Here is a 72,089-nt window from a genome sequence, read left to right as displayed (position 1 = left end):
GGGCCGAGGAGTTCAAGGCCATAGTAACTGATGATGCCGAAAGGGCCGAGTTCTGGCTTGATAACACCATTCGGGTGTTCGATGAATTGTCATGCACACCCGATGAATGTCTAAAATGTGCTGTATCTTTGTTGCGAGACTCAGCCTACTATTGGTGGAGGACCTTGATTTCCATAGTCCCGAACGAGCGAGTAACTTGGGACTTCTTTCAAACGGAATTCCGGAAGAAATTTATTAGCCAACGGTTCATTGACCAGATGCGTAAGGAGTTCTTGGAACTCAAGCAAGGCCATATGACGGTATCTGAATACGAACATGAATTCGTAAGACTTAGTAGGTATGCCCGGGAGTGTGTAGCTGATGAGGTTGCTATGTGCAAAAGATTCGAGGAAGGATTGAATGAAGATTTAAAGCTACTAACGGGTATTTTGGAAATAAAGGAATTCGTAACACTAGTCGAACGAGCCTGCAAGGCGGAGGAACTTGGAAAGGAGAAGAGGAAGGCTGAATTTGAAGCTAGAGATTATCGTAAAAGATCGACGGGTAAAGCTCCGTTCTCAGCTGTAAAGAAGTTCAGGGAGGACATTAATAAGTCGAGGGCGACTGCGGGAATTTCCATCAGGGCAAGACCATCGATGGGCTCCCGAGCTACTTCGGTAGCTAGTGTGGGCAATAATCGTCACGAGAAACCTGAATGTCCCCAATGTGGAAGACGACACCTAGGTGAATGTTGGGGCAAGTCTACTAACAGGGCCTGTTACGGATGTGGTTCGAAGGACCACTTCATTAGAGATTGCACGGAGCTGGATGAGAAGAATAAGATTCAAGGTGTAAGACCTAGTGGAGTGACATCTAGAGGTAGACCACCGAGAATTTTTGGAGGCAGGGGTGGTAGTCAGAGGGGGGCTTCTGATACGGCCGATCGCGCCGAGAACCGTGCTCCTGCTAGAGCATATGCCATTCGCGCACGAGAGGAGGCATCCTCCCCCGACGTCATCACTGGTACCTTCACTCTCTTTGATACTAATGTGATTGCATTGATTGACCCTGGTTCTACTCATTAATATGTATGCGAAACCTTAGCAACCAGTAAGACTCTACCTGTTGAGTCTACTGACCTCGTAATTCGAGTATCAAACCCTTTGGGTCAATGCGTACTTGTTGATAAAGTGTGTAAGAGATGCCCTCTAATAATCCGAGAATCCTGTTTTCCGGCCGATTTGATGCTTTTGCCGTTCGACGAGTTTGATGTTATTCTTGGTTTGGATTGGTTAACCGCGCATGATGCGGTTGTAAAGTGCAAAAGCAAGACTATCGACTTGAGGTGCGCAAATAACGAAATAATCCGAGTTGAGTCTGCGGACTTAAGGGGGTTGCCAGCTGTAATATCAGCAATGTCGGCCCAGAAATATGTAAGGAAAGGGTGCGAAGCATACCTCGCGTATGTACTTGATGACAAGGAGTTAGAAAAGAAACCCGAATCGGTGCCGGTGGTCTGTGAATACCCGGATGTTTTTCCTGAAGAGTTACCGGGTTTGCCACCTGTTCGGGAGGTAGAGTTTGGTATTGAGCTTGTACCTGGAACTACGCCTATTTCAATCGCTCCATATCGTATGGCACTAACCGAGTTGAAAGAGTTGAAAGCTCAGTTGCAAGAATTGACGGATAGAGGTTTCGCTCGACCGAGTTTCTCACCTTGGGGTGCACCAGTATTGTTCGTGAAAAAGAAGGACGGAACCATGAGGTTGTGCATTGATTATCGTCAACTGAATAAAGTGACGATAAAGAATAAATATCCGTTGCCGCGTATTGATGATCTGTTCGATCAATTAAAGGGGGCATCGGTGTTTTCAAAGATAGATTTGAGATCGGGTTATTATCAGTTGCGGATTCGAGATTCGGACGTACCCAAAACTGCTTTCAGAACGAGGTACGGTCACTATGAGTTCTTAGTGATGCCGTTTGGGCTCACTAATGCCCCTGCGGTGTTTATGGATTTGATGAATCGGATCTTTAGGCCGTATTTGGATCGGTTCGTAGTTGTGTTTATTGATGACATCTTGGTCTATTCAAGAGATGAGACCGAACATGCTGAGCATCTGAGGCAAGTGTTGCAAATTTTGCGGGATAAGCAGTTATATGCTAAGTTCAGTAAGTGTGAGTTCTGGTTAAGAGAGGTTAGCTTCTTGGGTCATGTGGTATCCGCATCGGGTATTCGAGTTGACCCGAGCAAAATTTCAGCCATACTTAACTGGAAGCCTCCGAGAAATGTTACCGAAGTCCGGAGCTTTCTAGGGCTCGCCGGTTATTACCGACGATTTGTCAAAGGTTTCTCGATGATAGCCACACCAATGACGAAGCTACTTCAGAAGGATGTTAAGTTCGAATGGACGGAGAAATGTCAGAAAAGCTTCGATCAACTGAAAACTCATCTGACTGAAGCTCCAATTTTGGTGCAACCCGAATCGGGTAAAGAGTTTGTCGTTTATAGTGACGCATCCCTACTTGGGTTGGGTTGCGTATTGATGCAAGAAGGTCGAGTTGTGGCCTATGCGTCAAGACAATTGAAGCCACACGAGAGAAATTATCCGACCCATGATCTCGAACTAGCCGCCATTGTGTTTGCACTAAAAATATGGCGACATTATTTGTTTGGCGAGAAGTGCCATGTGTTTTCGGATCACAAAAGTCTCAAATATTTGATGACTCAACGAGACTTGAATCTGCGACAAAGACGTTGGCTTGAGTTGTTGAAGGATTACGAGCTTGTCATTGATTACCACCCGGGAAAGGCTAATGTGGTTGCGGACGCCTTAAGCCGGAAATCACTGTTTGCTTTGCGAGCGAAGAATGTACACTTGTCTGTTCTACCTGACAATGTGTTAGCAGTTGAATTAAAAGCCAAACCATTATTGACTCATCAAATTCGTGAAGCTCAGAAAGTTGATGATGAATTGGGTGCAAAGCGAGCTGAGTGTGTTCCGAACAAGGGATCGGAGTTTCAGATTGATGATGATGGTTGTTTGAGGTTTAGAAGTCGTTTGTGCATTCCAAGGAATTCGGAACTCATTCCGATGATACTGAACGAAGCCCATTGTAGCCGAATGTCAATTCACCCGGGGAGCACGAAAATGTACAACGACTTGAAACGTCGGTTTTGGTGGCATGGTATGAAGCGAGACATCTCCGACTTTGTTTCGAGACGTTTAATATGTCAACAAGTGAAAGCGGAACATCAAGTGCCTTCAGGATTACTTCAGCCGATCATGATACCCGAGTGGAAATGGGACCGAGTCACAATGGACTTTGTGTCCGGACTGCCATTGTCCGCAAGTAAGAAGGATGCGATTTGGGTTGTCGTTGATAGGCTGACTAAGTCGGCTCACTTTATCCCCGTACGTACGGATTTTTCATTGGATAAACTAGCCGAATTGTATGTTACTCAGATTGTGAGATTACATGGAGTACCTATTTCTATCGTGTCGGATAGAGATCCGAGATTCACTTCGCGATTTTTGGAAGAAATTGCAAGAAGCTTTGGGTACCAAGCTGCATTTTAGCACCGCTTTTCACCCCCAAACCGATGGTCAAACCGAGCGGATAATTCAGATACTTGAGGATATGTTGAGATGTTGCATCCTCGAGTTCAGTAGTTCATGGGAACGGTATGTACCCTTGATTGAATTCGCTTACAACAATAGTTTTCAATCAAGTATTAAGATGGCACCTTACGAGGCTTTGTACGGTCGTAAATGTCGTACACCATTGTTTTGGACCGAGCTCGGTGAAAGTAAAATTTTTGGAGTTGATTTGATTAGAGATGCCGAACAGAAGGTAAAGGTAATCCGTGAAAGTCTGAAGGCAGCCACTGATCGTCAGAAATCGTATGCGGATCTGAAACGGAAGGACATTGAATATCAGGTGGGAGATAAAGTGTTCCTTAAAGTTTCGCCTTGGAAAAAGGTACTTAGGTTTGGCCGTAAGGGCAAGTTGAGCCCGAGATTCATTGGGCCGTACGAAATCTCCGAACGAGTGGGGCCAGTTGCGTATAGATTGATTTTGCCCCCTGAGCTTGAAAAGATTCACGATGTCTTTCATGTTTCGATGCTTCGACGCTATCGATCTGATCCGTCGCATATAATTAGCCCATCAGAGGTTGAAATTCAAGCCGATATGAGTTATGAAGAAGAACCGATACGTATCCTAGCTCATGAGGTAAAGGAGTTGCGAAACAAAAGGGTTCCGTTAGTGAAGGTGTTATGGCTCAAACATGGGATTGAGGAAGCTACTTGGGAAACTGAGAGCTCGATGAAAGAACGATACCCAAACCTATTTACCAGTAAGATTTTCGGGGACGAAAATTTCTTAAGTGGGGGAGAGTTGTAACAACCCAAAATTTACCCTAGTCGGGAAGTGGTTTCGGGACCGCTAAACCGAGTCATAAAAATAATTAGCTGTCATATTTGATGCTTATTATATGTATATATGCATGTGTGAAAATTTCATATTTGAATTTTGATTAATTGTAGGTGAATTTTTGTAAATAGGACTTATGTGAGAAAATTTTGAAATATGATAGGTCAAAGCATAAGGATCTATTAGTGCATGTAAGAAAAAGGGGGGGCTTGCATGTCAATTTCCCCCCATTTAGTAGTGGCCGGCCATGAGCATGAGAGTGGACAAAATGTTATGGGGTGAAACATGTTGGAAACATGTTGTGTTAGTGTATTATGGGAGAAAAAAATATAATAAAGGGTTAGTAATAAAGAAATGAAAAGGGAGGGGTGATGAGAACAAAGTTGTCTCATCCATGTTCTTCCCCCCCCCCATTGCCGTGACTTGAGAAGGAAAGAAAAAAAAAGAAAGTGAAGCTAAGGCATTTGGTCATCTTCAAGTTGATTAAGAAGCTCTTGAAAATTCGGTGCCAAGGGAAAAGGTTTCTAAGAGGTTTGGCCATGCATGCAACTAGAATGAGCTCAAGGAGCTAAAGGAGGTGAATCGAGCAAAGGCAAAGAAAAGGTTATCGAGTAGCCGAGTTGGAACCGTCTTACCCAACACGAGGTAAGTCATTAAGCATGTAGTGGGTAGTATTTTAAATGGTCATAATGTGTATGTATTGATGCTGATTGGGATGAATAAATATGCATATATATATGCATGTACGTATGTGATGATGAAATTGTTGAATGAAAGAGAAGAGGTAAGATGTAATGAGTTGTTGATCTCGGCACTAAACGTGCGGGATAACCATTTATGACCATGAGATTGGCGCTAAGTGCGCGGGATTAAATTGTACAGCACTAAGTGTGCGATTTGACTATGTTGCACTAAGTGTGCGAAATGAATATGATGCACTAAGTGTGCGAATTGACCATGCGGCACTAAGTGTGCGAGATGGACTATGTGGCACTAAGTGTGCGATTTGATTACGTAGCACTAAGTGTGCGAGTTGATTATATAGCACTGAGTGTACGGGCTCAATAAATATTCGTGAATCATTATGGACACTATGTGTGCGACATTATTGAGTCGATCGCGGACAGCGGATCGGGTAAGTGTCTCGAGTACGTGGCTAATAGGTGCTATGCTTATACTTGGTGTTGAGCTCGGTAAGTTCGAACCTATGTGACAAATATACTTGAAGTCACGTACATAAAATTTATCGTAGGATGGGTGAAAGGCCGTATAGTCGTTTGGTTGTAACGAAAATAAATCGATTTATGAAATTGCTTCAATGTCCTATTGATGAGTATATAGAATGTGAATGCATGAATTGATATGAAATTGAATTGATAAGTTGGAGGAACTATGGTATGGTTCGGTATGGATGGAGTAAATTGTCTCGCTCCATTTTGTTTCCTCTTGTGATAATGTTGTTGATAGATGGTAGTGCATTGCTTATGACTTACTGAGTTATAAACTCACTCGATGTTTCCTTGTCACCCACTATAGGTTGCTTGGACTCATCTATTTTTGCGGGGTCGGGCCGTCGTTGAAGTCATCACACCGGATAGCAAGTTTTGGTATTCTCTTCTTAGTGTGCTTAGAAGATCATTTTGGCATGTATAAGCTAGTATGTCGTGTTTGAATTATGGCATGTAAACTTTAAGCCATGCGAAATTGGCACGAATGTTCGATTGAGTTGGATCAAGGGTAGGCATGAAATGAACCTAGTTACTTTCGTAACAGATGCTGGCAGCAGCAGTGTCATGAGATTGAAAAATCACTAAAAATAGTAGGAGTGGAATTAATTGATGAATAAATTATGTAATCGAAGCTCGATGAGTCTGCTTTCATGAGGAAGTAACGAAAAGATCATATGGGCAGTATATTAAGAGATAATCAGATTTTAGTGGGACAGGGCCAGAACGGTTTCTGGATTCCCTGCTCCGACTTTGGAAATTCATTATAAATTAACCAGAGATAATTAGGGGTCGTACCATATATGTACAGATTCCTCTCTGAGTCTAGTTTTCATAGAAACAAACGGCAACAGTATTGAAGCCCCGTGCAGGGAGATATCCCAGTCGTAATGGGCAAAGGTCAGTGTAGTCGACCCCTGCAACTTGGGGGACTTTGACTAATAAACTGTACTAATTGGCCCAACCAAAAATTCTAGAAAAAAATACATAGATGGGAACATGAGTCTAGTTTCTGGGAAAAATTACGAAACTGATTTTCGAGTTACGAAACTCAAGATATGATTTTTAAAGCGGCTAGTACACAGATTGGGCAGTGTCTGGAAAATAAATTTTGTAAGGGGTTAAAGCCAGTTAACACCTCGTGTTCGACTCCGGTGTCGGTTTCGGGTTCGGGGTGTTACATAGACCACCGAGAATTTTAGGAGGCAGGGGTGGTAGTCAGAGGGGGGCCTCTGATACGGCCGATCGCGCCGAGAACCGTACTCCTGCTAGAGCATATGCCATTCGCGCACGAGAGGAGGCATCCTCCCCCGACGTCATCACTGGTACCTTCACTCTCTTTGATACTAATGTGATTGCATTGATTGACCCTGGTTCTACTCATTCATATGTATGCGAAACCTTAGCAACCAGTAAGACTCTACCTGTTGAGTCTACTGAGCTCGTAATTCGAGTATCAAACCCTTTGGGTCAATGCGTACTTGTTGATAAAGTGTGTAAGAGATGCCCTCTAATAATCCGAGAATCCTGTTTTCCGGCCGTTTTATGCTTTTGCCGTTCGACGAGTTTGATGTTATTCTTGGTTTGGATTGGTTAACCGCGCATGATGCGGTTGTGAATTGCAAAAGCAAGACTATCGATTTGAGGTGCGCAAATAACGAAATAATCCGAGTTGAGTCTGCGGACTTAAGGGGGTTGCCAGCTGTAATATCAGCAATGTTGGCCCAGAAATATGTAAGGAAAGGGTGCGAAGCATACCTCGCGTATGTACTTGATGACAAGGAGTTAGAAAAGAAACCCGAATCGGTGCCAGTGGTTTGTGAATACCCGGATGTTTTTCCTGAAGAGTTACCGGGTTTGCCACCTGTTCGGGAGGTAGAGTTTGGTATTGAGCTTGTACCTGGAACTACGCCAATTTCGATCGCTCCGTATCGTATGGCACTAACCGAGTTAAAAGAGTTGAAAGCTCAGTTGCAAGAATTGACGGATAGAGGTTTCGCTCGACTGAGTTTCTCACCTTGGGGTGCACCAGTATTGTTCGTGAAAAGAAGGACGGAACCATGAGGTTGTGCATTGACTATCGTCAACTGAATAAAGTGACGATAAAGAATAAGTATCCGTTACCGCGTATTGATGATTTGTTCGATCAATTAAAGGGAGCATCGGTGTTTTCAAAGATAGATTTGAGATCGGGTTATTATCAGTTGCGGATTCGAGATTCGGACGTACCCAAAACTGCTTTCAGAACGAGGTACGGTCACTACGAGTTCTTAGTGATGCCGTTTGGGCTCACTAATGCCCCTGCGGTGTTTATGGATTTGATGAATCGGATCTTCAGGCCGTATTTGGATCGGTTCGTAGTTGTGTTTATTGATGACATCTTGGTCTATTCAAGAGATGAGACCGAACATGCTGAGCATCTGAGGCAAGTGTTGCAAATTTTGCGGGATAAGCAGTTATATGCTAAGTTCAGTAAGTGTGAGTTCTGGTTAAGAGAGGTTAGCTTCTTGGGTCATGTGGTATCCGCATCGGGTATTCGAGTTGACCCGAGCAAAATTTCAGCCATACTTAACTGGAAGCCTCCGAGAAATGTTACCGAAGTCTGGAGCTTTCTAGGGCTCGCCGGTTATTACCGACGATTTGTCAAAGGTTTCTCGATGATAGCCACACCAATGACGAAGCTACTTCAAAGGGATGTTAAGTTCGAATGGACGGAAAAATGTCAGAAAAGCTTCGATCAACTGAAAACTCATTTGACTGAAGCTCCAATTTTGGTGCAACCCGAATCGGGTAAAGAGTTTGTCATTTATAGTGACGCATCCCTACTTGGGTTGGGTTGCGTATTGATGCAAGAAGGTCGAGTTGTGGCCTATGCGTCGAGACAATTGAAGCCACACGAGAGAAATTATCCGACCCATGATCTAGAACTAGCCGCCATTGTGTTTGCATTGAAAATATGGCGACATTATTTGTTTGGTGAGAAGTGCCATGTGTTTTCGGATCACAAAAGTCTCAAATATTTGATGACTCAACGAGACTTGAATCTGCGACAAAGACGTTGGCTTGAGTTGTTGAAAGATTACGAGCTTGTCATTGATTACCACCCGGGAAAGGCTAATGTGGTTGCGTACGCCTTAAGCCGAAAATCACTGTTTGCTTTGCGAGCGATGAATGTACACTTGTCTGTTCTACCTGACAATGTGTTAGTAGCTGAATTAAAAGCCAAACCATTATTGACTCATCAAATTCGTGAAGCTCAGAAGGTCGATGATGAATTGGTTGCCAAACGAGCTGAGTGTGTTCCGAACAAGGAATCGGAGTTTCAGATTGATGATGATGGTTGTTTGAGGTTTAGAAGTCGTTTGTGTGTTCCAAGGAATTCGGAACTCATTCTGATGATTCTGAACGAAGCCCATTGTAGCCGAATGTCAATTCACCCCGGGAGCACGAAAATGTACAATGACTTGAAACGTCGGTTTTGGTGGCGTGGTATGAAACGAGACATCTCCGACTTTGTTTCGAGATGTTTAATATGTCAACAAGTGAAAGCGGAACATCAAGTGCCTTCAGGGTTACTTCAGCCGATCATGATACCCGAGTGGAAATGGGACCGAGTCACAATGGACTTTGTGTCCGGACTGCCATTGTCCGCAAGTAAGAAGGATGCGATTTGGGTTGTTGTTGATAGGCTGACTAAGTCGGCTCACTTTATCCCCGTGCGTACGGATCTTTCATTGGATAAACTAGCCGAATTGTATGTCTCTCAGATTGTGAGATTACATGGAGTACCTATTTCTATCGTGTCGGATAGAGATCCGAGATTCACCTCACGATTTTGGAAGAAATTGCAAGCAGCTTTGGGTACCAAGCTGCATTTTAGCACCGCTTTTCACCCCCAAACCGATGGACAATCCGAGCGGATAATTCAGATACTCGAGGATATGCTGAGATGCTGCATCCTTGAGTTTAGTGGTTCATGGGAACGGTATGTACCTTTGATTGAATTCGCTTACAACAATAGTTTTCAATCAAGTATTAAGATGGCACCTTATGAGGCTTTGTACGGTCGTAAATGCCGTACGCCATTGTTTTGGACCGAGCTTGGTGAAAGTAAAATTTTCGGAGTTGATTTGATTAAAGATGCCGAACAAAAAGTAAAGGTAATCCGCGAAAGTCTAAAGGCAGCCACGGATCGTCAGAAATCGTATGCGGATTTGAAACGAAAAGACATTGAATATCAGGCGGGAGATAAAGTGTTTCTTAAAGTTTCGCCTTGGAAAAATGTACTCAGATTTGGCCGAAAGGGCAAGTTGAGTCCGAGATTCATTGGGCCATACAAAATATCCGAACGAGTCGGTCCAGTTGCGTATCGATTGATTTTACCCCATGAACTTGAAAAGATTCACGATGTCTTTCATGTTTCAATGCTTAGACGTTATAGATCCGATCCATCACATGTGATTAATCCCTCAGAAGTTGAAATTCAATCTGACTTGAGCTATGAAGAAGAACTGATTCGTATCCTAGCTCGTGAAGTGAAAGAGTTGCGAAATAAAAGGGTTCCGTTGGTTAAGGTGTTGTGGCTCAAACACGGGATCGAGGAAGCAACCTGGGAACCCGAGAGCTCGATGAAAGAACGATATCCAAACCTATTTACCGGTAAGATTTTCGAGGACGAAAACTCCTTAAGTGGGGGAGAGTTGTGACAGCCCAAAATTGACCCTAGTCGGGAAGTGGTTTCGGGACCGCTAAACCGAGTCACCGAAATGTTTGAATGTGATATTTATTGTCTAGAATATGTATATATGCATGTGTTAAAATTTCATGGTTGAATTTTGTAAATTGTAAGTGAAATTTTATTAAATAGGACTTATGTGAGAAAATTTAGAAATGTGCTAGGCTAATGTAAGGTGGCCCATTTATGCATGTTGCAAATAGTTGTACTTGCATGTCAAATACCTCTTTTATTTTAAGTGGTGGCCGGCCATGATGGTCATATATATATAATATGTATTAAATCTTAATTAAATGGCCATTATTTTATGCAAAAGAAAGGAAATAGATTAAAGAAAGAATAAAAAGAAAAGTAATGAAGACAAAGCATCATCTTTGTCTTCTTGGCCGGATGGAAAGAAAGAATTGGGGCAAACATTCGGTCACTTGAAGCTTGAGAAGGGGGGGAAATGGGTGAAGAAAACTAAGTGTTCATCTTTGTTTCTTCTAAGCCGAATGTGAATGAAGGAATAGGGGCAAAGAACTTTCGGCCATTTGAATGCTTAATAAGGTTAGTATATTGTGTTAAAGTTGTGAAATTTTAGCTTGTTTTAGGTTAATTATCATGGTTCTTACTTAGACCATGCAAAATTTTTAACTTTGATGGATGGATGGAGCATTCGGCTATGGCTATTAAAGAAGGAAATTTGATTACTTCCTTTAAGTTTTGATGAAGAATGTGTTGAGGAAAGAAATTGATCTTGCTAAAAATATAAATTCTAAATGCTCATATATGTAATACCCAAATAAAAATGCTTGATGTCTTGAACAAATATTGTTTCGATGGGTGGAATGAGTAATGTCATGTATAGGTTTCGGCTATGGATTTTCATGTTTAATATTTTTATGTTGGTGTTCAAATTGAAAATGGATGTTAGTTGTGCTATAACACTTGCTTAATGATGAAAGGATCATGAGCTTAGGGCTTGAGAGGCAATCGGCTTTGGCGTAAAAATAATAGAAATGGTGTTTAGTCAATGCAAGTGTCCATACTTGTAGGATGTATTGAGTGTTGCAATCGGCCTTAACATAGACATGTGTGTGTTCGGCCACATAAATGAGCACCTAAGTTGATGTGTATGTTCGGCCAAAGGTAAGCATGTTGATGGCTTTATCTTGACTTAGAAGGTTCGGCTAAAGGGAAAATTAGCTAATATGTCGAATTCGATTCGTGAATTCGTACATATGTGACTCTAATGTCTAATGTGTATATGGACTAAGTACCTTGAGGTTCTCTTTGAGGTTCAAGTGAATTGTATTGAATCATTTGATGTGATTAAAAATGCATATGACCATTGTGTATTTGAGCTAAAAGGTGGCCATATGACCCATCAAACTCCTTGTCATATTCGGCCATAAGCTAGCAAAATGAGACCTTAATGAGTTAAATTTGTTTGATTTAGCTCAAGGAGTTAAAGGAGGTGAATCGAGCAAAGGCAAAGAAAAGGTCATCGAGTAGCCGAGTTGGAACCGTCTTACCCAACACGAGGTAAGTCATTAAGCATGTAGTTGGTATTATTTCAAATGGTCATAATGTTTATGTATTGATGCTGAATGGAATGAATAAATATACATATATATATATGCATGTACGTATGTGATGATGAAATTGTTGAATGAAAAGAAAAGAGGTAAGATGTACTGAGTTGTTGATCTCGGCACTAAACGTGCGAGTATAACCATTTATGACCATGAGATTGGCGCTAAGTGCGCGGGATTAAATTGTACAGCACTAAGTGTGCGATTTGACTATGTTGCACTAAGTGTGCGAAATGAATATGATGCACTAAGTGTGCGAATTGACCATGCGGCACTAAGTGTGCGAGTTTGACTATGTAGCACTAAGTGTGCGATTTGATTACGTAGCACTAAGTGTGCGAGTTGATTATATAGCACTGAGTGTGCGGACTCAATATGCATTCGTGAATCATTATGGACACTATGTGTGCGACACTATTGAGTCGATCGCGGACAGCGGATCGGGTAAGTGTCTTGAGTACATGGCTAATAGGTGCTATGCTTATACTTGGTGTTGAGCTCGGTAAGTTTGAACCTATGTGACAAATATACTTGAAGTCACGTACATAAAATTTATCGTAGGATGGGTGAAAGGCCGTTTAGTCGTTTGATTGTAACGAAAATAAATTGATTTATGAAAATGCTTCAATGTCCTATTGATGAGTATATGGAATGTGAATGCATGAATTGATATGAAATTGAATCGATAGGTGGGAGGAACTATGGTATGGTTCGGTATGGATGGAGTAAATTGTCTCGTTCCATTTTGTTTCCTCTTGTGATAATGTTATTGATGGATGGTAGTACATTGCTTATGACTTACTGAGTTATAAACTCACTCGGTGTTTCCTTGTCACCCATTATAGGTTGCTTGGACTCATCTATTTTTGCGGGGTCAGGTCGTCATCGAAGTCATCACACCGGATAGCAAGTTTTGGTACTTTCTTCTTAGTTGGCTTAGAAGAACATTTTGGCATGTATAAGCTATTACGTTGTGTTTGAACTTTGGCATGTAAACTTTAAGCCATGCAAAAATGGCACGAATGGTCGATGGAGTTGGATCAAGGGTAGGCATGAAATGGACCTAGTTACTTTCGTAACAGATGCTGGCAGCAGCAGTGTCATGAGATTGAAAAATCACTAAAAATAGTAGGAGTGGAATTAATTGATGAATAAATTATGTAATCGAAGCTCGATGAGTCTGTTTTCATGAGGAAGTAACGAAAAGATCATATGGGCAGTATATTAAGAGATAATCAGATTTTTGTGGGACAGGGCCAGAACGGTTTCTGGATTCCCTGCTCCGACTTTGGAAATTCATTATAAATTAACCAGAGATAATTAGGGGTCGTACCATATATGTATAGATTCCTCTCTAAGTCTAGTTTTCATAGAAACAAACGGCATCAGTATTGAAGCCCCGTGCAGGGAGATATTCAAGTCGTAATGGGCAAAGGTCAGTGTAGTCGACCCCTGCAACATGGGAGACTTTGACTAATAAACTGTACTAATTGGCCCGACCATTTCAACTAGAGATCCGAGATTCACTTCGAGATTTTGGAAGAAGCTACAAGAAACCTTGGGTACAAAGTTAAGTTTTAGTACGGCATTCCACCCATAGACTGATGGTCAGTTTGAGTGGACAATTCAGACTCTTGAGGACATGTTGCGGTGTTGCGTCCTTAAATTTCAAGGTAGTTGGGAAAAATACTTACCATTGGTAGAATTCGCCTACAACAACAGTTTTCAAACGAGTTTAAAGATGGCACTATATGAGGCATTATATGGCCAGAAGTGCCAGACTCCATTGTATTGGACGGAACTAAAAGAACATCAGATTCACGGGGTCAATTTAATCAAGGAAACAGAAGAAAAGTTTAAAGTGATCTGCGACTATTTGAAAGCGGCATCGGATAGGCAAAAGTCATATGCTGATTTAAAAAGAAAAGAGATTGAGTTTCAAGTTGGAGATAAAACATTCTTGAAAGTATCTCTATGGACAAAGGTTTTTAGATTTGGCTGGAAGGGCAAATTGAGCCAGCGGTTCATTGGGCCTTATGAGATCACCGAAAGAGTTAAACCATTAGCCTATCAGTTAGCGTTGCCTACCGAATTGGAAAAGATTCATGATGTGTTCCATGTATCTGTGTTGCGTAGATATAGATCAGATCCCTCTCATGTGATTTCACCGATAGAAGTTGAGATTAGACCGGATATGACTTATGGTGAAGAACCGATTAAGATTTTAGCTCGAGAAGTTAAACAATTGAGGAATAAGAATATAGACTTGGTGAAAGTTCTATGGCATAGACATAGAGTGGAAGAAGCCACATGGGAACCTGAAGAAGTGATGAGGAGTCAATACCTGAACTTGTTTACTGGTAAGACTTTCGAGGACGAAAGTCCCTAAGGGGGAGAAATGTAACATCCCAAAATAAGGCCTAGTCAGAATAGTACAAATCCAATGTTAAAATATTTGTTTTATGATTATTATTAGGTCTAGGACATGATAATAAGTATGTGTTAAAGTTTCATGAAGAAACTCTAAGTATAAGGTGTCCAATTGGAAATTAGGGACAAATTTAATAAATTGCAAAACTTGGATTCTAGAAGCTTTGAGCATGAAATTGCATTAGATTATTAATTAGAGGTCCTTAAATAGCAATTTGACCAAGTTTTAAAAATTTGGTCAAAATGGGCATGAATGGGAAAAATTTAAAGGAAAGGCCTTAAGGGCATTTTGGTTATTTAGTTAATAAAAGAATAAAAAAGGAAAAATGAACCAAAAATGTGCTCATCTTCTCCTACCTTGGTCGAAAATCACAAGGACTCCATAGCTAGGGTTTCTTCAACTTTCAAGCTCAATAGTAAGTACTCCCGAGCCCCGTTTTTAATGCTCTTTGTATTTTTGAGATCCTCGTAACATGTTCTTTCCATTTCTACCCATATTTTAGGCTAGGGTTCATGTATGAAAATTTACCCATGGGTGACATGGTTGTATTTTTATGTTTAATGGAGGAATTTAGAAGTTTGATATGTGTTTAACATCTTTTCCTAAGTGATTTTCATGGAAAACCCCTAAAAGGACCTTTTTGAAAAAGATGTAAAATGTGTGGTAGAAATGTGAAATAGAGGAAAATGTGGGCTGGTATAAGCTTAAGATACATTCGGCTAGGCTTGGGTAATTTAGGAATTTCATGTATTTCATTTTACGAGCTTAGAGACTAATTTGTAAAATTGTGAAATGTTAGGGGCAAAATGGTTATTTTTCTCGAGGGTGTAATTTAGGCTTGATATGAATAATGTGGAGTATTAATGATTCATTTTTGCTTATATAGACCCCGAGAGACCAATTCTGAAGGTCGACCGTGGAAAACAGAAAGTTTCGGAGTAACCAAAATTCGAATCCAAAAATATCTTCCAGGTAAGTTCGAGTAACTTGAATGTATACTATTTTAAATACATTAAAATGTACATTCTTGTATAGGTTAAAATAGTGATTCAATGTATGATAAATCATGAAAACCAGAAGTATTGAGAAAATGTCTCGATTGAATGAAAAGGATTCTGATGGATTATCCGAAAATGAATTGACGGTAAAAAGGATCTAGTCCAGAAGGGTGTTCCTTACGTGAGCAAGCCTCCCAAAGAATATGTGTGCTGAAATGGATTTAGCCCGGATGGGTAATCTGATTAGGGACTGAATTTAGCCTGGACTGGTAATTCAGATCCGAGCTCATTAAAGTACATGTCATTGAAAGGGATTTAGCCTGGACTGGTAATCCCGACATCTACTCTATGCAGGGGATTTAGCTTGGACTGGTAATCCCGCTATAAAATTGAGGTTCGCAGAAGTTCATGCTTGAAATGATCACTGACATGATTTGACAATAATGGGATATCCATCAAGAAATCCGGGAAAAATTCAATGGGACTAATATGAGAAATGGAAATGATGAGCTCATCAATGCCAATGTTATAATGTATTGTCATGAGAATAACTTGGTGTTTGAATGAATGTGATATGAAATTATTGTACATGTTGGTTGTGAATTTGTAATATGATTGAATGCTAATTAAATGGTAAGTTTATGTTTCCGTTACCGAACATACTAAGCATGTTAATGCTTACCCCTCTCTTTTCCCCTTGTATTTCAGAGCTCGTGGACTCGTGAAGATTGGAAGACAGTTAGAGCGTTGTCATCACTATCCACTTGTCTTATTTTGGTATATAGACACTTTCATTTAGTGATAATGGCATGTAATTAGGTATCTTGATTTTTTTGTTATATGTCTCATTTGGTTAGCCAATGAAAGGGCCTGAATGATGTGTTTATTCATTTTGTATATGGCCATGAAATATGGCCCTTATTGATGTAGGTGGTAACCCTACTAATTGTGCAAGCTTGTGTTTAGGTGTTACATGTGATGGTTAATATGATGTATCATGAATGAATTTGTGGAATGTGGTTAAATTGCATGGTGATGTATTAGGTCATAATTGGCCAAGGATAAAAGTGGTTGTGGAAATGGTAACTTTAGTATGATACGGGTAATGTTAATAAGGGTTAAAAGAAAGACATGAGTGAACATATTACCATGTCTAATACCTTAGGAAATATAGGTGTGTATGAGGGGATATGGGTGACCAAAGGCTTGGAAAATAGCCTTTAATTTGGTCCACACGGGTAGACACACGGGCATGTGTCTAGGCCGTGTGTGACACATGAACAGCCCTATGGGCGTGTGATACAACCGTGTGTCCCCTACACTTAAAATTTTTAGGTCAGTTTGCATGGTAGTAAACACACGGGTAGAGACACAGTCGTGTGTCTCAACCGTGTGGTAGGCATGGCCTAACACACAGGTGTATGTCATGGCTGTGTGTCCCTAAATGAATCCTGACGTCATAAATAAAATGTCATGTTTTTAGACACTGGCGATGACACGGGCGTGTTTAGGCCATGTAAGAGACACGGGCCAGGGATACGGGCGTGTGCTCAGCCGTGTGAAAACCTCTGTAGGTTCGAAATGAAAAATAAAATTTTAATAATTTCACACGGGTAGGGGACACGGGCGTCTCCCAAAGCACACGGGCGTGTGCATTGCCTCCACACGGGCGTGTGAAGCTTAAGCAAGAAATTTTTTAAAAATTTTCTTAAGTTCTTGGTTTAGTCCCGGACCATCTTTAATGCATGCTTTGGACCTCATAGGTCCATAATAGGGACAATATAATGTTGTGTGATCGGTTTTAAATTGGTAATGAAATTTTACAACCCGTGTTCTCAGAATGTTTATATTTTTGTATGGTAATGCCTCGTACCTAGTTCTAGTCTCGGGTATGGGTAAGGGATGTTACATTTTGAGCCCTTTAGATATGTCGAATCCTTATTTTCCAATTTCGTTAGAGTAACTATTAGAATTGAGTGACCCGGATCCTTGTTAAAATAAAATAAAGTGGTAAAATAAAATACAAGTAAAATCCATATAGAACTACACTTCTTTTATTTTATTATAGAATAAGGTTTTTTAACCTTATTACATTTCATCTATTTGATATTTATTAAAATAAGGTGTTTCAACCTTACTACACTCCTTCTATTAGAATATGGTCTTACAAGCCTATAAATAGATATAGTTTACTCTTCTTGTAATTATTCGAATTCGACATAGTGAATTATCTTCTCCTTTTCCCGTGGTTTTTTTCTCGAAAGGGTTTCCACATAAAATTTGTATGTTCTTTATTTTTCTTTCTATTTTCTTTGCGATACATTGACATTATTGACGTTCTATTTTTAATAGATTGGCATCTTTGAAGTATGAATTCCACTATTAGATCGCAACACTAGATTTGTATTATGGCAAATAAAGATGTAGGCAGTTCTTGCATAGATGGACTTAGAGGGTGCCTTGCTAGGGATAGATAAGATTTCTTCTACATTGACGGAGGAAGAGAAAAGGCGTAAAGATCGAAAGGCGTTAACATAGTTACATATGCATTTTTCTAACAAAATTTTGCAGGATATGATGAAGGAGAAGACTGCTGCTGCATTATGGAAGAGGTTTCAACAAATATGTATGTCAAAACTCTAACTAGTAAGCTGCATATGAAGCAACGTCTTTATGTTTGAAGGAAGGTGCGTCTGTGACAGCCCAAAGTTGACCCTAGTCGGGAAGTGGTTTCGGGACCGCTAAACCGAGTCACTGAAATGTTTGAATGTGATACTTATTGTCTAGAATATGTAATTATGAATGTGTGAAAATTTCAAGCTTCGATTTGGTTGATTGCATGTGAATTTAGTCAATAGGACTTATGTGAGAAAATTCTAAAATGTGATAGGTCAATGTGTGAGGACCTATTAGTGCATGTGGACAAAGGGGGGACTTGCATGTCAAATTCCCCCTACTAGTAGTGGCCGGCCATGACAAGCATGGTAGACCAAGTTTGATGGCCAAGACATGTCATAGACATGTCTTGTTGGTGCATCATGGGTGGAAAAAAATAAAATAATGGGCATGGAAATTAAATAATGAAAAGGAGTATGGTGAATACAAAAAAAAAAAGAAAAATGTGTGTAGTTGTTTTCTTTTCCCCCCTTTTGCCGTGAGCTAAAGAAAAGAAAGGAGAGAATTTTTGTTCATCCTTTTCTCATCTTCATACTTGCCGAAACTAGAAAGAAAAACAAAGAAAAAAATTTCTCATCCTTTGGTTCATCCTTGGCCAATAATTTTAAGGAGGAAAGAAGAAGAAAGGTGAAGAGATTCGGCCATGCATGTAGCTAGGCTAAGGTATGTTGATGATGTTCCATGAGATGCATGCATGTTTTAGTTGTTAGCTTGAGTTCTACCTAGCCCATGGTCTAAATCTTGCTATGTGATGGAAATGACACTTGACCATGGATGCATCATTCTTGGTTGATGTTTGATGTGGTGGTGATGAGACATGAGGATGAGTTAAGATTCGACCTAGGTAGAGGTTGTGTTAATGCCATTGCATGCTAAATATGAAGCTTGTTAATGATGCATGTGATGATGACTTGATGATTCTTGAACCTCCTTTTTAGCATTTTTGTGTGAGCACATATGTGCATTGGTTGCTAAATGGAGAAGAATCGGCTAGCAAGTTGTGTGCTAAGGCCGAATGTAACTTTGCATGTTAATGAGCAATGCATGTGTTAAATCGATGAAAAGGGGGAGGATGCTTTACTAGTGTGTATATGTGTGTATTAAGTGTTGAAATCGACCCCAAAAATAGACATGCATATTCGGCCAAGGGGGAAAAATTAGCTAATATGTTGTGTTGATGCATGATTTCACATGTATGTGACTTTAATGTCTAATGTATAAATATGGGCTAAGTGCTTCGTGTTCATCTTTTTTATGCCTAAATGATGAAATCAATTTATTTGTTTAATTAAGCTCAAGAGCAAAGGGGAAATAAATCCGATAAAGGGAAGGAAAAGTGGTCGAATAGTTAGCGGGATCGTTCGACAACACCCGAGGTAAGTTCTTGAGTAAGAGAGCTTAAATTACGATGTGATTAAATCATGTTTTAAGCAAATGAAAATCATGCTCTATGTGTGGCTATTGAGCCGAATGTGCAAGGATGATATGTGCCTTGTGTTTGAGTTTTGCAAATGAAAATGAAATACGAATGTGCCATGAATTATGGTTAGATGTGCATGATTAATTGAATGCTGTCCGGGCTAAGTCCCGAAGGCTTTGTGCTAAGTGACTATATCCGGACTAAGATCCGAAGGCATTTGTGCGAGTTATTAATTCCGGGTTAAGTCCCGAAGGCCTTTGTGCGAGATACTAATTCCGGGTTAAGTCCCGAAGGCATTCGTGCGAGTTTTAAAATCCGGGTTAAGTCCCGAAGGCATTGTATGAGTTACTATAACCGGGCTATGTCCCGAAGGCACTTGAACGAGGAGCTATATCCGGTTAAATTCCGAAGGTACGTGATTTGGAAATGAATGAGCTTGCTGTAAAATTCTAGCTAATACTCGAAAAACATCCCAATATTGGGATATGTTACGTATGTGTTGAATTTAATCGAGCCCTTACAAATAAATATTCGCTCAGTTGATGAACGAGCTACCGGCCTTCGGCTAAGTTGGTCTTTTGTGTATGTACATAAGGGTTAACGTTGTGAAGTAAGTTTGATATCGGAAAATTGTGTATTATGAAATATTCCGTTTAGCTAAATGTGTGCTATTCTTTCGTTATGCTGGAATTTCTTGCTCAAAACTTACTAAGCATAAATTGCTTACTTCGTTCCATTGCTCCTCTGTTTTATAGATTTTTGGTTCTCCAGCTATCGGACTCGGGATCTTGAAGTCGAAGTCGCCCACACTATCAAAGGCTCTTTTGGGTACTCTTTTGGTTGAATATTGATATGGCATGTTTAGGACGACCCATTGTTGTTTTTCGAGTACTTTATGTGATGTATAAGTTTTGGATAGCCATGTGAAAATGGCTTATATGTGTTTAAGTATAATGTTATAATCATTTAGTGTGGATATGCTTGACAAGGATTGGCCACGGGGATGGTTAATCACTTTCATAAATTGTGCTATGTATGCAAAAAGGGCTAGTTGAACCATGAAATAGGTAAAGCCTACTTTAAAGGTAGATGCTGACAGCATCAGTGACGTAGATTTGGAAAATAACTAAAAATAGTAGGAATGGAATTAAATAGTGAATAAATTATGTAAACAAACCTTGAAGAATCTACTTTCATAGGAAAGTAACGAAACAATCATATGGACAGTATGTTAAGAGATATTCAGGTTCTCGTGAGACAGGGCCAGAACGGGTTCTGGATTCCTTGTTCCGACTTTGGAAATTGATTATAAATTAACCAGAGATAATTAGGAGTCATACCATATATGTATAGATTCCTCTCTGAGTCTAGTTTCTATAGAAATAAACGACATCAGTATTGGAGCCCTGTACAAGGAGATATCCAAGTCGTAATGCGCAAATGTCAGGGTAGTCGATTCCTGTAACATGGGAGACTTTAACTAATAAACTGTACTAATTGGCCCGATCAAAAATTCTAGAAAAAAATATGTAGATGGGCATATGAGTCTAGTTTCAGGGAAAAATCACGAAACTGATTTTCGAGTTGTGAAGCTCAAGATATGATTTTTAAAGCGACTAGTACACAGATTGGGCAGTGTCTGGAAATTTTTCAAAGTTTGTTAACACCTCGTGTTCGACTCCGGTGTCGGACTCGGGTTCGGGGTGTTACAGCGTCTATGCATGGACACTTAATAGTGTTTAAAGAAATTCTCTCAAACATGGAGGCTATGGAGGTTTAGTATAATAAGTAAGATTTAGGGTTGATTCTACTTTTTTCATTGCCCGCGTCTTATTCAACCTTTAGAGACATAATTTTATATAGCCACAAGTCTCTTACAGTTGATGAGGTTTATGATTCTTTGACCTCGTATGATAAGATGAAGCATCTTATGGGTAAACCCAACTCTCAAAGAGAGGGTCTCATTATTCGTGAGACACAAGATCGCAATGCTAATGATGATCGTAGAAGGACATAGGAACGAATCTTCGCGGTAAATCTAAGGGTAGATCAAAGTCTTCAAATAGAGGTAAAACTTTTAACTTCTGCAAGAAGAAAGAGCACATTAAATCTGAGTGCTATAAGCTGTAGAACAAGATTAAAATGGAGGTTGCGAATCAAAAGGGAAAACAACTAGAAAAATCTGGTGAAGCTGATGTTGTAGAAGACGACAACGATGGTGAACTCCTAGTCGCTTCTATTAACAATTTTAAAGTAAGCGAGGAGTGGATCCTTAATTTGGGCTGCACCTTCCATATGAGTCCCAATCAAAATTAGTTTAGAAGTTACAAATTAGTGTCTGAAGGTGTTGTTTTGATAGGAAATAATACTTCGTGTAAAATCGTAGGTGTTGAAATAATTAAAGTTAAGATGTTTGATGGAGTTATTAGAACATTTAGTGATGTGAGACATGTTCTAGAATTGAAGAGAAATTTGATCTCGTTGAGTACTCTTGATTCGAAATGGTACAAATACACAACTGAAAGTGGGATTTTGAAGATTTTTGAAGGTTCCCTCGTTGTGATGAAAGGGTAGAGAAAGACTATCAAGTTATATGTTTTGCAGGGTTTTACTGTTACTGGTGATGCAGCTATCGCTTCCTCTTCCTTATTAAGTGATGATGTTACTAAACTTTGGCATATGCGCCTAGGGCATATGAGTGAGAATGGCATGGCAGAATTGAGCAAAGGATGACTTCTTGATGGGCAAGGAATTTGCATGCTGAAGTTTTGTGAGCACTACAATTTTAGGAAGCAAAAGAGAGTTCGATTTACCAAAGCAATTCATAACACGAAGGGAATGTTGGAGTATATTCATTATGATCTGTAGGGGCCATCCAGAATGCCTTCAAAAAGTGGAACTAATTATATGCTAACACTTATTAATGATTTTTCCAGAAAAATTTAGACTTTTTTCCAAAAAAATCCAGAGTGCTTCTATTAACTTTTATGGCTCTTAAAGGGACTAATTTTATATAATATATAGATTAATTAAGTAAAAATTTCATATTAAGGAGATATTTTTGTTAAATTAACTACCTATCATTATCAAAGCTTGGTCACTTGGCTCAATTTTTTTTTGTGCAAGTCATGGTCAATGGCCATTAGAGTGAATGCTACGCGGAAAAGTGTCAATACTCAATAGGGAATATCAAGAAGAATAGTCTTTTTTTATCACGCGCTTACACCTACAAGACTGGAAGGGTAACGCTGTAACTAAGGTTAAATACAAAAATGAGTCCCTATCCTAAATCACTTTTTCTTTTAATAAGGTACTTTCATTATAATTTCACCAAATAAGAGGGTAACGAGTGCAATTCAACACTTGTCCTCAACAGATTTTGATAACCTAATGTTTTTAATTCTTCTGAAACTTGTGATAGTATTACTCTGTTCTACGACTACCGAAGCAGGGGATTTCTAAATAGTAGTTTCAGTTGCAGAAAGGGCGGAAGAGAAGGGATGATGAATATGAATGCGATGGAAGTAGTGACAAAGTTGAAATTCCTGTCGATGATTCGACAGACGGAATTCTTGCTGTGAATGAAAGTTTAATTCAACCGTTTGACATCAGATACTTTGCATTCGACGGAGATTGTTAACAATGCATGGATTCCGGCGGAAGATGTGGAATTGGATCATCCTACGAAACTGTACCCTCAGGATTATCCGTCTACAACAATCAAATTGTGGGAAGCAATATTTCGTAACTCCAGTCGAGTGCTTAAGATTCTTCATTAAAGCTCATCAAAATAAAAACCAAAAGTAGAAAATTCAAAAAAGTTAATTGAAGTATGTAGATAGATATACAAATTAGACATTTCTAAATCTTGCTCCGCTGATGCATCAAAGTAAAAGCGACTATTACTTTTTCTCCATCCCTCCTGTTTCTTGAAAATTTATTGCTTGGTGAGAGTGAATAGCGACACTAATTTAATTTTAGGCTTAATATTATCAATACTTTTTTTAAATTTGGTACCCAAACTTCACCTTTTTTTTAAGTTAGTACTTAATTTTTTTTGGGTTCAATTTCATATGTAAACTTGATTTGTTTTTTTAAACAAAAATAATCAATGTATGATTAAGATGTGACAGATGATATGATTTTTTTATAAGTTCAATTACTTTTAATTTTATTTATTTATTTTTTCTATTAATTGAAAATAATGAATTTTTTAATTTGAGTTTTTAAAACTCTTTTTTCTTTCTTATTTAATATTAATTTGTTAAGTATAACTCAATACCTAATTTTTAGCATGAATTTCCTATAATACTAACAATATTTATGTAGCATAACAATTTTTTTAATATTATTAATGTTTTGTATAATTTGTATAACATTTAATAAATTGAGGTATCAAATTGAACCTAAAAAAAACTTAGGTACCAAATTAAGAAAAATGCCAAGTTAAGGTACCAAATTGGACTACAAAAAAGTTTAGGTACCAAATTAAGAAAAAATATCAAGTTCAGGTACTAAATTGGATAAAAAAAGTTTAGGTACTAAATTATAACAAAATGGTAAGTTCAAGCCTTAATTTTAAAATATTGAAATTGAATCAAAACTCCTCATTTCAAAAAAAGTTTTGCGTTGTTTGGGGTGTTGCTTCTTTCCAATTCAATATCCGAACATCTCTCATAATTCCATAAAGTGCTTTTCACAAGATTATCTCTCCTTTAACTCGATATTCATATATTTGAGTTTATAATTAACTTTTTATATCGCATAAACTTTATGAAAACAAATATAATTCACTTTTTAATGCAATCTTATATATTGGTATATAAATCTGAAATATTTTTATATTTATGTTGTAGTTATAACACTTTTTTTTGTCATAGTATATTTTAGATGGTATTTTGATAATGAAGTTCAAAATTAAGAATGATGCTAAAATCTCCTCTTCTTCTTCTTCTTTTTTTTTTTTAAGTCATTTAACTGGTGAAAATTAAGAATTCCTGTAATTGATCTCGTGGAGTAGTAAACCTTCTTTTAGACGTAGTGTGAGAAACCTTAAACGAGATTTTTGGAGTGAAGATGATTTGTCCATGAAAAATAAGCCACTAACACCCAACCACATGTAAATTATCATTCTACAGGTCAAGGTCAGCACCCTTGTATCTTTCTTTCTTTCCATCTCTTGGAAATTTCTAACACCTCCCCTTCCTTTTCTGTTAAATTTCCAACCCAACCCCATTTTTGTCTCCCCAATACTTCCCTTTTTCACTTCAAACAAACTATTCGCTCATTGTTCCATGGATGCCTACTTCCTTTCACCATCTTCCTTCTCCATCTTATTCCTTTTAACTATTTTCCAACTGTCTTACGCCGGAGATGATTTCCACTTTACTTCATGCGCTCCATTTGATTGTGGAAACCTTGTTAATATTTCATATCCTTTCTGGACCGATCAATATAATCGACCTTCATATTGCGGTTACGGTGATGAAGGGTATAAGCTGAAGTGCAGGCAGAGTCAGCCCCCTGTTCTGACGCTCAGTTCCCAAGAATTCTATGTGCTGCATCTCAATCGCTCTTATGGTTTGTTAACAATCAAACGAGTGGAATTGAACAACACTTGTCCTCAGCCGATTTTGATAAACTATGCTTTTAATTATACTGAAACTGCTGAAAACATTACTCTGTTCTACGACTGCCGAAGCAGGGGAGGTCCGAATCATCGTTTCAGTTGCAGAAAGGGTGGAAAAGAAACTTCCCTCATGTTCTTTAAGGAGGATGAAAATGAATGTACTGGATACAGTGAAGAAGTTGAAATTCCTATTGGGAAAAAGGCCTTTGATTATCTGATTGGGGGAATCAGCACCGTGAATGAAAGTTTACTCGAACCCTTTGATATTAAATACTTAGCATACGATGGTTATTGCAAACAATGCGAGGATTCTGGCGGAAGATGCGGATCCAAACAAAATGAAACCTCTACATTTGCCTGCTATTGTCGTGACAATCCTCATTCAACTGAATGCAACCGAGGTACGGTATACCTATAGTAATATTTTTCTGAAAATATCAATTATTTTTTATTATTATATATTACAATAATTTCAATTTACAATAAGTTAGATACATCTATAAAAAATACAAAGAATTCCCCCCCCAAAAAATATGATATAAATCATAGGATCTCTTAGAACTTAAAAAAAACTAATTATTTGAGTTTGTTTCTTCTTTTAACTCTTCCTGAATAGTTAAAACACTCCGTTGAATCATTGTCCAGAAACATGGAATCCAGTTGATATCCAGTCCTCTTTTTCTGCTGTTTTTAACCCAGAATTAACCCCAGCTTTGGGTTCTTAATTATCCAATCTTTTCAGCTTTTACTTCATTGATTAGACCTTTAAGAAAAATCCATTCATGGTTTAACTTTGGAATTGGTCAGCGGTCCCAGACAGCATCACCCGTTAAAGGACTATTCTTCCCAACTTGTTTGGCCCAAGCCTCATCTTCTACTTCTCTTCTTAATTTCATTTTCCCACCTTCAAATGCAATGAAAAGGTGCGGCCAAAGTAATATTTCTTTTTCTCCTTTAAATTAAGCCACCGAAATCTTTGGTTATATAGAGCAAAGTGCCCCCACCTATTAAATTACTCTTTTATAAGGTACAATTTCTTTAAAAAAAGGATTGATTTTAATAGTTACTTTGCAAAAGTTGATTTCCAATTTATTTACTTTTCAAAATCTCATTTATGAAGAGTAATATTCATAATAGTTTTAAATTAGAAAAACTAGAATTTTATGTACAATTAATTCAAAATCCATGTTTCAGTATCCTAAAATCAAATTAAATATCATGCATGCTAAATAAACTCTTTTAATAAATAAGTCCCATTCCACAATTTAAATAAAAGAATACAGTTCCAAAATAATAGAAATGATAATAATAAGTCTAGAATACTTTTAATAAAAATAAATTGAGCCGAGCCCTCCGTATGTCGAGTCTGCGTCCTAACCTTATGGGTTATCTGTAAAGATGGAAATTAAGGGGGTGTGAGTTTAAGAAGATTAGTGTGAAACCAAACCCAAGGAGATTAGTGCAAACAGTAGATAAGGTATACATAATAACAATTCTTAGAACAATCACAATTGTATAGCAAGCAAAATTCAACAGATCATTTGTGCATGCTTATGAATGTCAATGCAATTCAAGTATAACAGAAAAGTTCCTACCCATACTCCGCTACACTTCACAATAAGAGTTTTGGGGAACTCATCCATCCCAACACTCCGTTTTTCTGATGAGCCATTGGTAATGTGCAAATGAATTGCCAGCAAAAATTGTGGATAAACCATTAGTATTTTAAAAAAATTTGCAGTTAAACTGCCAGTACGTTGTGGATAAACCACTAATGTTTGCAAATAAACTGCCAGTAAGATATGGATAAACCATTAGTGTTTGCAAATTATTAAACTGCTAGTACTTCCCCCTTTCAATCGTTCACCCCACGCAATGTAATATGACATACTTGTAACAGTGTTGTATAGAAATAGTAGTCATGCTTAACATTTAATTAGCTCAACAGTAGCAGTAGACATGCTTAACATGCACTCAAAAGGCAAAAACAATTATTAAAATATCAATTCATCAAAATTACAGTACAACATTCATGCAACATTCACATATTACATATTATAACAGTAGCAATTTAGTCATTAAATCATAGATTCTAGCATATTCATAATATCAGAGACTCAATTGAGTGAATAAAATCTCTAAAAATAATTTGGGGACTATACAGGGACTAAACTGACCAATTCATAAAATTCTAGGCAAAACTGTAAAACAGAGGTTACATGGCCATGTGGAAGGGTTATACGGTCATGTAACATCCTGATGTCGTGTGAAAATATATAAATTACCCTACAGTAGAGACACGACTGTGTGGCAGGCCGTGTAACAAGTTGAGGCTGTGTGGTTCATAAAGTCCCAAAACTCTACAGGTATACATGGTCGTGTGGTGGCCAGGTGATCCACACACCCGTGTGGGTGGCCGTGTGGCCCTATACCTATACCCGATTTGCCCCAATTCACATGGTAAATAGCACACACCTTTCACCACGAGTTCGATCGACGTTCCTCACGCTCGATTTTGGTCTGATTCACCTAGATCCGGTCTTTCAATGGGGAATACGAATGAGCTAACAATTGGTATCAATATTTTGATAAGATTATCAAAGATTTGTAAAGAATCGTAAAATATTGATTAATTGAACCTAAAGATTAACATTGGAAATTAATGTTATAGACATGCGAGATTTAATCATCAAAATGAGGTGTACTTACTGTTTTTTTACAAGGATAAGGATGCTATTGATGACAATTTCAGAACCGATAGAAAATGATCGAATGGGGAATGGTTCGATATGGGAAAAAAAATAATCAACAACAATAAGATGAAAATATGGTGCAAAGTAGAGGAAAAGATAAGGAAAAAAAATAAGAATGGGAAGGAAAATTTCTAGTTGGAATTAAAAAGAGGGCAATATATGAATTCTAGTCAGAAAATAATTGGTTAAATACCCAGGGTTTGTAAACACTAGGGGTGACATATGAAAATTTCTCAATTTTGTTGAAATTAAAAGGAAAATGAGAGGGGGAAGGGGGCTCGAACGTAAGCCTCTAAGGTGAATTCACTAACTCTTAACCATCTAGCCTAATGTTCATTTCTTGTTTAATTATTTCTACCAACCCTATTTATTTCGAGGTGTGATAACTCTCCCCTCCTTAAAAGAAATTTCATCCTTGAAATTTACCTGTTTCAAACAGATAAAGATACTATTGATGGATCATGTCTTTTGATTCCTATGTGCCTCCTCAGTGGCATAATTCTACCACAGAACCTTAACAAGTGGAATTTGTTTCCTTCTTAAAACCTTTACATCACGATCTAGAATTTGTAGGAGTCCCTCCTCAAAGGACAAATCCGATCTAACATCAATCTCCTTGATTGGAACAATATGAGAAGGGTCGGATTAATATCATCTCAACTGGTGTCGAAAAAATTCAGTTTAAAGATAGTTTCTTATACAGTAGCAAATTAAAATTTTGAAAACCGACCCAATTTGTGATATTTATTGCAATAAACCTTAATCGAATTCGTACTTGTGTTTTTGACTTAGTAGACATTCATTGTCCCCATCTTTCAACCAAATGATCTTATCCGCTATTCTCGTACCATGAACTGCTTCGAGTGTGGGCTTGAACCAATTGAATCTAAACACAAAATTAGAAAAAGTTTTCTCTCCTTTTGGGGGTGAAAATGAAAATTCTCTCTTTTTAATAGAAACCAGTAGAATTGTTATTCCAGAAAAATATATGTAATAGTTGAGAATAAATTCTTTCTATTTTTCAGCAGAATAACAATCTTTCAAAGTTGTGTTAGTAGATCTACCAGTGCCATCTCTTTATAGGACGAGAAGGTAGAAACCTTGTTGAGTTGTGGTTTATTTCAAATAGAAAAACAATATCCTACTTAGAATAGGACTAGGGTGGGAGGCACACCCTAGTATTCCTACTAGGGTTGTCGTCCCTTTCATGTCCATGAGGGCTTTTTGGGTCTCTCTCACATCAGGTCCAACTACGAGTAATTTTGGGACCTTTTTGGCCCAATAATTTGTAATATGATTCAACCCAATTTAGTTTTTCTATTTCCAAAAATAAACTTTAATATTTATATAAAAAATAATTTTCTCATCCCTATTTTACCCCGAGCAAAATTTTAATGATTTTACCGTTGGTAAAATCTTGACGATGTTGCCTTTAGTAAAATTTCAAGAAAATATGTTAAATATTTCACAACTCAACATGTTCAATATGATTGAATGATTTATTTTCATTTTTGGGCCTCAAACTAGTCCAAAAACATAACTTATTCTTTTGATCAGTTGTTAAGTAATCCATATAGGATTGCAAATGGATCATTTTCATTTTCATTTCCATTTCTATTTCCATTTTTGGAAACCTATATTCATTTCCAAATGATTCTATTTCTCCATTTCGGATAAAACCATAATCATTCTTGAATGTTTCCCATTTCTCTTTTCCTATTCATTTCGTTCATTTGTATTCAAACACGTAATTCATTTTTGGTTTCAACGAGCTAGCGGAGGGACTAATTGGACCTATGTAGTTGAGCCTCAAATGATTTATAATTAAGTTTTGTCTTTACACCTATTAATTATAAACTCATTTAGTCATGATGTCCTTCCACTATAGTATCGTGACTGAGCTCCCAAACGACATACCATTATGAAAGCAACTACTTAGTGCTCGTCCAATGACCTTGTCATAAGTGTGTTACCCTCATAGGATATCCTTGATCTCTTTGGGATATTATTCGTTCTCCCAATATGATTCTATTTTATCTCATAATAACCATTACTTCTTCCTTTATGAAAACTCAATCACTATCCAATAGTGATCAAGTCATCCATCACGAAGACGGACGACCCGTGGCCACGTTTACTTTTCATCAACCATGTAATGCCAATGAGAGGATATCATTTACCCATGTTTTGGGCTATGAATTCCACTATTGTGAATGACTCTACATACAACAAAAGTCGTATGCCCAACTTACTAGCTTTCTGTTCCTTATCTATTTGAACTCAAGCTTTTACTTACATCAAAGTGTATGAGTCACGCATACATAGTCCACCATCCACTAAGGATTTAGGTATGCCACATTATGAATGTCTCAATTGAATAAATTAATAAACAGATTCAGGATCTATTCTGCTTGGGTTTTTTCCGATGTACTGCTAGTATAGTCAGCCACATTTATGTCTTTATCTTCTGTGAGTCATCTACTCCGATGCCTAAGACAAGACATCTCCCCAATTGGACTTGATAGATGACATATTAGTCTTTTAGTTGGTTTTCTCATGTCCAATTAGGCTAAGGAAATGTTTAGGCTCATTGTAACACCGCTAACCCGTATACGTCGCCGAACTAGGGTTACGAGGTGTTACTGATTAAAATGCAACTCTGTATAGTCATTAATTACTATTCATGCATAAAGTAATATATTTTCCTTTGTAAAATTTTTCAGTACTAAAATTAATAAGCATTCTCTTATTCATATAAATCAAATTCGTTTATATAAAGCACATACCAATTAAAAACAAACATGCAGTATTAATTATATTACATAAACGAAACATGCTTCAAAATTCAACCATATCAATATCATGCATATAATCAAATTTTTGTACCAATTACACTTGCATCAAAATCATCTATAAACATAAAATTCGAACCTTATGACTATCAAATTTTATTGCAGGCGAATGACTAAATCATTAACCAACATTTTTCATCTCACATACCAAACATGTATTAATACTCCCTTAAATACAATTTCATTACTAAAACTAAATTCCAAATATATCATTTTACTTATCTATACACATCCGTATTTTAATCTATGCCAACCATATCACATGGCATAATATTCATTATCATATAAGATTATGGTTAACATTACATCATGGCCAACTTACTTTTAAAGCTTTCATATTATACGCATATCATCCTAAAAAGAAAAGTCATTTTTTTAACCTTAAATATCAAACTATAATTATCACACTCTATTAACTATTTAATGAACAATTCAATTCGTTTATTATACACTTTCACACATTAACCTAAGTTAAACTATTCGCGCGTCTTCATAATCATACCTTTATGTATATAACTCATAACATGCATCACTTAATAACCGAATTCAATTATAATTATTTCCAACTTAAGCGCATTTCACTGTAGCCATATTTAAACTTTTTGGGCACAGTTAACATATCAGTATTCACCTAATTCACATGTATAATAATGATAAACTTAAACTTCATTCTTCAACCTGTTAACTAATCCTTAATTCTGTTGTCAAGTATAACCTCAAATGGTCACACCATTATCAAATCACTTACTTACCAAATAAACCACATGCCAAAGCCGAATTAAGTATTACATATACATAATACACATATAGTAATCAATCATTTCACTAACAATTTAATCTTTAAATACCAAACCATAAACAAGCATATTACAGGCATATGTATAAGTTTCACCTATCACTAACCGAATATAAAGACATGTCATTCACTTGTTCCAGGCCACTTTACAAGGCAAATCACACATCCTAAATAAGTCAATAATAAACTATAACCGAAACACATTCATCACCCATATATCAAGTTTAACTTGCACATTTATATATACATAAAGCACGACCAAAATTACTTAAACTTCAGATCATAAGCACTAAGATCAAGCCATTTTCGCATGGCTTTAAATGCATACATGTCCAAAATAGACTAACTCCAAAGCTAGCCTATACATGCCATAAGACCGAGTTCAACTTATAAAATACCGAAACCGTAGATAGTGTGATGGACTGTGCTGACGATCCCCGAGCTCGTAACTTGATCCAAAATCTATAAAACAGAAACGAATATACACACAGAGTAAGCTTTTATAGCTTAATAAGTCATAAGAAATTAACAATTCAAGGTATTATCAACTTATTTAAACCAAACCATATCATAACTACGTTTAATCTCAAGTTTAACATTTTATAAATAACGTATGCTTTTATAATAAACCTTACTTTAACCGACTGTACATATATATATACTCAAGCATCATTCGATTTCAAAGACATATTAACACCATATAGCCGAATGCACATAAAATAATATACATATACTCATAAATCAAACTTTAACATCACATACTTATACATAGCATATAGCCAAAAATACCACATAAATCCACCTATATTTACATTATTATCATATACAGAATTTGCATTATATATCAAATAACAAACTTACCTTATTTTCAATTAGGTAATCAAATAACTCATACATGATTGTTTAACTCATTTTACACATTCGATCACAACTTATCATTGCCTGTTGAACCATTCAGAATTGAATAGGATACTCAGATAATTACACATATTGTACAATGCTAACGTCCCAGATGTAGTCTTACATATAATCACATAATGATGCCACTGTCTCAGACAGGGTCTTACTCGCACACATATATCGGAGTCACATATCGATGCCAACGTATTAAACATGGTCTTACTTGCACACACATATCGACTCTAATGTATTAAACTATTTGATTTATTTTCTGCAGTAATTTTGCATCTAACGGAGTTGTTAGTTGATCAAAATTAGCTGGTTCTAGAATTACCTTGTCGGGTTTTGTAGATTCTGGTTCTTGTGTAACTGGAATTTCAACACTCGGTTGAACTTCCTCTGAGTCTTAAGCATCAGTTGGCTTCTTTTCAGCTTCGATAGTGTCTTTTTGCTCCTCAATGTCAATACTTTGTAATGCTCCTTCCCCTAATTCCTCGGATTCTCCGTATCACTAAGTAAAGCACCTTGTGGTCGGTTCCTGAATTCCGTAGCTAGCTGGCTCACTTGATTCTCCAAATTTCTTAGAGTGGCATTATTTTTTGCCATGTATGCCTTCAATAAATTCTCTAAGCTATTGGATGATTCGACCTGAGCTGGTTTCTAAGCTTGTTGGGAAAAATTGGGCGGCTGAATCGGTCTAGATTGAGCATAGTTGTTACTAGTTCCAGCCCCTTGGTTACTCCAGGAAAAATTCGGATGGTTTCACCACGATGGGTTGTGGAAGTTGGATTGCAGTCCTTACCTTTCTTGATTTTGGTTCTGGTTACCCATGTAGTTCGGGGTTTGATGGACATTCTTCGAACAAATGTCCTTCCCCACAATAAACACAGGCTATACTCTCAAATTGGTGAGGTGGTTGGGCTACAAAACTATTAGACCCATTAGTGGTAAGATTCTTAAGCATTGAGGATATTGAAGATACCTGAGATGCAAGTGAAGTGAGAGCGTCCACTTCATGTATTCCAGCGACTCATTTTTCTAATGCGGCTCGATTGGTCGGCTATTGATAATTGTTACTGGCGATCCTCTCGATGATTTCGTAAGCCTCATTATAAGACTTAGAAAGGAGAGCACCGTTAGCAGAAGCGTCCACTACTATCCTCGTGTGAGCATTGAGACCATTATAAAATGTATTAAGTTGGATGCAGTATGGGATTCCGTAATAAGGGCATTTCCTTAGTAGTTCTTTGTATCGTTCCCATGCCTTATACAAGGATTCATCATCCATTTGTTGGAAAGCAGTGATCTTGTTCCTCAATTTAGCATTCTTGCTTGGCGGGAAGTACTTCATGAGGAATCTTTCGACTAACTCTTGCCATGTAGAAATTGAGTTTGGTGGTAATGAATTCAACCAGGCTTGAGCTCTGTTCCTTAGTGAGTACGAGAACAGCTTCAATCGTAATGTATCTTCGGTAACTCCAGCTAATTTGAAAGAGTCGTTCACCTCCATAAATAGTCTTAAATGAAGATGAGGATCTTCTATAGGCATTCCACTGAATTGGCCCACTATTTGAAGCATCTGGAACATGACTGGCTTCAGCTCAAATTGTTGTGCCTCAATTTCGAGTCTCCTAATACCCGGATTAAGATTGTTAAATACTGGCACAGCATATTGTCTTAAGGCTCTATCCCTATCGTCAGCAATAAGGATAGGATTTTGAGCAAGGTTTGCTCCATTTCCTTGATTCATATTCTCGAAATTCATTCCTTCAGTCCTTCTCTGGTTTGCTTGTCTTCTTTGCTGTCGGAAAGTTCGTTCAATCTCAGGGTCTGCAAAGAGTAAGTCAATAATCTGGTCAATACTCATAAACACCTGAAATAATCACAGAAAAATTAATTAAGTTAAAAATTAAACAGAAAAATAAACCAAAATGTAAAACTAACAAAATCACAAATAATGACTTTTTGAAAACAGTCCCCGACAACGGCGCCAAAAACTTGGAACGACGGAAAAATGTGCAAGTGTACACAATCGCAACAAGTATTAAAGTGACAAGTAAATTTTGAGTTATCGTACCCACAGGGACTGTAAAAAGAATTATTTATGGAAGTATTTGTAAAACACTTTGGTGAGGTAAAAATAATATGATTTTAAAAGTTGGTCAAAAACTATTTAAAAACTAAGTAAATAATTAAAATAAAACAAAAGAGTTCTGGTGCACGATTTCAAAAAGATTTAATCAATGTAACATACTTGTGTTGGATTAATTATATTTCTTTAACTTAGAATTATTAAACTCATGTTTACATTGTTACGAATAAATTCATAGCAACCCGGTAATTTGCTAACTTATGAACATATTTACAAACAAAAATCCATTCATCTCTTGACATATCCCTATGTCAATTCTACCGACTAAACAGATTCTAGTAAGCAAACATGTTATTGCACATACATAGTCATTAAATTGAACCAACCTCTTGCATATCCCTATGTCAATTCAAACGATTAATTAAATCTAATAAGCATATAAAAGACTTTGTGAAGTAACAAGGCATCCCTACCTTGAAACAATTTAATCACAATAATCTTGCAAGTTATGCAAGGCAATAATATTGCCAGATACATTGCTAATTTAACCTTCAGCTACCTTAGAAGAGTAAACATGCACTGATTAAGTATTGTGTCAACTAATTACAATTGCAATCCGTTTAAATAATTAATTCATTAGTTACCTCACAGTCGTAACGAAAGAATAACTTAGGCATGATTTTACTTAATCAAGCATCTTACCCAGGCTTATAACAGCATAAACATCATTTTAATAATTTAAGCAAAAAAAATATAATCAACCCAATGCAAACATAATTTAAGCTGAATTGATTAAAATAACCATTTTAATAGCATAAATATTCATAAACATGTTCGTCAAAACAACAACAAAAATTAAAGAGTTAGGGAACAAGAGGCAAATCCAGTGTTTCTCCATGGCTTGACTAGTTGCTCCGTTCTTTGTTCTTCGTTGGCCTTGGCTATCAAGGTGGTTTATGAACACCTAATTGCTTCTCCAAAATGGCTGATGGAAACCTCTTTCCCAAGAGAAGAAATCGGCACTTGAACAAAAGGGAATGGAATGGAAAAAATGAGAGAAAAGTGAGAAAGGGAATGAGAGAATGATGTGAACTGAGGGATGCTTTGAATGATCAGCAAGGGGTGGCTTTTATAGCCGATTGTGGCTGCTAAAAATAGCAAATTCAAGCAGCTAAAGAGCCCTCCCTTGGGCGACCACACACATGGCAAAGTTGAGAGTTTCAACTTTGCTATTTTAAGCTTGGGGCAAATCTACAAAGCCATAATTTAAGGTGGGGTTTGAACGCAATTTAGAAGTCTTTTGAGGGCATTTTTGCAAGCATATTTAATCAGCTAAAATGCTGATTTGGGCCAGCATATGGACGGTTCTGGGCTGCCCATTTAGTGGCTGGTTTGGTTCACTCAATCTGGCTCGACCAGTGCGGTTCAACTGGACCCTTTCCCATAATTAATTAAAAATAATTTATTTAACCCAAATTAAATGGGGAATAAATTAAAATTAATTAAATTATGAATTAATACACATTTCTGGACCGTCTTATGCTGGAAATTAAAGTGCCTCGATACTTCAAATTGCTTATCAGTTTTGTGCTTTCAGTAGCGTCAGCCGACCCAATTTTCACCCTTTGCGCGAATCTGTCGAAAATAGTCAAAATTAGTCAAAGTTAAGTATAAAATTAAATAAATTCACCATGTTCATATTTTTAACATGACTTAATTATTTTATAATATTTAATTATTTTTCGACAAAAATTTAACCGAACTTGCATGAATTTAAGAAAAATTGGGTATGAAAAAGTATATAAATTTTTGTGTTCCCATGCACTAACTCTTAACTATCAAGCCCAATGCTCATTTCTTGTTTAATTATTTCTACTAACTCTATTTATTTTGGGGTGTGACAGGATACCATTAATCAACTTTAAGCGTGGAAACAAAATAATAATATCTTTTCTTTGGATTATTACATGTTTTGCTTCTTTTTCTTGTTTCATAGCTGAAATTGGGACTACAAAATGGCATTTAGACTGCTAATAATTTACCCTTTGGAGGAATTAGGATTACATGCCTTTAGAAATGTTGAGTGATGGATTATTCATCGGTAAAAGTATCATGGAGGCTCATGCACTTTTAGTCAATTAGTATTTTGTCTCTTTCTGCTAAAAAATGGATAAATTAGTCCCTTTATGTTAAATCAAAGAGAAAAATAATATTTTATGATAAAAATTTATCCATTTGTACTGTTAAAAATTGACGTGTAATAACAGACAGTGACACGTGACTAACCACATGTACCTCATGTTGATGTAAAAGAACTAGTTTTAAACAATAGAAATGAATGGAATTTTTACAGAAGGATCAATTTGCTCTTTAATTTGACTAGTTTAGCATTGCTTCTAAAAATCACTTTTGGGACAAAAAACACTTTTGGGATAAATGCATTGCTAAACAAGATTTTTTTTTAGAGAAAATGTGCTTTTCAGACCCCAAAAAGTTCCCCCAAAGTGCTTCTTAGAAACAATGCTAAACTAGTCCTAAACCCAATGCAATCTAACTTTTAGTATATGATCCTCCATGATATTTTTATTATTATTTATCCCATTTTCCATATAACATATTCATTTAATTTCTTCTAAAAAAGGACAAATTTTTTCTATTTCAGGTCGCAGTAGTTTTAACTTGGGAAAAAAGCTTGCCCTAGGTAATCTACTCCCCCGATTCTTTTAATTCATTTATAATGTTTTATATTCTGCTCATGATTTTTTTACACGTTTATTTTTTAATTTTTTTAAAAATAATATTATAATTAGTTGTTACTTATTGTTTTAATTCATTATTCAAATTATTGAACATAATTAAAATTTATTAACTTATTTAAAAATTGATATATAATGAAAAATTTTGAAATCATAATTAAAGAATTTATACAATATTATAAATTAATAATTTCTTAATAACATTAAAAATTTTCAAATCATAATTAAAATATTTGTATCATACTCAATGTACAACATAGTTTAACTTCATTTAATTAATGCAAAGCAGCATTATTCAAAACAATAACTAATAAATATAATTCAAATTATTTTGATAATTCAAATATAGTGCTAACAAAAAATTCATAATCATTATTAAAGTATAAAATAATGGCAAATATTTGATACACTACTAGTAGAGTTTTTAGACTCCACAAGTATGATCAGGGGATTGACATGTAACCTTCCCAACTTGGCCTAGACATTAGACTCAAATTCGGAAGATTACATTAGTCACTGAAATGACCCACACAGCTACCGAAGTTTTGAAAACAATCACTTGTTTTAATTTAGTAGAAAACTTAGTACACATTGTTTTACTTACCCTCAAAATCTTAATTTTAATTTTGCAACGGGTAAATGAAATATATTGGTTTTAAGGAAAGTCAGGGCATGCATATTAATTAATAATAATAGCATAATATCTTAAAATTTTAAATAAAATGTCATGTAAGATAAAACAAATCTAAATCCTAAGTCTCATGTCACGGTTCAAAAATAAATAATACAATCTTTTAAAAGAAATAATGAATGTTAATGACATCTTAGTGTATTAAGAAAACGAAACTAAGCCAAGTCCCTATGAATGTCATGCCAGTGTCCTATCTTGGTGGGTTACCTAAAAAGGTGGGAAAATAAAAAGGGAGTGCGCTATGAAGCTTAGCTTGAGTTCCATCACATGGAAATCAGTGTAACCGATTAGTATACGAGATCACAACACAAAGCATAATTCACAATAACAGATTTGGTATAATGGAAGAAAAAATAAGTTTAATTATGTATAAACATATGCACATATATCAAATCATGTCGAATGTTTCAGAATTTTGAACATGTGCCTTACGAGTGCAAATAGATTCGGTTAGCAGATAAGATTCTACGCCATCTCTACACGCCATAAGAGTTCCCCAAAACTTGTCCATCTCTACACACCGGGTTTGTGGGTAAAATCACAAAGTTGTAGATTAATACGCTACTAGATAATGGGTGGGAGAACCACCAGTGTTGTAGGTTAATATGCTACCAGATGGTTGTGAATACACAACATAATTGCAAATCATAGTTTTCGGATAATATGTGGATGAACCACCAGAATTGCAAATAAATAATCTGCTAGATCTTCCTCCTTTCAAAACGTCCCATCCCATCCCATGCAATTAAATATGATATTATTAATGCATATCAAATATGAGGCAAATCAGTAGCAAATTCATGCTTTACTTATATTTAGATTAACAAAAAAATAGGCATGTCATATGTACAATAGTTATATACATACTATTGATAATTCATACAACTTTATATATATATAAGTATCATAATAAATCAATCAATCATAGATTTTAGCATAAACATACCAATAGGGTCTTAATTGAACAAAATTAAACATTAAAATAGTTTAGGAATTGATCAGGGACTAAATAAACAAGATATAAAACTCTAGGTTAAACTATAAAATTTTACTTATAGGAGACACATGGTCGTGTGACCGAACGTATGGAGGGGGAACATGGCTGTGTGGCTAGGTTGTATGACAGACTGTGTTCATGTGGCATTTGAAATTGCAACCTACAAGGGAGACACGACTTTGTGGAGGGTCCTAGGTCGTGTGAGAAGTAAAAATCCTAGGGTTACAGGGGGACATAGTCATGTAAGGGGCCGTGTGGTCCATACGGGTGGCCCAAACACCCATGTGGTCCATACGGGTGGTCCAAACACCCGTGTGGCCCTATTCTAGGCTTGATTTTGCTCCATTTTTTCATGAAAGAACACACATACACACACACACACCTGACAATGGAGTCTTGAGTGATGTCCCTCTCGTTCAGATCTGATCGGGAATACCTAAATCATGTCCTTCAACAGAAAAAAATGCTCGGATTAACAATTAAATCAATATTTGTCAAGATTTATGAAATATGTGACAATATTTTGATTAAGTCCATTAATCGAACTTAAAGATCAAGGTTGGAGGTTCATATAATGAAATTACAGAAATGAAACAAAGGATCAATGTTTACTTACTGTTTCTTAGCAAGATTAAAGATGGAATCGATGGTGATTTGCTAAGCTGATAAAACACAATGGAACAAAATTTGATTCGGTTTGGAAGATTCAATATTTTCAATAGCAAATTATTAAGAAATATGGTGAAAAAGAAAGGGAATGAAAGAAAAGGAAGAAGATATAAGAAAAAAAAACTCAATTTTGACTAGGATTAGGAAAAGTAGGAAAATCTAGTTCAATTATGATAAAAGTGATTAAATAACTATTGTTTAAAACTGTAAGGGCGGTTTAGCAATTATTCCTTCTTTTGGGTCTAGTTTGGGAGAAGAAAATAAAAAAAAAGTGTTTGAAGCAAGGGTGATTCAAACCTTGGGAGCAAGGGAGAGGGAAGAAATGCAAAGGCCTTACCAATTGGACTACTACTTACACATGACATATTTTTACACTAAATAATACATATTGTAGTTTGATTTTGTTCCTTAGTTGTTGAAAATAAAATAGGAGAAAATAGAAAGAGTAGGGCCTGAACCTAGGATATTTAGGGACTATTCTAGTTACTTAACCATCAAGACCAAGTCATTTCTTGGTGATTTATCAATTCTAAACCTATATATTTGGGGCGTTATAGTTCTCTCCTAAAAAAATTTTCGTTCTTGAATTTAACCTAGTTCGAATAGATGTGGATACTACTAACAGAACGTGTCTTTTGTTTCTCATGTGGCCTTAATTCCATGGTTTTGCCATAGAACCTTAACCAGAGGGATTCGCTTTCTTCTTAGAATCTTTATATCATGTTCTAGAATTTGCACAGGTTCCTCCTCAAAGGATAAATCCAGTCGTACCTCAATCTCTTCGATCAGAACAATGTAGGAGGGATCGAAATCGTAACGTTTCAACAAGGAGACATGGAAAACATTGTGAATTCAATCCAGCTTGGGAGGTAATTCAAATTGGTATGCAACACAACCAATTCTCCTAAGGATTTGATAAGGTCATATGAATCACGGACTTAACTGACCTTATCGACTGAACATTGACACATTTCGCCATGGGGACACCTTTAGGAAGACTTGATCGCCGACACTGTATTCAATGTCTTTTCTCTTTAAATCCGCTTATGAGTTCTATCTACCAGAAGCCGCTTTTAGTCTATCCTGAATCAACCTTATTTTCTCCTTAGATTCTTGTACCAACTTGGGACCTAGAACTTTCCTTTCACCTACTTTGATCCAACACAAAGGAGTTCTACATTTGCAGCGATATTCAGCACCATAAGTTGCCATTTGGATGCTCGATTGGAAGCTATTGTTGTAGGAAAATTTGGCTAAGGGTAAATGTTCTTCCCAACTACTTCAATATTTGATAATATAACCTCTTAACATATCTTCCAATAATTGTATCACCCGCTCAGATTACTCGTTAGACTACAGATGAAAGACAAAGCTAAAATCCAAATGGGTTCCTAATGACTCTTGCAATTTCTTCCAAACAGGGATCTCGATCTAAAATAATCGATATGAGCACCCTATGCAACCTCACAATCTTCGAAATGTATAACTTAGCCAACTTCTGTAATGAGTAATCCTTGTGGACAGGTAAGAAGTCTGTTGACTTCGTTAATTGGTCTACTATAACCCAAATTGAATATTTCTTAGTGGGGTTAAGGTTAACCTACTAACAAAGTCCATCGGTATTCGTTCCCACTTTCATTAAAGTATTTTTGATAGCTTGCAACAATCCAAAAGGGAATTGATTTTTAACTTTTACTTGTTGATACGTTAGGCACTTAGCCACAAATTCGGTCATGTCTCAGCTCAGACCGAGCCACCAATACAGTTCTTTAACATCCTGATACATATTGTTTCCTCTAAGATACATGTCATAAAGGCTAAAATGCACTTCTTGAAGTATGGTTTATCTTAATCCATTTTCATTCGACACACAAAACCTCCCTCAAAAGTACAAGATGCCATCTTCAATAAACTTAAAATCTTTAGTTTTTCCCTCCTCAACTTGTGTAATTTCAAGTAACAAGGATACATCTAAATGTTGTTTAGCTTTGATTTCATTGGCTAGGGTGGGTTCATTTGTAGTTTTACTAGTAAGCCTACATCATCCACTAAACTTAACCTAGCAAACATCGCCCTTAAATCAATCATCTACTTTCTACTTAGGGCATCCACTACAACATTGGCTTTCTCAGGGTGGTATTCAGTTACACAATCATAATATTTTAATAGCTCTAACCACCTCCATTGCTTAAGGTTCAATTCCTTTTGTGTGAGAAGGTATTTATGGCTCTTATGATCGGTATAGATGTAACACTTCTCCCTATACAAGTAATGTCTCCATATATTTAGTGCAAAAACTATTGTATCCAACTTTAAGCCATAAGTCAGGTAGTTGCACTTATGTTGCTTCAACTGCCTTGGTGCATAAGTCACTACTTTACTACCTTACATGAACATACAACCAAGGCCAGTATAGGATGCATCGCTATACACCACATATTTTTTCTTCAATTCGGGTTGAATTAAAATAGAAGCCTATGTTAACACCGCTTTAAGCTTTTCAAAGTTGGATTGTTGCTCGTCCGTCCATTTAAATTGGATATCCTTTCTTAGCAATTTGGTTAGGCGCGCAACTATTAAGGAAAAACCTTCAACAAATCCACATTAATACCCAACCAAACCCAGAAAACTATGGATTTTAGAAAAAAAATTTAGGTTGTTTCTATTCAAGAATAGCTTCTATCTTCTTTGGATCTACTTGAATACCCTCTGCAGATACCACATTACCCGGAAAAAGAATGCCAGAATTAACATTTACTCAGTTTGGTGAATAGTTTCTTCTCTCGAAGGATTCGTAGAAACATTTTAAGGTGCTTATCATGTTCAAGTTCAGTTTTGGAGTAAACTAGAATATCATTAATGAAGACAACCACGAATAGATCAAGGAAGGGTTAGAACACTTGGTTCATCATATCCATGAAATAGGTAGAAGCGTTGGTTAGCTGAATGGCATTACAAAGAACTCATAGTGGCCAGAACGAGTTCTAAAAGCAATTTTGGGTACATCCGCCTCCCTCGCCTTAAGTTGGTAATACCTTGACCTTAGATCTATTTTGGAGAACACAATTGCCCCTCTAAATTGGTCAAACAAATCGTCTATCCTAGGAAAAGGATATTTATTTTTGACGGTTAGCTTGTTTAGCTACCGATAATCTATACATAACCTTAGGGAACCATCTTTCTTTTTCAAGAACAGGACCAGAGCTCCCCACAGAGAAACACTAGGTTTAATAAACCCGTGATCCAAAAGCTCCTAAAGTTGGATTTTTAGCTCTTGTAGCTCCTTGGGTGCCATGCGGTAGGGAGCAATAGACACTAAAGTGGTTCCTGGAAATAGTTCAATCCTGAATTCCACCTCACTGTCTAGAGGTAAACCTAGAAACTCCATCGGGAAACACATCTGGGAATTCCTTAGCGTTTGGATATTGTCTAAGGTGGTACTATCAACATTCTCATCCATCACATAAGCTAAGTAAGCTTCATATCCCTTGCAAACCAACTTTTTAACGACCATAGCTAAAATTACATTAGACAGATAGTCTCATTACTCCTTACCATAAAAATTTCTCTACCCTCAATTATTTTTAAAGTTACCCTTTTAGAGGCACAATCTAGGCTAACTTGATGCTCCATTAACTACCCAATTCCCAGGATTAAATCAAACTCCCTAAATGGTAACTCAATAAGATTTGCAGGAAACACTACCCTTTGAACCTCCAACAAATATCTCCTATAGATTTTATTTACAACAACAAGTTGTCCTAAGGGGCTTACTACAATAACATCAGTAGTGGTTTTCTTTACCCTAACACTAAATTTTTCAGACATTTTACACGATACATTAGAGTGACGGATCCTATATCAATTTAGGCAAAGTACAAGATAAAATTAATGGTAAAGATATCTACTATGAAATTGGACACATCTTTTTCCTCAAATCCCCTAACAACATAAACTAAGGCAGGTTGCCTAGCCTCGGTATAGTTTGCACCAATAGCTACAGTGTTTGCAGCCTGATTCTGCCCACGGCCCCTCGAAGGTAATTGGCTTGCTATCTGATTTTGGTCATGATTTTGTGACGGAGCTTGCATCTCCTCAATTCTCCATGGACAGTCCTTAATCCTATGCCCAATCGACCCACAACTGAAACAAACACCCAATTTTCTTCAGCACTCGTCCAGATAACACTTACCACAATGCGTACAATTAGGGGTATTATCTCTTGTTTTAGTCAAAGCAGCCCCTTGCTACGGTCTACCCTCCCTAGTTCATTTTTTAGGACGAGAGTTTGAACTAGTGGAACCTGAATCTCTCTTAGACAGGACCTTGCTTTTCTCTCGTTCTTCAAGATTCTCCTGCTTAATTTTTTCTACGATTTTAGCCTTCTCTACTAGGGTTTCAAATACCTGTTCTTGGTGTGAAGTAACTTGAATCTTGAGTTCAAAATTTAGCCCATTTCAAATCTCACACATTTTTCTTATTCCATGGCTACCATCCCTTAGGCATAATAGCTGAGCTTAGGAATTCAGCCTCATACTCTACCACAATCTTTTCACCTTGCTTTAGTTGATAAACTCGAGCCTGCGAGCCTCCATGTACCTTATGCCCACATATTTCTTCTGGAAGGCCTCTAGGAAATATTCCCAGTTAATATGATCAGCTTGTGTGCCCCTAACGATAGACTACCACCAACGGTAGTCCTCCTCTCTAAGTAAGGACACTGTGCCCTTCAGTTCTGCTCCGGAGTATAGTCTAAGTCCTCTAGAATCCTTTCAGTTGACTCCATCCAATATTTGGCCATAGTGGGAGTCATTCTAGCAATGCCCTTAAATGTTTCTACCCTGTTTGATTGTAGTCTCTCAACAACAGATTCGCGGCTCCCCAATCCATTTTAGGCTTCAGCAACTATTTGTAACACCCTTAGCATTGTCTGCATCACGATGTCATCGTCGGTCCTGTAGCCTTTGCCACCATTAGTGGTGGAGTTCTCAACAGATTCCTTAAAAAACGGGTGCAGCCTTATGCGGCCTACCCCTACCATGTCTACCTTGAGTGTTCATAGTGTTTGTGGATGTCTAAGAAGTTTAGAGTATATCTATAGTTTTCATCCAAAAGTTCAAGTATTAGCAAAAGTAGATCCACAATCTAAGAATTTTAGTTCATCCAAAATCTCAAAAGTAATATTAACTATGGTAGGACCGACATTGGAGTCTCAATTTTAATTTCCTCCAGAAAATAAAATTTTCAAAAGAATTATGTGACATGGTTTATTTTCAAAATACCTCTGCATGCATGCAAATTTATAAAAAAATATTTACAGCCCGATTTTAGAAAACTTGGCTTTGATACTACCAAATGTAACCTCCTCAACTTAGTCTAGACATTAGACAAGAATTCGTATTTATTACTTTAATGTAAATATATTTTTATATTTAATCAATTTAATACAAATATCTTTGGTACTTATCATGAATCATTATTATAATTGATGCATTTTGTTTTACCTTTTTTATTTTAATTTCATTTTGTAATTTAGTTTTTAATATTGTTATAAATGTCTATATTATTTTCAAATTTTTTTTCAAATTTTTTCATTTTAAATATTACTTACATTAAATATGTTATGTATTATTTATTTTTAATTTATAAAAAATAAATGAATTTATTCACTTGAAACACGTAAGAAAAAAATCTAATAAAAATACTATAAGAAATAATAATATGTAAAATTTAAATATATGTAAAAATAAATATTAAAAATATATAATAATTAATTTAAATATTTATATTAATATTAAATAAATATGATTAATTTAATATTAAATAAAATAAAAATCCTCTCCCCACCACTATCCCAGTCCCCCACCATCTTTCCTTCCCTAACAGGGTAAGAGGTTTCTTCTGCTTAAACTGCTATTGTTGATCCGTCAAAAATGTCAAATTCATTTTTTTAGAGGGTGTTATATATGATTTTTTTAGGAGAATTAAATAAGGGAAAAAAAATCAAAATCAACACAATTATGAAATAATTTTTGTATATCTTCAACAATAGAGGAGTTACAGTATATATAACCTACAACACATTAAGCTTTACAAGGAAAGAGTTGAAGAATCTCTATAATCAAGGATTGACTCAATCCTAAAGAAAGAAAAAAAAATAAAATCTCATCAAATTTATCTCAATCAACTCCTTGATTTCTATCACTCCCCCTCAAGTTGGTGCATGGATATCACACATGCCTAACTTGCATAAAGCTTTATCAAAAGTTTTGCTAGAAACAACCTTGGTAAGTATGTTAGCGAGTTGATCTTCAGACTTTACAAAAGGCAATGAAATGGTACCAGCTTTAAGTTTTTCTTTTATAAAGTTTCTATCAACTTCTATGTGCTTTGTACAATCATGTTGAACTAGGTTGAGAGCAATCTCAATCACTGAAGTATTATCACAATATAGGTTCATTGAACCATGAGGATCAATGTCTAATTCTTCAAGCAATTTCTTCAACCACAACAATTCACATACTTCAAAAACATGCCTCTATATTTTTCCTCTACACTTGACCATGCAATGACTGGTTGTTTCTTACTTCTCCAAGTTACAAGGTTTCCTCCAACGAAAGTGAAATAACCTAAAGTCGACCTTCTATCATCAGCTGACCCTACCCAATCTGTATCACTATAACCTTCTATTCTCGAATGATCACGTTTCCTAAAAATCAACCATTTTCCTAGAGCATCTTTTAAATACTTCAATATGCATTCAACAGCCTCCATATGTAACTTTTGAGGATCATGCATAAATTGACTCACTACACTTACTGCATAAGCAATATCAGGTCTATTGTGAGATAAATAAATCAATTTTCTACAAGTTTTTGATATCTTGCTTTGTCAGTTAGAGATTCACCTAAACAGTAATATAACTTATGATGTTGTTCAATGGGAGTAGTCACAGGTTTACAACTAAGCATTCCTATCAAAGCTAACAAATCAAAAATATATTTTCGTTGAGTAAGGAAAATACCATTCTTTGATCTAGCTACTTCAATACCAAGGAAGTACTTCAGATTACCCAACCTTTTCATTTCAAACTCAGAAGCTAAATATTTTTGGAGATTTTCTATCTCATCAAAATCATCACCTATTAGCACCATATCATCCATGTAGATAATCAATGCGGTCACCTTTCCTTGTCTATGTTTCAAAAACAATTTGTAATCATCTTTACTTTGCTAGTAGCCAAACAAATTTATGGATTTTGTAAACCTACCAAACCATACCCTTGGAGATTGATTCAATCCATACAACACCTTTTTAGTTTGTACACCATTATATTCTCTGAGTGCTTTTCAATTCTAGGAGGAGGATCTATGTAAACTTCTTCAACGAGATCTTCGTGAAGGAAGGCATTCTTGACATCAAATTGAAGGAGAGGCCAATCTTGATTAGCAACCAAGGATAGCAATACTCTTACTGTATCAAGCTTGGAAACATGCGCAAAATTTTCTTGATAATCGACTCAATAAGACTATGTATATCCTTTTGCAACTAACCGTGATTTGGACCTTTCAACCATTCCATCTACTTTATGTTTAACAGTAAATATCCATCTACAACCCACTGTTCTTTTTCCATCGAGAAGAGGCACCAGGTCCCAAGCAACATTTTTTTCAAGTGATGCCATTTCTTCTGCCATATCTTGGGTGAACCTTGTGTCTCCTAAGGCTTCCTGTAATTTACGGGGAATAGAGATAGATGATAATTGAAATATATAATATGCACATGACTTTGACAAACGATGATAAGACACATTATTAGCAATGGGATTTTTTTTGGCTTTAATATCATGTTCATATCTAATAGGAGGTATACCACAATTAGCACAAGCTGGAATATGGTATTCAGAAGTTACCTCAGGTGAAGATTGACATGGCCGATTTGGTGGTATAGGAGGATCGATGCTCTTTGTAATAAGATCATCTTGTTATTCATCACATCTACCCAACTCAGTGTTTTCATTTTCATCACCTCTTTCTGCACTTTCTAGATCAGTATTTTCATAACCTCTCTCTACAATTTATGGAATATGTGGTTGCACTCTCGGTGCATGTAACGCCCTAAAACCCAGCCTAGAAGTTTAGACCAAATCTCGGAGGTTACATTGATCACTGAAATGATCGTAAGTAAAATTTAAGTTTAACCAGCTAGAAAACATACAGTATTTAGGTTATGTAAAACTCTCCATTGTAAAATTCTGATATTACAAAAATTATAGCCCAAAAGTCGCTTACGTGCGTGAAACCCAAAATTCATACCACAATATTCAAAATAAAACTTACAATTTAAACCATTTATTTATAAACGTGGAATTTATGAAAATACATTTAAAGTTTATTCTAAACATGGCTGTCTGAGACCTCCGATGTGTCAAGTCTAGAAAAGCATACGAAAATACCTGAAAAAGGGAAACTGAGAGGGTGAGCTGCACGAGATCAGTGTGAGTTCGAAATTATTAACAATAGATTTATAGAAGAGAATTCCAGATAGCAATAACATATATTAATACGTAGTAGGGCTGGCGTATATGCAGTACAATGCAATGCGGTAATCCACTGTACAAACATGTTACAATTTAAACTGCCAGATCAGATAAAGGTACGAAGCAAAGCTGACGAACATGCGGTACAGTGCTGTAAATCACTGTACGAATAAATTACAGTAAAACTACCAGATCAAATCAGAATCAGTCTTTCTTCACTTCATAACCAACCCTAAAATTTCTTTATGCAAGTGCATGTATGCTTACAACCTTACAGAAGCAATGAACACATCGACAGACAGTCAGATAGAAACAGATAAGCACAGACACCTAGCTAACCAAGTTCAGTATCAGACATCTCACACAACAGTCACAAATAACATATAAGCTGAAGCCTGGATCAAAGTCTTAACTACCCTCACTAATGCCTAGCCAAGGGTTGGAACACCCAGACACATTTTCAGATAAAAAACATACATAGAACTAAAATAGGAGACTTAGGACCACACGGCTGTGTGCTTTGATCGTGTGGAAAAACCTAGGTCATGTGGGGGTCAAAACGCCTGTGTGGAGGGGGCACACGGCCGTGTGGCTGAGGCACACACCCGTGTGAGCCAGGGACATGGCTGTGTAACTTTCTGTCCATTTGTGCTAAAATAGAGTACAGGGCAGACACGGCTATGTGCCCACTAGACATGGTCGTGTGTCCAAAATACACGCCCGTGTGGGATCCCTAAATACCTAAATTAGCCACACAGTTGTATGGCACCAAATCACTAAATCACTAAATCCCTAATTCCTAAATCCACACACCCATGTGCCAAGGGGACACGACCGTATGGAAATCGACTAAAATTTCCAAATTGGCCACACTACCGTGTAACACCAGATTTTGCCTGAAAACCCTAATTCCTAAATGTGCACGGGCGTGTGGACCGCCCGTGTTGGGAAAAATGCCCATGTGGCCACCAGTGTGGTCACGAAACCACCCTAGAATAGCCTCGTAAAATGTGTTTTCCTTTATGAAGCACTCTTCCGCCCTCAATAACTCAAGATTATACCAAATCAGACAAGTTCCAAGCATAAAAATAGTGGTACAACTTCATAACTAATTGATTTGTGAACACACACATAAAACACTGACTTTCACAGAGTCAAATCGAGAATTCGCAAATAAATTAGAAAGGATACGAAACCCACACCTAATTCACGATCAATAACATCCAAACACTACCTTGACGAAAAAGAAGCGAAGCTCTCCAAAATCCACAAGCAAAATCGTTTTCGAAAATAAAAATAATAAAAAAGAAAAGAAGAAAAGAAATAAAGAAACAAAGAAAAAGGGGAAGAGGAGAACGTCCAGAGCAAAAAAACAAAAATAAATAGTTATATCTTTTAACTTAAAACAAAACTGCTATTTAACAAAACAAAACAAAATAAATAAATAAAAATATTTCTCCAAAATACACACAAAGACTCGAACCCAAAACCTTGAGGTACGCTAACACTCACTCAACCACCAGACCAACAGGCCCATTCTATCACTTAAATGCACAACTAAACACAATAGCACACCCTTTTGTCTGACCCTAACCTCAAAACTCAAAACTTCTAACCCTAAAAACTGGGGTGTTACAATGCAATATTTTTATCAGTACTCTTTTCATGCAATGGGAGAAATTCCTACACTACATCATTGAGATTAATCATTTCATTATGTTTCTCCCCCTGAAGTGAAGAATCTGTAGAGTAGGAAAACTCATTTTCATGGAAGACAACATCCATAGTGACATGAAGCCTCTTAGAGGAAGGATCGTAGTAGTTATACCCCTTTTGATAATATTCATATCCCACAAAAATATATTTTACAATAAGAGATTAAAGCTTATTTCTCTAATAGGGATACAAATGAACATAAACAACACATCCAAAAATTTTGGAGGTAGATGAACAACATGTGGAAGACTGCAATGGTCAGACAACACATCTAGTGGTTGTCGATAATCAATAGTACTTGAAGGAGTACGACTAATTACCTAAACTGCAAAACTTAAGGCTTTACCTCATAAGTAAGATGGAACATATCCTTTAATTAAAAAGCATCAAGTGACCTCCAAGTGCTATCTATGTTTCTGTTCTGCAACACCATTTTGTTGTGGTGAGTAAGGGCATGTCGTTTAATGAATCATACCAATAGAGCTCATGAATTATTTTAGTTTTTGGGTCAAATATTCTCTTATATTATCTAATCTGAAAAGATTTATTGAAATACCAAATTGAGTTAAAATCATCTGATGAAAAAGGCAAACAATAGAACTTACATCAATTTTCTTTTTTATTAGGTAAATCTAAGTTATCTTAGCGCAATCATCAATGAAGGAAATATACCATTTCATTTATTTAAGAGTTGAAATGGGTGTCGGCCTCCAAACATCAGAGTGAACCAAGGAAAATGACATGCTTGTTTTATTTTCACATAAAGGAAAATGAGCACAATGACCTTTTGTAAGGGCACAAGTTTTACAAGCAAAATATGAAACACTAAAACCAACAAATAATGAAGGAGTAGTTTTTTTCAAATAGAAGAAAGATGGATGTCCCGAACATTTATGCCATAACCGGATCTGTTCTTTTTTCTTGTCAACTGAATACTCTTGTACCACATAAACCTGCCCTTTGTAAAATATTGAAAACGATCTTTTAAATAATACAATCCTCCCCTTTCTCTAGCACTGCCCATTTTCACCTTGGTGTGTAGGTCTTGAAAAATATAGTGAGTGGGAAAAAATACATGAAATATTATAAGATTTGGTTAATTTTTGTACTAAAATAAGGTTACAATTTAATGATGGCACAAATAAAAAAATTATATCAAAAGAATGAGATAATCTGACAGTACCAATACCAACAATTGGAGAAGAAACTTAATTAGCATTAGTGACAATATTCATAGAACAATTAGATAATTGGCTGATTTTTTGTCTATCACAAGTTATATGATCTGTTGCACCTGAATCAATTATCCAATCACTATTATTAGTAAGGGATGTTCCTAATTGAGTCCAAAACTTGTGGCTAAATTAACCTTTGAATTGGTGTTATCCTTTTGGTTATTAAAAGATGCTTGAGGTGCCTTCTTGCTTTTTGGGTGCCAATCTAGATATCCATGTAACCAAAAATATTTATCCACTTTATGACATGTGCCATTACAATGGTTAAATTTACGATCCGTTTTTGAATAGGTCCTTTTGGTGATCATTGCAACTCCTCCAATTGTCCCTCCAAACATGGCTCCCTGTCAATTAGCTTCTGCACAAACTACAACATACACACTTTGGATATTTAGGAATAGTTTAGTAGCAAGTACTCGACCTCTTACCCCATCCAATTAAGAATCCAATCCAACAAAAAAAATATACACATGTTGTGTATTAGCCTTTGCAATTTATTTTGTGATAACAGTTGCATAGTAAATAGAACAATAATCAATATTATCAAGTTGTTGCCAAATCTTTTGTAGTTTTCCAAAATAAGAAATAATGGACTCACCATTTTGCTGAATAGACATCACCTCACAATGAAGTTGATATGCTTTTGAAACATCTTGCTCAAAAGAATATGTTTGTTTTACAACATCCCATATTTCTTTTGTTGTGCCCAAGCGAAGGAATAATGATATGATGTCCTTTTTCATTGCATCAAGAAGCCATGATTTGACCAAGAAATTTTCTTCTTACCAAGTTTCGTACTTATTTAAAAGTTTATCTTTTGGTGGCACTTTCATACCTAAAATAAAACCCAAATGCTTTCTTCCACGAATCTTATTCTGGGCATTTAGGGATCACTCAATATAATTTGTTCCATCAAGGCATTATGGGGTGATTAGAGAATTTTCCTGTATTGGGAAAGCAGTTGTAGGGTTATTATTTTTTTCATGAGAACCACAATCACCCTTTTTGGAATCAGAAATAGTGACTGTGGTACAAGGAAGAAGGTTACAACGGAAGCGTTAAATAGAAATAATAATTGTGTCTGCTTCAATTCCAAAAGAAATTGAAGGAGGCTCTGGCACCATCTAAATCAACACAACTATGAAAGAATTTATGTATATCTTCAACAATAAAAGAGTTATAATAAATATAACCTACAACACTTGAAGCTTTATAGGGAAAGAGTTGAAGAATCCTTATAATCAACGATTGACTCAATCCTAAAGAAATAAATAAAATCTCATCAAATGATAATCAAAGATTGACCCCATCCTAAAGAAATAAAGAAATAAAATCTCATCAAATTTGTCTCAATCAACTTATTGATTTCTATCAAAAATCTAATTAGATTAGATTAGTAGAGTTAGATGAGAATATGAAGGATTTGCTAACTTTACATACTACTTTAAGTTTAAGTTTAGAATATGATATAGGATGAGATCCTCAACTTGTGGGATGTAAAGGGGTTGTAGCATCAATAGAGAGGGAGAGGGAAAGGGAGAGTGCTTGGAGGTTCAGTGAGGGCAATGATTTTTTTATTTAATATTAATATAATTATATTTATTTAATATTCATATAAATATTAATATAAAATTTAAATTTATTATTATATATTTTTTGAAAATATTTATTTTTATATATTTCTTTGTATATTTTAGAATTAGAATCAAATTGAGAACATTTGTAAATTTTGAGAGTTAATTTTTTAAAATTATGACTAAATCGATATAATAGGTAAAAGTTGAGGGCTAAATTTATCATTATATTGATTTTTTTTGCTGCCATGCCAGCTTACCATTTATAATTTTAAGGAGAGTACCCAAAATGATCAAACTATGTAACTTAAGTACATAAATTACAAACTTTTTTATTTTAAATGCTAAAATAAATTTTTTAATAATTGGGTGACTATACGTAGAGTTTACTCTTTTAAAAAATATGTTTTTTACATTTACATATTTATGACTTGTCTTGTATATATGCCTTATCTTGACTTTCTAATAAACAAATTATGACATATAAAATTTATTTTTATTTAATATATAAATGTACCTAATAGAAAATGAATTTTAAAAATACCTGAGTTGAAGTTCATAAATTTAATAACTAAATAAGTAAAAATATTTGTACTAAAAAAGTATTTAAAATTGTGTTCAGCGCCTATGCTTTTAATGGGTCTACAAAATGTGAAAAATTAATTATTGGACTCACTCCAATAAATATTTTGAGAAATAAAAAATAACAAAAAAGAGATCCTAAATTAAATCCAACTCAAGTTCAAATAAGATATTAAAAGTTCCATGTATGATCATGCTTCAAACATGAACTTAGTCTATATCCATACAGACTTATATATATAATAGGAGCAAGGAAAATAAAACTATTTAGAGAAATAAAATTATAAAATTTTGCTAACATAATTAACATTTTTATATTAAAAAGTTAAAAAGGTGTTAAATTGAATGTTTTAATTTTTCAAGGGCTGAAAGCAAAATTCCCATTTAGCTAATGGGGCCAAGGCCCCTGAGTGCTCCTTAGTTATGACCTTATATTTTGGTATTTCAAATGAAACTATTAGTGAGACATTAACTTTGGTACTTATCACCAGTACTTAATCAACTAAATCAACCTACTTCAAATATTTTTTTTCTGATAGTAAATCCTTCAAATATTTATATACTATTTTACTTATAGTTTTTATTATATTAGTTTTTGAATTTCTTTCATGCCAAGGTTGAGATAACAAATTTCTAAAGGGCATTTCGTTAATCGCCTAAATCATTTGCCTAAATATTACTCACAAAATTATTGTAATCACACCTCCATTTCTTTAACACTCACAACAACAAAAAATGCACGCTTTTTATCATTATACAAGTAGAAATTTAATTTAAATTTATGTGAAAATATTAAATTTTACTTATTTATTTTTTAGTTTAGTAATGTTAACCAAAATAGTGTCGCATAAAATAATCTTCTAAGTGTTAATGTGTTATGTGAAAATTTAATTACAATTATATAATTACACCAAATCAAAATTTATGTATGATATTACACATTAAATCAAAATTAATGTATAATTTTGAGATTTATCCCTATTATATAACATATCAAAATACTTTTTTTTCAATTTAAGATATCACAGTTTTTTTCCCAAATTCATTAAATTTTTATATCAATTATTTTACATATTTTTAGATAAATAATATTTAAAAATAATATTTTTTTCACATGATTATGATATGACAGGTTTTGGCGGAGGAGCAAGTAGCCTGTTGATCACTTGGATCATCATCACACTTTATTTCAAAAGAACGATGCCATGCATTAGAATAACAAGTTTTCATTGGAAGTCCACAAAAAATGACACAAATATAGAGGCTGTCATAAGAACTAATGGAACCTTATGTCCCAAAAGATACAGTTACTTAGACGTCAAGAAAATGACAAATTCATTTAAAGAAAAACTAGGTAAAGGGGGTTATGGAAGTGTGTACAAAGTAAAGCTACTAGATGGCCATCTTGTTGCTGTGAAAGTGTTCAATACAACCAAAGGAAATGGTCAAGAATTTATCAATGAGGTTGCAAGTATTAGTCGAACTTCCCATGTTAACATTGTTACTCTCTTAGGATTTTGTTTAGAGGGTCAGAAAAGAGCTCTAATTTATGAGTTCATGCCCAATGGATCTTTAGAAAGATTCATTTACAAAGAAGCTACCATGAAGGACTGTCAGCACTTGTCATTGGAAAAATTGTTCGAAATTGCAATTGGGATAGCTCGAGGACTTGAATACTTGCACTGTGGTTGCAACACTCGAATTTTGCATTTCGACATAAAGCCTCATAATGTTCTTCTAGATGATAAATTTTTCCCAAAAATCGCTGATTTTGGGCTTGCAAAACTATGTACCATGAAAGAGAGTATTGTATCAATGTTGGAAGCTAGAGGGACAATTGGTTACATAGCTCCAGAAGTATTTTGCAGAAACGTCGGAGGTGTTTCGCATAAATCTGACGTTTATAGTTATGGAATGGTGATTCTAGAGATGGTTGGAGGAAGAAAAAACATAAATGTTGGGGTAAGTCAAACTAGCGAGATATATTATCCTCATTGGATCTATGGGTATGTTGTACAAGGCAATATGGAACCTCAAGTATTAGGCCTTAAGACTATAGAAGAAACTGAGATTACGAGGAAGATGATATTGGTGGGATTGTGGTGCATACAAACAAATCCACTAGACAGGCCTTCAATGAGTAAGGTGATAGAGATGTTGGAAGGAAGCGTAGAAGTATTGCAAATTCCTCCTAAGCCTTACCTATCTTCCCCTTCAAGAACACCAATGGATTCTACCTTTATAACATTATCCTAATATACTTGTAAGAGTGTGCTTGGAGACCAATAACAAGATTATTGTAATACATACTGCTTCTATTTTTTTAATAAAAGACATTTCCATTATTATGTTCATTTTTTTTATTTTTGTATATAAACTAAAGTAAATAATAATAAAACCATTGACTAATATGATTATTCTTAAACCGTCTCTAGTAAAGTATTATCGTGGTCAAGAAAACAATAATATGTTAGGACTAATGTAGGGTTGGTTGATGATAAAGTATTGTCAAAGGTATGACATATTGATTGTTATTGCAACACCCCTAACCCGTATCCATCGCCGGACTAGGGTTAAAGGCGTTACTGGACATATCGGAACATTCATATATACTTAAACATAACATAATCAAAACATATAATAATCATTCAAAATTGTCCCCTTATATAGGTCTACGAGACCTTAAACATGCTTTAGAATAGGGTCAAGACTAAACCAAGCTCATACAAAATTTTTCAAAACTTAAACATTTTTCAAAGTTATAAAGGTCACACGCCCGTGTGAACAGGCTGTGTGCCTCATACGGCATTAGACACGCCCGTGTGTCTAGGCTGTGGCAAAACAGGGCATACATACTGACTTGTCCCACACGGCCACAAGACACGCCTGTGTACCAAGCCGCATTAAAATTAGGGAGGCTACTGACTTGGGTCACATGGCCGACCACACGCCCATGTGCCAGCTCGTGTGCCACACACGACCGATAGACACGCCCGTGTGTCTAGGCCGTGTCAAAACTGTAGGACATACTAACTTAAAATCGTAGGGTTCCTCAGGGGATACACGGTCGTGTAACATAATCGTCTATCACACATAGATGAGACACACACTCGTTTCTTTACCCGTGTGGACAAAAATAGGCTATTTACAAGGCCAATTTGCCACCCTAATTTTGGGTCCTCCCTACATGATCAAAACCAAACATTTTATACCAAATTCTCATCCAATTCACAACTAAAACATACATCAATCATACCATATCATTATCAACCAATTTCATGCTTAATAACCATACCAAACCATGCCAAATTATAAAATAAAATCATATCTAAACATTTGTTTCATAACCTCATTTCATTTCATTCATTCTCATGAAAAAATCTAACCAAATGCCAAAATAGGCACATACCAAAAACTTACCAAATTAACTAACTCTCTCGGTCATCCATAACACATCACATAGACATTATTGAATAACATAATTCGTACCAAAAACTCATTCATCTACACAATCAAAACCAAGCCAAATCACATGGTGGGATATACACATTACCAAACATATTCACAAATTTCTAGCCTATACATGCCATACTTCAATATTTACACTTTCAAAATGTACCAAAATAGAGTTTGATAGTGTGGTGATGATCCTTGACGATCCCTGAGCTTCCAATAGCTACGATATCTATAAAACAATTGAAAACACACACAAAGTAAGCTTTCAAAAGCTTAGTAAGCCATATACAAATAAACTCATATTATAACTCATATAAGCATCTTAAAATACATACACTCTGTAGTCAAATACTATCACAAAACTCATAGTTCATATACATTTCACATATTCCCAATTCATTTGCACATATAGCATGTTTTCTTATACTTATATCACTTATCATCACTTGCACATATACTTACCTTTTTTTCTCAAATGATGATAAACATTTCAAACGTACTTGATTCGGATACACATCCACATAGTTATTCGTTGCTCGAAATGCCTGTTGAGCCGTTCAGAATCAATAAGGATACTCTGATAGCTAGGAAAGCTCATACAATGCCAACGTCCCAGACGTAGTCTTACATGTAATCAAATATCGATGCCACTGTCCCAGACAGGGTCTTACACAAAATCAAATACGATGCCGATGTACCAAACATGGTCTTACACATAAATCAAAAGTCAATGCCAACGTCTAGAGCTGATCATGGCCCAAAGGCCCGCCCGAAAAATGGGAGGGTTTGGGCAAAAATATAGGCCCGAAAAATGGGCTTGGGCAAAAAAATGAGGCCCGTTTAGAAAACAGGTCAGGCCTCGGGTATTTTTAATCATTTTAAATTTTTAATATAACCATTTTTTGTTATATTGTTAATTTGTGTATTGTTTTAAGAATTGTTTTAGTATTATTTTTATTTGTTTTAATATTTGTTTTATGTTTTTAAATATATTTGATTTATTATATTTTTAAATTTTTTTATTTAATGAAATAAGAAAAAAAATTTAATATGGGCCGCGCCGGGCTCGGGCTTAGCAATTTTATTTCGGGCCAGGCTTGGACAAATTTGTAGGCCCATATTTCGGGCCGGCCTGGTCCCGGGCCTAGTAGACGGGCCTAAAATTTTGTCTTGGCCCAGCCCGGCCCATGATCACCTCTACCAACGTCCCAGACGTGGTCTTACACGAAAGTAGATATCGGATCCTATGTCATGACATATCTATCCTAACTATTCCTATGGTTTGTACAAGTCTTTTCGGACGACGTTACATTATCAGAACTTTCTCGTATATCAAATATTGAGCTTTCATATAGCCATTCATCACAATTCAATATCATAAAAACCTAATTAAATCAACTTAAACATGTTTAATTTCTATATTGACTTACCTCGTACGGATTCGAATGAACAGAATCGACTACTCAACAACTTTCGATTTTCCCCGATCTAATTTCGTTTTCTTTGTTTCTTGATCTATATAAATTCAAATCTAACTCTTTTATTCACTAAATCATTCAATTCAACCCAAAAACACATATTTAGGGCATTTTACAATTTAGCCCTCACATTTTCACATTTTGACAATTTAGTCCCTAATTCATAAAATCACAAAATACACCAATTTCTTTATACATATATTAGGCCGAAATTCATAGTATTCATAAAAGTCCACATATTTCATTTATTTCACATTTTAGTCCCTTAAAATCTCATTTTTGTAATTTAGTCCAAATTACTCAAATTCATCAAAAATTAAAAGACAAAACATGTTAACCCAACATCAAGCTTCTTTTTACTATCATCAAACTTCATAAAACTCATAGTTTCATCAATGACATAGCTCAAAATCATAAAAAAAAATCAGAAATTGAGACATGGGCTTAGTAAAACACAAAGCAACGATCGCAAAAACATAGAAATTATCAAAAACGGATAAAAAATGAACCTTTAATCAAACTTTAGCATAACCGAACCCTAGCTCAAGTTTTATTTCTTTTTATTTGATGAATTCGATTAGGATGAATGAAAATGGCCTAATTTCATGCTTTTTTATTTAATTATTAATTAATAAATCATTTACCATATTAACCTTATTTAATCCATTATAAAATCACATATATTAAGGCCATTAATGTCAACATAAGGACCTCTCATATATAAAGACATAGCAATTTGGCACTTCAACAAATAGAAGGCTACTTTTACATTTTACACAATTAGGTCCTTTTATCAAATTAAGCATACAAATGATAAAATTTTCATACAAAACTTTCACACATGCTTAAACACATACTATAAACACGAAAAATAATTTAAAAATATTTTTCTGACTCAGATTTCTGGTCCCGAAACCACTATTCTGACTAGGGTCTAAACTGGACTGTTACAGTTATTGCGCGTGCGCGTAAAAACAAACAATTTTATAAAAAACAACTTTAAAGGTGCAATTTTAACTACAAGCGGACAATACTAGTTGTAATATTTATAGTGTCAGATGGAACACCGAAGTATTCCAAGGTGTCGAACCTAAAGGAATCGGTGATTAAGTAATTTCTAAAGTGTAAACATACAATTAAATGAGGTCTAGCTAACTGCTCACTACGTACTATATTACGACAGACCATTCACAAGTTTAATTATGCTAATTAATTACCTAAAAACAGCGAAGGACTAAATTATAAATGAAACTAAATACGAAACTAGCAAATTTGAACAACTAAGATAACATGTAGTAGTTGACTGATGTCTATGTTTTTCATTAACTTTTGAATAAGGGATCTAAATCGCTAATGTAATAGCCCATTTTTCAGTGAAATCGAAATAGTGGTTTCGAGACGACAAATTCGACCCAAAAATAAAATTTATTTTTATTTTATTATATGGTCCGTATTATGATAGACATGTCGTGTGAAAAATTTGATAAGAAAATTTTATCGATTAAGTGTTTAATTATGAGAAGGACAAAATCCCATAAAATGTGAAAGTTGAATTCTAGTAGCTATAAGGATTAAATAGCTATGGAATTCAAAACTAGAGGTCCTTATATGGTAATTAGACCATTAAAGAAGTACATAGATTTTTTTTGGTGACTCATCCACGGAAAAATTAGAAAAGAGTAGGGACTAAATTGGAAATTGAAATGATTAATTAATTAAAAGATGATAAAAAGAAATATCATCTTATTTTTGTCATCTTCAACCCCAAAATTATATAATAACCCTAGGAGAGAGAGAAGAAACTTTCAAGGCTTAATTGGGTAAGTTTCCTTGTTCCGTTTTTAGTAATTTTGATATTTTTGAAGCTGGGATAGTCTAATCTATCTATTTGGGGGATTAATTTGAAAAGTTATCAAAGTATGGAAAATGGGTCATGGATGTATATGCTAAAAATTTGAAATTTATGGTAAAAAAATGAAAGGCTATTGATAGATAAACAACTTTTACGAAGTAATTTTTGATGAAAACATGATTTAGGGACTAAAATGTAAAGTTGTGAAATTTGATGAAAAATTTTGAATTTTTATGAATACATGGGTTGTAAATTTTGTAATGGGATTTTGGTTAGGCTTGGAATAGGGAGTAAATTGCACAAGTTTCATTTTCCGAGCCTAGGGACGAAATTGAAATTTATGGAAAAGTTATGGACAAAATGGTAATTTTTCCTAGGACGTAAATTGAGTCCAAATAAATATGAAATATGTGAAATTGATGGTTAAAGCTATTTATATAGATTCAGATAACATAAATTCGAAGCTAGATAGAGGAAAAGAAAAGATTTCAGATTAGTAGATTTTATACGGAAACAAGTGTCAAGATATGTTTGTGTAACTTAACCGAACTTGTAAATATGTTTAATTGAATGTTGTGTTTGTATGTAATGTTACTTATATTGATATGAATTTTTTGATTGCTATAATGAATATTTGAATACATGCTTGAAATAATGAAAAATGGTTAAGTCCCGATTGAATATTGAATTCCGATGATTATATGCGCTTTCCCGAAACTAATAAGGTCCTGCATTTGTTGCAGATGGGATTTAACTCAGACGAGTAATCATATTAACCTTGCTATAGAAAGGATTGAGTTCGAACCGGTAATCTTGAGATAATACCTCTCGAGTATATGTTACGATTAGGGTTTAGCCTAAACTGGTAATCCTAATTGGGCTCTTTGAGCATACGTTATATGAAGGATTTAGCTTGGACTGGTAATCCTATTATACGATATGTGGCTCGAGAGTGTGTTCCTTGATCAAGTGCCCTAATGGGTACCCTTGAATAAGAATTGACAACTTATTGAATTGTACATCTCGAGTGTACTACTTGAGCATCCATTAGAATTTCAATGACTCAACGGACACAAAACTCTTGAAAAGATATGAAAATTATGAGATGGAATGATAATGACTTGAAAAAATATTTCATGATGAGCTCATCTATGTTAACTTGATGTATATGAGGATTTTGTGACTAACATGTTTGATTGAATGCATGTGTTCAGACAATTGTGCCAAATGATGGAAACATGGTATTGTATGCTTAGAATTAATAAACGGGATTGGTAAGTTTAGTTTCCGTTATACGAACTTACTAAGCATATAATGCTTACTTCATTTTATTTTCCCTATTTTATAGTACTCGAAAGCTCGTGAAGGTTGGAAGATCATTGGAGCATCATCACACTATTGACTAACTTATTTTGGGTATACATAGTAAAATCATTTTGGTATAATGGCATGTATAGGGAAACTTGGCCATTAATGGCATGTTAATAATGTTTTGTAACCTAGCCATTGGAATGGCTAGTAATGGCTTATTTTGGTATGATAAAGTAGGTTGCTATGATATATTCATATGTGCTATGTTAAGTACATGTGATCAAATGATGTTAATGCCTAAGTTAATCCAAGATAACTTTATAAACACATAAGCATGTAATTATATTCCTTGTTGAACGATGAAGTTTGTTTAATTTGATTGCTTGGAATGGTTGGTATTGGATGTGTGTTTCAAGTGCAGGTCATGGGTGTGATTTGGGGTGAGAAATGAAGCTAGAAATGGCTTTATTTTGTCCACATAGGCGTGTGTCTAGACCGTGTATGACACACAGCCAGGCACATGGGTGTGTAGTTAGGCCGTGTATCCCCTGAACCTTAATTTTGAGAAATAGAATGCTCAAATTGAGCACACGGGCAGATACACGGGCGTGTGTTTCAGCCGTGTGTGCTACATGGCCTAGAACACAAGCGTGTGTCTTGGCCGTGTAAAGCCTACACCTAATTTTGAATTGATTTAATTAACCACACGGCCTAGCACACGGGCATGTGGCATGGCCGTGTGCACAAGTTAGAGAGTTACATGGGGTCAAACACAGCCCGTAGCACAGGTATGTCCCAGGGTCACACGGGCGTGTCCCTTGGACCAAACGGGCGTGTAAGCCCTGTACCTTAGAAAATTTTTGAAATTTTGCGAAAAATTCTTAAAGGTTTCGATTAAGTCCCGACTCAAACTAATACTCGAATTTGGGCCTCGAGGGCCCAATTAAGGGACACATTGAATAATCTCGATAAATAAATAGTAATTTACGTAAATTATTTGTAAAATGTTATGAAATTTCTGATAATTATAACGCCCCGTACCCGAGACCATTGCCGGAGTCGAACACGAGGTGTTAATGGACTTAATTCATTACTTAAACAGCTCATACAATTCATTTTAAAATTTCCAGACAAGCTGGCTAACTGCATCACAGTCGCTTTAAAAATCATATCGTGAGTTCCGAAACTCGAAATCCAATTCCGTAAATTTTTACTGAAACTAGACTCATATATCTATCTACTAATTTTTTTTCTAGAATTTTTGGTCGGGCCAATTAGTACAGTTTATTAGTTAAAGTTTCCCCTGTTTCAGGGTTTGACTACTCTGACCTCTGTGTATTACGAATCAGATATCTCCCTGTACAGAGCTTCAATGACTATGCCATTTGTCTCTAATCTATACATATAAAGAATGACTTCTAATTATCTTTGTAAAATTTATGGTGAATTTCCAAAGTCAGAACAGGGGATCCAGAAATCACTCTGGCCCTGTTTCACAAAAATTTAAACATCTCATAAAATATAGCTCATATAACTGTTTCGCTTCTTCCATATGAAAATAGACTCATCAAGCTTCGATTCCATAACTTATTAATTATTTAATTCCATTTCTACTATTTTTAGTGATTTTTCAAATTCACGTCACTACCGCTGTCTGAATCTATTTTATGGTAAATTTTACCTATTTCATGGTTTCCATGGATTAGCTAGCAATTTGACATACATAACACCAAATATGATCATGATTAGCCATTCCAATGGCTAATCATTACCAAGCATTTCCATACCACTCAATAACCATATCATAAGACCATATATACAAAATTATTATAATGCTATACATGCCATACTCAAAATATACAAGCCATTATGCCAAGATGGTATACGGATAGTGTGAGCGAGCCTCCGACCGTTCTCGATTTCCGAGTTGGCTTGTCAAAACTACAAGGAATGAAAAGGAGGGAGTAAGCATAAATGCTTAATAAGTTCACATGCAAATAGCAAGTAACATAACCATATAAGCAAACATAAAACATCATTTGCATAATCATCATCAAGACATTCATATCACATTTTCATTTATCATCTTACCATATTGTTGTTATATCGATTTTTCAACCCGAGGGTTAAGTACATACCTGTTCAAAGTACCCATTTCACAACACTTACCAATACGTCCCTTTCATCTTGAGTATTCCTCCATTTCAGTAGAACTTTACCTGTTGAACACATCGGAATATAATTCGGATACATGGAAAGTTTGCACATAAGTGCCACATATGTAGCCAAGCTACCATCTAACCCGCCCATAAGCGAACTCGGACTCAACTCAACGAGCTCGGGCGTTCGCATCCAGAAGTGAACTCGGACTCAACTCAATGAGCTCGGATGCCTAGTTACATCTCACGAACTCGGACTCAACTCAACAAGTTCGGACGCTCGCATCCATAAGTGAACTCGGACTCAACTCAACGAGTTCGGATGCCCAAATATCCCAGTGACATGTCACTTGTATCCTAATCCATTCCTAAGGTTCAACGAGACATTTTTCCCAATCATATGTCTCAACCATCTTCTAAGGAATGTTGATACCGATACTCGGTAGTATTTCACATTTTCCAAGTATATCACATAATTTGACATATTATCAAACAATTGTCACAAGTATGATATTTCATAATAATTATCATATCATTTAAATAACATTAAAACATTTAAAACAATAACTATGTTACCAACATTTACATATGAACTTACCTCGTATGCGAAAATGGCTACTTTTACCATTTCGTCCACAACTTGGTATTTTCCCCATTTTAGCCCGAATTCCAGTTTTCCTTGCTAATCGAGCTTGGAAGCTTGAAAAACCCTAGCCATGGTTTCTCATTGCTATATTCGGCCATGGGGTTGAAGATGAGCAAAATTGGCTTTTAATTTTGTATTTTAATTCATTTTACCCCTAAATGACCAAAATGCCCTTACTACTAAACTTTCCAAAAATTCCATCCATATCCAGTTTTTGTCCATAGACTTAGAAATTGGTAAAATTTCTATTTAAGACCTCCTAATTAATATTTCAAAACAATTTCATACTAGAAACTTCTAGAATGCAAGTTTTGCAAATTATTCGATTTAGTCCCTAATTTCAATTTAAGCACTTTATGCATAAAATTTCTTCACGAAATTTTCACACAATCATGCAGTCATATCATAGACCTTAAAATAATCATAAAATAATTATTTCTATCTCGGATTTTGTGGTCACGAAAAAAACTATTCCGACTAGGCCCAAAATCAAGATATTACAATAATTCTTTGAAACCCTGTTTTGATGACGGATATGGGTTAGGGGTGTTACAGCTAACACTCCTAAATTTGTTCCATTTTACCTCTCAGTCTCCACTTTTCCAAATTAGATAATTTAGTCTGATTTATCTCTCGACCTCATCCAACTAAGCTGGGACTAATGAATTGGTGCCAAATAGGAGTACCTTTTTATCTCACTTATCTTAATTTTCCCTTAGGGACTTCAATCCTAAGTTTTTAAGTTTATTTTATTTAGTCCAGATTTAGGATTTAGTCACTGAATCCAAAAATCAATTACAAAACATTTTTATCAACCAACAATAATGATAATAAGATAGATGAATACAAATATTAAAGCAATGATTTTTAATAGGTAAGAGAAAACAAAGCTAACTAATATTAAACTAGGACTAAAATGTAATTAGAAAAGAGTTTAAGGTGTTAAAAATGTAAATAAACTTGAGTTATAGTAATAACTAACTTAACTTGCTAAGAAAATACAAAGAAAACCAAGAAATGTAAAAAAGAAAAAAAAAAGAAAACTAAACCCTACAACTATGGGGAAGACTAAACCTTAAAAAGATGAAGAAGAAACTAATAAAACTAAGCTAAAACTTGTATCTAAAATGCATGTTGTGTGTGTCTTCTCTCTCCAACCAAGTTTTGACCTTTTTTAGTAGGCATCAGACCTTATTTTTGTTGACCAAAATGCCCCTCAACATGTGTTCTTGATTGTTGTTGAAATTGGACAAGGACTACCCCTATAGTCATTTTTTGTCCTCTCACAAAAGCTGTATCATGATATTCATGGTCTAGTATGCGATACCCTCGTCAATCTTGAAATAGGAGGTCCTTGGGACCCATGGCTGGTATCACGATACCACTATAGATGGCCTCTATCCTCTTCATTTTGGCACTGTCAAGGGTATCACAACTTCTGTGTTTTGATATAGCGTAAAACTCACTAATTAACTTATTAAAGAAAAATCAAAAACTAACTAAAAACATGATAAAAACATTTAAATTGCTCGAGAATGGAGCCTAGCTTGACGTATCAAATTATGGTAGATTATATTTTGAGCCAACATATGAGAACATGTTAAAAGAATAGTGTACTGAACTGACTTGTAATGAGAATGCTCTTGGATTATTATGTAAAAATCACATCAATTATCATAGTGATAATGTTGCATGTGATCCTTATACTTGAGGTCACAATATTTCTCAACATTGAGAGTCATGTGTTATGATGAAATTAAAAGTCTTTTGTAATTGAATATACTATAAGGATTGTTGTCGGATATACCACAAACCATGTAGTGATATGTGAGTGGTTAATATATGATTTTCTCATCCTACATAATGGGAGAGATATCTTGGGCCTCTAATAAAAAGAGATTAGAAATACATAGTAAAGCTCAAATAATTTGATATGAGATATCAAACTCATTTGTATATTTAAGTCTATTCAGAAATAATGAAATAAAAGATTGGACTATACAAAGTTTATTTAATAACTTGTGCTCAATCTAGAAATCATGGACAAAGGGATAAACTACATAGTACCATTATCATGGAAATGTTTTATTAGACCATAACTTTTTTGTCATACCCCAAATATGACGGGTCCAATATTTGGCCGTGTTCTATTAAAATAAATTGTTTTGGTGCACTGCTATTTGCCCAATTGTTTCTTTTGGCAGATAGGATGGATGTATACCAAGTAAGTAAAGATCATATGTCAGATTACTTTGTCAATTGGACTGAAATGACTACTTAGTGAAAAGGAAATTATGATATGGGGTTATGTAAAAGGTATAGTACGTCTGGTTGTCTAAGTATGGTTCTAGTTGGGCTGTAAAGCGATCTAGTTAAGAACCAATTGGATAGACTAATCTAATATTTACTATGCTAGATTCTCATTTATGTTCTTATCAGAATGTGTAGGCCATAAAGAAAGACAAGTTTTGAAAGAGTGTGACACTTTTCAAGTTCCACTATGAGGACATAGGTCATATATATGTGTGGAAACAGTTCTATTGGAGAGGAATCCTTCTTCCTTAACTTTTTTGTTCTTTGATTCTTTTTTGTAATCAAAAAGTATTTCTTTCTCATTTTATCTAGAGTTATTGTCGAGACACTTTTTAAATCGGGTTTTGGAAAATGGAAATCGACTTTAAGAAAAACGAAAACGGGAGTGCCACCAACCTTTTTAGGTGTGATTGGATCACCAATAAATCATTTTGTTTAAAATCATTAGTTCTGGTCTATGAAATCAAGAAAATGGGTTCGGGAGTCGGTTAGGAACGAGGAAGGATTAGCACCCTCGTAACGCCCAAAAATTGGCACCTAATTGATTATCAAATGTCTTTAAGGTCGGAAATTTGAAAGTTTTAAGACACAATCCTCTTTTATTTACAATGTTTTGATTGAAAAATTCAGGCTCGCTTATTTCAAACGAGTCAAAATATCACATCCAGTAAGTTAAGAAGCAATATTTTAAAACTTTTAAAGCTAAGCTTGTCTTTTGGAAATTTCTATTTCAGAACAACAAAACGCCATATCCAGTGAGTTAGGACACAACTCTTTGAAATCTCGAAAATAGTTGTTTATATTTTAAAAACTCAAAACGTTTAGAAGGGTACTTGAATGTTCAAATTCGATGAGAAAAATCGCAACCCAGTAAGTTAGGGCACTATTTTTCCCGAAGCTTCCAAACATTAAGTATTGCCTTTATATTTTGGAAAACTTTTGAGTAATTTGGTAAAAATGAATTTCTTTATTTAAAACGTTGACTCATGCAGAAGAATGGCGTTAATATATATCACAAGACAAATATACCAAAGGTAATAAATTACAACATATTACAATTCATAATAATATAGGTAAATATGAAATAACCTAAAATACTGAAATATACACATCATAAGATGATTATGCTAAAAGATAAACCTATATACAATGTTAGTAAATAGAAATACAAAACAATTTATAATAAATTAAAGAATATAAAAATAGAAGTGGAAATCAAAATTTATAATAATAAAAAGTGATAAAATAACACTTAAAAAACAAATACGAATAATTAAAACACCAAATCAATATTGATAAAAAGGTAAAAAAAAATAATATTTAAAAAAACATATATGTATATAATAATTAACATATTTAAATGAGTAATATATGTAAAAAAATTTAAAAGAAGAGAATTTAATAATATATAACAATTTAATATACATAGGAAAATATTTTAAAATATATATAAAAAAACTTTTATTATTAAAACAATTAAAAATATTATACATGTTAAATATTTTAAATAAATAATATAAAACATTAAGATTTTTTAAGAGAATAAAAATATATAATAGATAATATATTTTTTTTAAAAAAAGGATTATATGCACAAAAATATATATATATAAAATCTTTAAATCCATTTAACATATGATATAATATACATAATTTTAAAACAATTTATAATAGATACAAAATATATAAAAATATGTAATAAATAATATGTAATAATATATAAAATAAATAACATATAATAAAATAATCATATAACATATAATATAAGAAAATAAAATAAATAATTATAAAAATAAATAAAACATAGGGCTAATTTTAAATTTTTAAAATCTACATGGGGTAAAATTTTAAAAAATAAAATAAATTAGGGACCCCGGAGAAATGCGCGCAAAATGTGAGGGACTCATAGGGTAATTAAACCCTCCTCCTTAAAACGATGTCGTTCCTGGGATAAACCTTAAAGAAGCTGTCAGGACTAAATTGAAACAAGCATAAAATATCAGAGGCAAATTATAAATACAATAAAAAGAAATTGCAAAAGTTTGAAAATGCTGAGGGATCAATTGCACAAATAACCCTTTTGTCGAAAACACGCGGATCCTTCCTGAGTCACAGGTCAACGCGCAGATCTTGGGCCTTGAAACGACACCGTTTTGGTCACTAAACGGTCATTCCAAAACGACATCGCATCCCTCTCCTATATAATCCGAACTTCAGCTTAAAAAATCATTTTAATCCCCTGTAAAAAAATAAAAAAAAAACCTTCTGAAATTCTTCCCAGTCCACTGAGCTCCAGCCCTAGGCCAGTCTGCTCCGTTCATCGGACCTCCGTGCTCAGCCCCACGCGCCGTTACCAACTCCGCCACACACGGCGGTCGGGATCCAAAAAGTTTCACTTTTTTCGGCGAATCTAAAAGGTACTTCTTTCTCCTTTGTTTTTCAATGTATTATATGCAGATTGCTTGCAATAAAATAAAAAATAAAATAAAAGTAGAAAGAAAACAATAGATCACCTTCGTTTCTCGTGAAATCTTTTTGGTATATTATTGCAAAAATATTCGGTGTACAATATCTTTGTGGTGTATCTCTGGTGTTTTTCTCTCTCTATGTGTGAAAAAATCTCTGCGTGTGTAAGTGTGTAAATCTCTGCCTATGTGTGTACGTGTGTAAATCTCTGCCTATGTGTGTAAAAAACGTAAGTTTCCCCCATCTTTGCAGGTTTGAAAAAGACTTTATAACCTAGAAGCTGTTCTGTTTTGGAAAGAAATCTTAGATTTCTTTCCATATCTGTTTAGGTCTATCTGCTGATTTTATTTTATTTTAATTTCCTTCCATTTCTTGTAGGTGGCTGCGAAAATCACGGTGGTTGCTGGCGTGGACTCGTGCTGGCGATGATTCGGCCCGATCAGTGGAAATGGCCCTAACACGGTGCTGAAATTTTGGCCCACTGGTGGAGGCGTGATCGGTGGCCGAGCTGAAGGGTCGTGGTGCGTTGAAGGGCCTGTGACAATGTATTGATGACCTAAGACAGAGCATTGATGGCCGTCTCAATTTTGGGGAACTAGACAGACGCTCCCCGAATCTTCCAGAAGTAGTAGCGGCTCGAGGAGAAAAAAAAAGGCAGAAACCCTAGGGTTTCCTCCCTTGGTGTGATAGGTTGGGCCAGTTGAGCCACTTTAGCCCTCGGCTAATTGTATAACGGGTTTAAGTGTGGGTTTAGTTTAAGTTTGGGTTTGAAAATTATTGGGCTGAGTGGGTAATGGTCTGAAGTTTTAAGTATTTGGGCCACAAACACTTGGGCTTTTGTAAACTGGACTGTAATAAATAAACACTTATTTATTACTATTTTATTTGGTTTAAGATCCGGGCAAATTTAGGCTATTACAGCTGCCCCTCTTTGCTCATTGCTGTGTAATAGGAATTGAGCAAAGACTTATAAAAAGACCAAATTTTCCCGGCTTTATCAGATCAGGGTTCCTCAATCTGCTCCTTGCAAACTCATGACTGTCATGTTGATATCTTCGATCTGCTCTCTGTCGAACACAGAGACGCCAAATATGCTTATTCAATTTGTTCCCTGACAATACAGAGATGCCAAATCATCTTAGATTTGCTTCAGCGTAAACACATGAAAGCCAAATCTGTTATGTCTTCGATTTGCTCCTTGTAAACACAAGGATGCCAAATCATCTTGGATCTGCTTCAGTATAAACATCTGAAGGTTAGATCTGCTATGTGTCTGCTCTCCGTCGAATATGGAGATGCCAAATCTGTTTCTTCAATTGGTTCTCTGACAATACAGAGATGCCAAATCATCTTGGATCTGCTTCAGTGTAAACACCTGAAGGTCAGATCTGCTATGTCTTCGATTTGCTCCTTGTAAACACAAGAATGCCAAATCATCTTGGATCTGCTTCGATGTGAAAACATCTAAAGGTCAGATCTGCTATGTCTACGATCTGCTCTCCGTCGAATATAGAGATGCCAAATCTGTTTCTTCGATTTGTTCTCTGACAATACAGAGATGCCAAATCATCTTGGATCTACTTCAGTGTAAACACCTGAAGGTCAGCTCTGCTATGTCTTCGATTTGCTCCTTGTAAACACAAGAATGCCAAATCATCGTGGATCTGCTTCGATGTGAAAACATCAAAAGGTCAGATCTGCTATGTCTTCGATCTACTCTCCGTCGAATATGGAGATGCCAAATCTGCTTCTTCGATTTGTTCTCTGACAATACAGAGATGCCAAATCATCTTGGATCTGCTTCAGCGTGAACACCTGAAGGCCAGATCTGCTATACTTTAACCTATTACCCTACTGCTTAGGGGGTTAAGGCGCTGAATTTTGTAATTTTCAATCAATCTTGCGACATTGTCCACTGGGGAATCCACCTGTAGAATTGATTTCCTGGCATTTATGTTTATGCCAAATAATTAAGATGTCATGATCGAAATGAGTCAAATGCTCCTAATTAGACATATTATGATGCAAAATGTTTGTGAAAATGACTCCTATTTCGGATGTCATCCCTCATTCCTTGATCGAGGTTTATCCTTACTTCTCTCGAAGTCTCATTCCTACTCAGCTTGTGGGTTTGTACCATTCTTCAAATGCTATGACCCGCTGAAAATGTCTGTAAGATGATCCTCTCTTAGGATCGAATCGTTTGATTTGTTCAATCATCATTTTGGACAAAAGAAAGAATTTTCTCGAGATCTTTCAAACCTCACTTACGTGAATTCCTCGAACAATTATTTTGTTTTAATTTCTTGTATTATCTAGAATTTTCCAGAGTAATGCGTGAAACTTCATTTGTGAAAATTATTTGGTTCATCTATCATTATTTTAATGCAACATATTTTAAGAATAATGGAAGATGAATTTAATCTTGAGAATAATTAATTTTGAATGAATTTGTCAAAAATACAAAGGAAATTAATCTGATAGCCTATCTTTGAGAAGAAAGAGAATCTAAAGATAGCAAACAGGACAGAAGTTAAATGCCCTAGATACCGCCGCTTGAGCGTCTATACACCAGCTCTGTAAAGACTTTTTTGAGTTCAACATGTGTTTAAAAGATCCAAAGTATTTTGTTGATGCCTCGATATGCAACGCGCTTCGCTCCTTGTTGAATCAGATATAGCAAGATTACCATTTATTCTTCAAAATTTGAGCTGCCCTTTCGGGTTTTCAAATAAAATCCCATTTGGTCACAAGGCGCCCTTTGCGGGTTTTCACCTTGGCCTCTCCATTTTCCCTTTTTTTTTTTTGAAAACTCAAGGCGCCCTTTGCGGGTTTTCACCCTGAATTCTTCTCTCATTTAAAAAGAGTACTTTTTGACTGAATCTGTATTCACTGGATTGGGTAAGTTCTTCCCATCCATTTTCGTTAAAATTAATGCACCCCCCAGAGAAAGCCTTCTTTACGACATACGGCCCTTCCCAATTCGGCATCCATTTTCCTCTAATGTCCTTTTGAATGGGAAGGATCTTTTTCAGCACAAGGTCCCCCTCTTGGAATTCTCTTGGTTGAACCTTCTTGTCATAAGCTCGTATCATTCGTTTCTGATACATCTGACAATGACGAATGGCTCTCAGCCTCTTTTCCTCAA

General features: G+C 35.5%; 1 protein-coding gene and 1 non-coding gene across 2 annotated transcripts; both read left to right on the top strand.

Annotated features, from left to right (window-relative positions):
• The first annotated feature begins 24,607 nt into the window (after nucleotides 1–24,607).
• On the top strand, nucleotides 24,608–55,614 carry LOC107888441 (LEAF RUST 10 DISEASE-RESISTANCE LOCUS RECEPTOR-LIKE PROTEIN KINASE-like 2.1). Its single transcript, XM_016812549.2, has 3 exons — nucleotides 24,608–25,509; nucleotides 37,164–37,202; nucleotides 54,393–55,614. Exons 1-3 carry the CDS (start codon nucleotides 24,774–24,776, stop codon nucleotides 55,514–55,516), a joined length of 1,899 nt encoding a protein of 632 aa, XP_016668038.1. The 5' UTR covers nucleotides 24,608–24,773; the 3' UTR covers nucleotides 55,517–55,614.
• LOC121207436 (small nucleolar RNA R71) lies at nucleotides 33,624–33,730 on the top strand. Its single transcript, XR_005902527.1, has one exon. It is a non-coding gene; the product is annotated as a small nucleolar RNA R71 (small nucleolar RNA).
• Nucleotides 55,615–72,089: the final 16,475 nt, after the last annotated feature.

This window comes from Gossypium hirsutum, chromosome A09, assembly GCF_007990345.1.
Source record: "Gossypium hirsutum isolate 1008001.06 chromosome A09, Gossypium_hirsutum_v2.1, whole genome shotgun sequence".
NCBI lineage: Eukaryota > Viridiplantae > Streptophyta > Magnoliopsida > Malvales > Malvaceae > Gossypium > Gossypium hirsutum.
This window is presented reverse-complemented; position numbering and strand designations above follow the sequence as displayed.

Bases quoted from the DNA above. Each gene is read 5' to 3' on its own strand.
- LOC107888441 (XM_016812549.2), top strand. From the start codon at position 24,774: ATGGATGCCTACTTCCTTTCACCATCTTCCTTCTCCATCTTATTCCTT. The intron at 25,510-37,163 runs GTACGGTATACC...TTTCTATTTCAG, and splicing joins TTCAACTGAATGCAACCGAG to GTCGCAGTAGTTTTAACTTG. The intron at 37,203-54,392 runs GTAATCTACTCC...ATGATATGACAG, and splicing joins GGGAAAAAAGCTTGCCCTAG to GTTTTGGCGGAGGAGCAAGT.